Source organism: Lagenorhynchus albirostris, chromosome 20, assembly GCF_949774975.1.
Source record: "Lagenorhynchus albirostris chromosome 20, mLagAlb1.1, whole genome shotgun sequence".
Taxonomy (NCBI): Eukaryota; Metazoa; Chordata; class Mammalia; order Artiodactyla; family Delphinidae; genus Lagenorhynchus; species Lagenorhynchus albirostris.
This window is the reverse complement of record NC_083114.1, coordinates 37,892,316-37,945,391: the sequence shown is the minus strand read 5'-3', so window position 1 is coordinate 37,945,391 and position 53,076 is coordinate 37,892,316. Positions and strand designations below refer to the sequence as shown.

The 53,076-nt window shown below is 56.8% G+C and overlaps 5 protein-coding genes across 17 annotated transcripts; 1 reads left to right on the top strand and 4 right to left on the bottom strand.

The window, feature by feature from the left end:
* Positions 1-7,932: 7,932 nt before the first annotated feature.
* On the bottom strand, positions 7,933-20,339 carry OSBPL7 (oxysterol binding protein like 7). 7 transcript variants are annotated; one of them, XM_060133601.1, is made up of 22 exons: positions 20,219-20,322; positions 19,937-20,065; positions 18,777-18,931; positions 18,543-18,668; positions 18,315-18,368; positions 17,590-17,703; positions 17,124-17,234; positions 16,911-17,028; positions 16,174-16,277; positions 15,728-15,820; positions 15,511-15,643; positions 15,049-15,422; positions 14,241-14,378; positions 13,553-13,646; positions 12,387-12,619; positions 12,104-12,241; positions 11,187-11,250; positions 11,008-11,086; positions 9,896-10,040; positions 9,648-9,792; positions 9,435-9,561; positions 7,933-9,228 (listed from the first exon to the last, which is right to left on the bottom strand). In XM_060133601.1, the coding sequence occupies exons 3-22, from the start codon at positions 18,849-18,851 to the stop codon at positions 8,829-8,831; spliced, it is 2,865 nt and encodes a 954-aa protein (XP_059989584.1). In that variant the 5' UTR covers positions 18,852-18,931; positions 19,937-20,065; positions 20,219-20,322; the 3' UTR covers positions 7,933-8,828. The 7 variants fall into 7 exon arrangements, 6 of the variants coding, with proteins under 6 accessions (XP_059989584.1, XP_059989585.1, XP_059989586.1 ...); XM_060133602.1 differs by lacking the exon at positions 19,937-20,065 and adding an exon at positions 19,187-19,234 and having other exon boundaries at positions 20,219-20,273; XM_060133603.1 differs by lacking the exons at positions 19,937-20,065; positions 20,219-20,322 and having other exon boundaries at positions 7,933-8,937; positions 9,106-9,228; positions 15,049-15,144; positions 15,328-15,422; positions 18,777-19,505.
* Positions 20,340-22,363: 2,024 nt separating this feature from the next.
* MRPL10 (mitochondrial ribosomal protein L10) lies at positions 22,364-28,193 on the bottom strand. Of its 2 annotated transcripts, none has more exons than XM_060133619.1 (5): positions 27,881-28,193; positions 25,832-26,001; positions 24,431-24,595; positions 24,032-24,176; positions 22,364-23,312 (listed from the first exon to the last, which is right to left on the bottom strand). In XM_060133619.1, the coding sequence occupies exons 1-5, from the start codon at positions 28,158-28,160 to the stop codon at positions 23,056-23,058; spliced, it is 1,017 nt and encodes a 338-aa protein (XP_059989602.1). In that variant the 5' UTR covers positions 28,161-28,193; the 3' UTR covers positions 22,364-23,055. The 2 variants fall into 2 exon arrangements, with proteins under 2 accessions (XP_059989602.1, XP_059989603.1); XM_060133620.1 differs by having other exon boundaries at positions 27,719-27,957.
* On the top strand, positions 28,021-32,799 carry LRRC46 (leucine rich repeat containing 46). Of its 2 annotated transcripts, XM_060133617.1 has the most exons (8): positions 28,021-28,431; positions 28,532-28,637; positions 29,948-30,056; positions 30,899-30,945; positions 31,232-31,341; positions 31,531-31,600; positions 31,902-32,050; positions 32,299-32,799. In XM_060133617.1, the coding sequence occupies exons 1-8, from the start codon at positions 28,422-28,424 to the stop codon at positions 32,667-32,669; spliced, it is 972 nt and encodes a 323-aa protein (XP_059989600.1). In that variant the 5' UTR covers positions 28,021-28,421; the 3' UTR covers positions 32,670-32,799. The 2 variants fall into 2 exon arrangements, with proteins under 2 accessions (XP_059989600.1, XP_059989599.1); XM_060133616.1 differs by lacking the exons at positions 28,021-28,431; positions 28,532-28,637; positions 29,948-30,056 and having other exon boundaries at positions 30,569-30,945; positions 31,902-32,182.
* Positions 32,800-33,251: 452 nt separating this feature from the next.
* Positions 33,252-36,899, bottom strand: SCRN2 (secernin 2). 2 transcript variants are annotated; one of them, XM_060133615.1, is made up of 8 exons: positions 36,822-36,899; positions 36,265-36,438; positions 35,780-35,961; positions 34,986-35,185; positions 34,326-34,541; positions 34,064-34,229; positions 33,791-33,971; positions 33,252-33,562 (listed from the first exon to the last, which is right to left on the bottom strand). In XM_060133615.1, exons 2-8 carry the CDS (start codon positions 36,436-36,438, stop codon positions 33,404-33,406), a joined length of 1,278 nt encoding a protein of 425 aa, XP_059989598.1. In that variant the 5' UTR covers positions 36,822-36,899; the 3' UTR covers positions 33,252-33,403. The 2 variants fall into 2 exon arrangements, with proteins under 2 accessions (XP_059989598.1, XP_059989597.1); XM_060133614.1 differs by having other exon boundaries at positions 36,265-36,882.
* A 4,070-nt stretch (positions 36,900-40,969) lies between these two features.
* SP6 (Sp6 transcription factor) lies at positions 40,970-46,891 on the bottom strand. Of its 4 annotated transcripts, none has more exons than XM_060134669.1 (2): positions 46,748-46,891; positions 40,970-44,573 (listed from the first exon to the last, which is right to left on the bottom strand). In XM_060134669.1, exon 2 carries the CDS (start codon positions 44,513-44,515, stop codon positions 43,388-43,390), a length of 1,128 nt encoding a protein of 375 aa, XP_059990652.1. In that variant the 5' UTR covers positions 44,516-44,573; positions 46,748-46,891; the 3' UTR covers positions 40,970-43,387. The 4 variants fall into 4 exon arrangements, with proteins under 4 accessions (XP_059990652.1, XP_059990654.1, XP_059990655.1 ...); XM_060134671.1 differs by lacking the exon at positions 46,748-46,891 and adding an exon at positions 46,520-46,557; XM_060134672.1 differs by lacking the exon at positions 46,748-46,891 and adding an exon at positions 46,411-46,427.
* Between the last annotated feature and the right edge of the window lie 6,185 nt (positions 46,892-53,076).

The window sequence follows — 53,076 nt, the reverse complement described above, 5'->3', positions numbered from 1 at the left end:
AGATAATTCTGTCTTCAGACATCTCTGCCTCCACGCCTCCTGTCCTCACCCCTTGCGGCTCTTCCAGCCCGCGCTGCCCCTTCTCTGTCCTCCCCTCGGTCAGGACTTCCTTTTCCAGGTGGTCATCCCCGGGACACACCTCATACTCGTTGAGGTGGGGAGGATGAGTGGTGAGGCTGTTGGGGGAGGCCGTCCGGGACTGGGCTCCCGGGCCTGCCCTCTCTGCTGGGGGAGCGCCGCAGGCGGGGACGGGGTCCCCGGTCCCACAGCGCCAGGTGCGCGTGTTGGGCGAGGGGACCGGCGTTCGTGCGCGCGGAGGGAGGGCACGGAGACTCCGGCCGCCCCCGCGGACCCCGCGCCTCCCCGGCGCCCCGAGGCCCGCAGCCCCGGGGGAAGCGCAGAGGCGACCGAGGACGCGGCGCGCCGCTCCCTCCCGCCCGGCCCGGGCCCCGCGCTCGGGCGTCTCCGGTCCTCTGGCTCCGCCCCGCGGTCAACGGGCCAGCTGCACCCGAGCGGCCGGGTTGGGAGGCGCGGCTCTGTCCCCGGGTCTCCTGCGAAGCTGGGTGTCCACACGCGCCCTGGCCACCTGCCACCCAGGCCACCCCGTGTCGGTGCCACAGGTGAAGGCGAAAGTGCCTGGGGCAGGTGCCCACTTCTGTCCCTTAACCTTCATCTTTATCAGCCTGGGACTTGATGCCCTTCCAGGACTTTCTGGCCCCTTTCAGCTTGGAGTGTCTGACTCAGGTGGGACAGGAGTTTCTCAGAGTCCGAGGCTCCTTAACTGGGGAGGAAGGATCAGTCAGCTAACAGACACAGGGATGCCGTGTTCCGTCTCAGGCACTGATGGTGAGGGGCCCACAGAGGTGAGGGGTGGTGGCCATTCCCCTTGACCAGTGCCTGAACCACGCACCTTTTGGGGAAGGTGCTTTTTATCTTCCTTTTCTTGGAAAAAGTATTGGGAAACTTAGGGCACTGACTGGTGTCTGCATGCCCACCCTTGAACTCTGCAACTTTCTCTCTCAGGGAGGACTAGAGCTGCACTGGGAGGCCCCATGTGTTGGGGCAGCAGAGCCGGTGGTGACTCTGGTCCAGGTCATCTGAAGCCACCCTTGTCCGGTGCCCCACTGCTGTGTCTCACAATCTCCTTTGACAAAGGAGAGAAACTGGGCCATTATCATTATACCCACCCTACAGAGGGAAAAACGGAGGAAGGGAATAAATGGCAGAGCCAGACCCAGCACTCAGACCTCCTGGTTCTTAGTCCAGTGCTCTCCCCTGCCCACCTTGCCTCGCAGGTGGTGGAAGGGGAGGGTGCCAGCCTCTGATGGACTAGCTTGGAGGAGAGAAGCTGCCCTAGGCCTGGAGTATCTTGCTAGGTGATAGAGAAGGGAGCTAATGGGACCAGCCCTCCCTATCTCCCACTCTCCAGCTCTCTCCAGGGGTCCTAGGCGAGATGGCTTCCCACAGCAGCCAAGACTTCTCTGCTAAACGGGCACTGACCTAGCTCCCTTCGCATCCCCAATCTCATCCTTCCCGGGAGAGCACACGGATGCCCCTCACACCCTCCCACACATGCATACACCCTTGAAAAACACAACACAGGCCCAGAACAGGAGTACAAATGCAGGCCTGTGTATCATGTGTTACATACTTAAAGATTATAAACCAAGCTAACCAATATGTTCTATTATCCAAACTTGACAAAATATAACTTCATTATGACCTGAAAGGTCAGGTTCGAATTTAGAATTTCCAGACTCCTCCAAGCTCCTCGCCAGTGTAGGGAGACCTGGCACTAGGCCAACAGCAGATCCTCATTTCTGCCATGGGTGGGACTGCTCACACTGGTGGGCAGTTAACCCTTGACAGGGTGTACCTGGAAAAGATACCTGCTCTGTGGCCTAGAAGCCAGTTGGTCAGGAATTCCGTCCACCCCACAGACCTGCAGCCCTGTGGGAGGGGCGCTGTCAGAGGAAAGCCAGAACCAGACCTTTCAAAGCTGAGGGCCCTGACAGGGGCACCTCTTGTCTGGACTTAAGGATGGCCCTCTTCCTACTCTACATTCTACCTGCCTTTCTCTTTGGAAGTTCAAAGTTAGGGTAGAAGACTAATTCAGAGTTTCCTGACCCAGTGTGTGATGGGTCTGGGGGCCACAGAAGCAGGAGAGGTGTTAGTAGAAGCTTAGTGGAAACTTAGCGGAAAGTTCTCTCATAGGGGCTCTGTGTGGTGGAGGGGTCTTGAAACAGCCCCTGGGGGCACTGTTACCTGGCAGTGAGGAGGCACCAGCAGAGTGCCTCCCCCAGACCACCTGGGTTGTTTCTGGGAGTGGTTGGGACACCTGGGTCTCCCAGAAAAGGGGGTTTCCTGGCCCAGTGAGTGTTCTCTGAAGAGTACAGGTGAACAGTGGTTGGATACCCTGCTGATAAATGGTGTCTGTGCTCATTTCTCGCTGCTGAGCTGGGAGCCAGCCACTGAAGATTCTCGGGGGCCTGATACTCAGCGAACAGTGGATGCAGCCAGCCACTCACCAGGTGGGCTCAGGATGTGCCTGAATGGGTCCTTTCAGGAGACCCAGGTGCCCTCTTGAGGCTACTTGATGAATCTCACTACCTCCATCCTGCATACAGGGACTCTAAAGCCAACTCTCCTCCCCATGCTCTCTCCTTCTGGCTCCTGTCCAGACCCTTCCAATTTCTTCTTCCACCTACGGCCTCCCCATAGTCCAGCCCACCCATCATTTTGAGGGGCCTCTCATGTTAGGAACTAGCAAGGCCCAGCATCCCCAGTGCCCTGGCATCCTGGGGCACAGTACCAACACTTCGGACTTACCCATAGGAAAGTACCCCTCCAAATACTTTAGGGCCTGGAAGCATCTTCCAGCAATCTGAGGATTTTGTACTGTGTGATGACATATGTTAATGAGACATGGGTAGTCTCATTAACCCCAACTCCTAGGGCCAAGCTCACCCTGCCCCAGAGCCCCATGCTGAGCTGACTCTGGTGTGTTGGGGATCTCAAGAGCTCTCAGTGACCCCTCTGTGCGTGGGGGCAGGTGAGGAGAGGATGAGGCAAGAATCAGGGTGGATCAGTCCCTGAACTCTTCAGGCCAGGTGGCCGGGTTAAGAGTCTGTACCGGGGGCTTCCCTGGTGGCACAGTGGTTAAGAATCCGCCTGCCAATGCAGGGGACGTGGGTTCAAGCCCTGGCCCGGGAAGATTGCCGCGGAGCAAGTAAGCCCCGTGTGCCACAACTACTGAGCCTGCGCTCTAGAGCCCACGAGCCACAACTACTGAGCCCACGTGCCTAGAGCCCGTGCTCCACAACAAGAGAAGCCACCGCAGTGAGAAGCTCGCGCCCCGCAACGAAGAGTAGCCCCCACTCACCGCAACTAGAGAAAGCCCGCGCGCAGCAACGAAGACCCAACACAGCCAAAAATAAATAAATAAATACATAATCTGATCCTGCCTGCAATCTATTCTGAGTCCATATTCGGGAAAATTCTAAAAAAGAAAGTCTGTACCAGGAATAGGTGAGCAAGACTTAGCCCAGAGCAGCCTGTGAGGGTCCCTCTGAAGTCTCTGCTGCCCTCCCTGACCACCCAAGGGGCACAGAGACAGGTCCCAGGGGGAGAGCACTAAGCCCCACCTCCTTTTCTGCCCATGCGGGAACCAGAGGGTCTCTGAAGGGGGAAGTCACTTGTGCAGTGGGCCCTTTCCAGGAAGAGGGCATCGTTAAGCTAATGGCCAGCCACAAGGGGCCCCCTGAGCTTTCCCTAAGGAGGCAATGTGACCAGGGATCTTTAAGGTGCCTGTGAAGAAGGGGAATAGTAGGGCCTTTGTGGGACAGGCCGAAACCAGCGGACCGAAACCAGCGGACTCGAAGTCAGGCATCAACACCTTTGCATCCCAAGCAGGCGCTGCAGACCCTGAGGGTATCCCCACCACTGCCCCGATGCTGCTTTCCTTCTCCCTGTAGCAGAGCCAGCGGGAAAAGCCCACTCACAGCCACCTGGGCTGCATGCCGTTGGGGAGCAGGGAGGTGGGTGCCTCCAGCTTCAGGGGATCAGATCCGGACCCTGTCCTCCAGGAGAGGAAGTGAGGTGTCCCCTGAGAGCTGCAAGTCAGCACATAACGACTCCGCCCAAACCCCTGCACTAGACGACCAAACTCTAGCAGAGCTTCCAGCAGCCTGTGTCCCTAGGATGAGCCCAGTCCCCTCAGATGCCTGCCTGAGAAAACTCCACACTGCCAGCAGAATTCACTGCTTGTTCTAGCCAACACCTGACACCGGGCCCTGACTTCCTTTTCTTAGAGCATTTACTAAGAAGGGCTTGTAATTGCGACTCCTTCCTCCGTCCCTCCTCCTTCTACAACAAGAGTGTTTTTCTCAAGGACCTGAAAACCACTACTTGAAATGCAGCCATCAGGAAGGACAGAGGTCCTGTCTCCCAGTCTCTCTCAGAGGACAGGATCCTAGGATGATCGCTGCTCGCGGGCACCCTGGCCTCATCGCACTGACACTGCCGACCCTTTGTAATTTTCTCTTCTCTGAGCTGCTTGAGGCCCTGCTGTCCTTCCCCACTCCTTCATTGTCCCCTTAACCGCCCAGTCTCCTCTGCACAGATCAGAACAGAGCTCAGCTCTTTCCCCTCCTGTCAGTAGTCACCGAATAAAATCTGTTTTCACCACTTCAGCTAATGTCCGACTATGTTTACCTTTGACACTGGCTCCTGGCCTGGTTCAGCACTCCCTCCTCTCTGCGACTCACTACAAACACACAAGCACGCACCCCCAACCACCCTTTATTCAGAAGATCCAGGGACTTTGGGAGGGTGCAGGTTATAAGTGTTCTGGTCTTTTTTTCTGGGCTTTTTTGCCCCTTGCTACCCAGGTATCCCCATCAGCAATTCAGTAGCTAATTTTTTTTTTTTTGGCCATGGCACGTGGCTTGCGGGATCTTATTTACCCCACCAGGGATCAAACCTGGGCCCCACCAGTGAAAGCACCGAGTCCTAACCACTGGACCGCCAGGGAATTCCCTCAGTAACTAAGTTTTAGGGTTTTTTTGATTTTTCTTTATGAATTTTTGAATTGTATTTTATTTTTTTACAACAGGTTCTTATTAGTTATCCATTTTATACATATTAGTGTATATATGTCAATCCCAATCTCTCAATTCATCACCCTGCCCCCCGCCGCATTCCCCCCTTGGTGTCCATACGTTTGCTCTCTACATCTGTGTCTATATTTCTGCCCTGCAAACCGGTTCATCTGTACCATTTTTCTAGGTTCCACATTTATGCGTTAATATACGATATTTGTTTTTCTCTTTCTGACTTACTTCACTCTGTATGACAGTCTCTAGATCCATCCACATCTCTACAAATGACCCAATTTCATTCCTTTTTATGGCTGAGAGTAACTAAGTTTTAAAAGACGATTCTAATCTGTCTCTAGGTGGAGCGATTTGGGGTTGGAGGGTCCACGGCAGGTGAGGTCAGGACGGTCAGCTCTCACCTGCCCCCCTCACCCTCTGCCACCACCCTCGGGTCCAGGTTTTCCCCTGCTGTTCAAGCTCTGACCTTTGCTCATCTGGGAAAGCAGGTGCCCGGCTTTACAAACCGGTGTGTCCCACCTTGCCTCTTTCCCAAGCCAAGTCAGGATGTGGACCGTTGAGCCCATATCCTGCCCTCGGCCCAGGCCCGCCACATCCTCCCAACAAAGCCAGGGGTCTGTGCCTGGGCTGGGCTGCCCTGAGGCCCCACGGTGAGCAATCCTGCTGTGAGCCCTCAGCTCAGACTAGACTGAGAGGGATTTGTGAAGGAGGCCCAGCACTTCTTTCTCAGACCAGACTTGAGCTACACCCCCAACTGTCTTCCTGGTGCCCAGGAGGTGGCTACCACCCTCTGTACCCACAGCTGCTTTTGCCCCTTCACACTCTGTCCACAGAACACAGCCTGCAGTCAGAAATCCAGGCTCCCCTCAGCCTGGCCTTAGCGCCCTGTCAGCAACGATCCACCAAACCCTGGCTGGATGGGGAGGGCTTCTGAGAGACGACAGTCCTCCAGCAGGGAATGCCCCAGCAAGAGCAAAACCAACCTGACCACCTTCACCGCTGAGGGGAGAGGATACTGGTCTCGACGGCGATAGCCACAGACGGCTTGGCTCCTGTGGGCAGAGGAGTTGCTAGTCTCCTGTCTCCACTACAAAAATAACTTTGGAATTTGGTCTATTTGAAACTCTAGTTCTTAAAATATGTGGAAGTTGAACACAGGCTGGTCAGTCAGGCTGTGTGTGGCTCTGGGTAGAAAGGGTGGGGGAGGAAGACAGTGTACCTTGTTTTAAAAAAGACCCTGAATGTGTGCAGGCTTTGGCTTTTTTCTGGAATGGGTTGAGGTCATTTCTGGTGCATGGTGTCAGGACAAGTGTGTTCCTTTTAGCACCTTCTGTAAATAAACTGTGGAAATGTGGACCCCACCCACCCACCCCAGGGGCAGGGGTGGGGGTGGGCTGGAGGAGAGGGAAGAAGAAAAGGACTAGGATTGGGAGGGCTGTTGTAGCTCAGGGGTCCCCTCTGTTCTTGCTGCCCCCTGAGAAAGCATGACCAGCTCTTGGGACATCCCTGCTTCTCCCTGTAGCAGAGCCAGCGGGAAAAGCCCACTCACAGCCACCTGGGCTGCATGCCGTTGGGGAGCAGGGAGGTGGGTGCCTCCAGCTTCAGGGGATCAGATCCGGACCCTGTCCTCCAGGAGAGGAAGTGAGGTGTCCCCTGAGAGCTGCAAGTCAGCACATAACGACTCCGCCCAAACCCCTGCACTAGACGACCAAACTCTAGCAGAGCTTCCAGCAGCCTGTGTCCCTAGGATGAGCCCAGTCCCCTCAGATGCCTGCCTGAGGAAGCTCCACACTGCCAGCAGAATTCACTGCTTGTTCTAGCCAACACCTGACACCGGGCCCTGGCTTCCTTTTCTTAGAGCAGGGCCTGTGTGTGCAGTGCGGTGGGCTGAGGGGCTAGGAGACAACTAATGAAATCAGGAGCCTGGACATACATTCTCCTCTAAGACACAAAAGAAGCCAAATGAAGGACCACGGAGTCCCTGAACAGAAAGGCAAGGCACTCGACCGAGGTCAGAACAGCTTTGGAATAACAGAGCTGGGACCTGAACTCAGCCGAGACGGTGCGGGAGGGGGAGAAACGCAGCTCGCCCTGTTCTCCCATCCCTTAGTCCCTCCCCGCTCCCACCTTCCCTTGAAAAGTCACTGAGGGGGCGAGAGGGTGAGCACAGACCTGACCGAGGATGCTGGGGGTGGGGGCAGCTTCTGTGCCAGAGGGGGACAGGGGCCACACAGTTTTCTGCCTGCTTAAGGAGTTCGGGTTTTCCCGAGGCGCTCAGAAGCAATGGATGTATCTGAAGCAGGTACGAGGTGCCATATTTCTCTTTCAAAATATCACCCTGGAGCTTCCCTGGGGGCGCAGTGGTTGAGAGTCCGCCTGTCGATGCAGGCGACGCGGGTTCGTGCCCCGGTCCGGGAAGATCCCACGTGCCGCGGAGCGGCTGGGCCCGTGAGCCATGGCCGCTGAGCCTGCGCGTCCGGAGCCTGTGCTCCGCAACGGGAGAGGCCACAACAGTGAGAGGCCCGCGTACCAAAACAATAATAAATAAATAAATAAAATATCACCCTGAAAGCCAGCATTAGAATGGAAGTGACTGGAGGCTCCGAGGATACTGCAATAGTCCAGGCGAAAGTTGATAAGGGCCCAGCCTAAGCTAGGTGCAATCACGAGAAGGGGTCAGAGAGACACTGAGGCAGAATTGACGGGAGGTGAGGATTCAGGGAGAGAGATGACATTGGGTCTTTAGCCCAGGTGAGTGGGGAGCTATGGGCCTTCACTGGGCTTGAGTGCACGTGTTTTTCAATGAATGGTCACAGGCCAAAGTTTGGGACAGTCTTTACTGGAGTTTGGAATGTCATAGCAATTCACCTTAATCAGAGGCAGACTGGTAAAATGAGCAGCAATGGTGGCGGACCCCCCGCAGGGGACATCCGGCCTACACGAGGAATCCTGCTCGCCCGCAAGCAGTACACAGGCACACGCACACACTCTTCTACACAAACCAACACTCTCACGAGTGCTCGCTCACTCCGGGTGGGTCAGAGGCCAGGCGCCCTTCCTGCCCTGTCTGCTCTGGGGGATCCACTGAGCTGAGACTGAAGGAAACCACTTGAGGACCAGGGACGAAGGAGCTGCAGGCGTTTTGCAGTTTGGGAGAAGGGGATCCAGGAAGATAGGAGAAATTGCCAGGGCCAAGCAAAGGGAGCCCCTCTGGGCCAGGGCAGGGGGAGAAGATGCTGGAGATGGGGCATGGGAGGGACGGGGGTGGGAGAAAAGGCCATCCCCTCTCCTTCACTCACTCCAACCTCACAGCTGGGGCCCGAGTCCTGGGCAAGGGAATCCTGGGGAACGTCGAGGGGTCCCCTGTGTCCTAGGAAGGCACTGAAATGGGGAACAGATCCTGGAGGGCCTGGAGTCTCCCCCAAGTACCCCAGGGGGTAAGGAAGGGGTTGACAGAGCAAGGAGGGTCTTACATGCTGGTTGTCTGGGGCAACAAGACTGGGGAAGCACGAATACTGCTTCCCACCCCAAACAAGGGGTGGGTGATGGGCTGAGATGCAGCCCCTCTGGCCGGCAGAGGGGAGAGGGCCAGAGCCAGGGCTTCCCCTTTGGTCTCCAGGGCAGTGAGTGGGAGAGCCTGGCCTCGCCCATGTGTCCGTGGCGGGGTGGGGGCAGGAGGGGGGGGACCGGGGCCTCCTGCCCCTGGGGCCTGGGCTACCAGAGCACGGCCCCGTCCAGGTTCCCGTAGCCCGGCTCGGCCCGCAGCCGCCAGTATGTGTTGTTAGTCACCCACCACTCCTTCCCGCTGCTGTCTGTCTGCCGCCTGGGGGGAAGGGGGCCATGGAAGAAGAGGGGTGAACACCCAGCACTGAGGCCGGGGTCCCGAGACGCTGCCTTACGCTGCCGGCCCCACTCAAAGCAGGAAGGGGCTAGTGGGGAGGAGGAGGGGGGCCTGGGCTGCAGAGAGACCTGGAGAGGGGGGCAGAGGCACCTGAAGAAGCGAGCCTGGTGGACAATGTTGTTCTCCTCCATGACTTTGCGCCTGTCTCGCTGAAGCTGCTCGATCCTTCTCTTCTGGGCCTCGGCGGCCTGTATGTTCCCCTCCTCCAGGTACCTGAGCATCCAGACGGCGGTCAGCGGAACTGCCCACTCTCAGAGGCCCCCAAATCCAAGGTCGCTCTGCCTGCCCAGTTCTGCCCCCAGACGGGTCCCATCTCCCCGAGGCAACTCAAGGAAGGACCTAGTCCCAGGTCTGCGTGGAAACCCACGTGGGGAGGGAGGAGCCCGGAGCTTCCGGAGCGGCGCCCGCCTGGCACTGACCTCTGGTCTGGCCGGAGCCGCGTGTCTGTGGAAGGCAGGGACCGCTTCAGCTCTGCCGTCAGCTCATTCAGCTCCAAAGCAAACTGAGTGAAGCCGAAGTTGCGCTCATAGTTTGGGGGCATTGAGTCTAGGGGGAAGGCAGGGGGCTGGGGCAGGTGGGCTGTGCACAGCTGCCCTCACCTCTGCCCAGCCCACCCCAAGCGCCCCACTTACTGGGTTTCCAGATGCACTGACCGCCCAGCGGGGGTCCCCGGTACAGGCCCTCGGGCCACTTCCCGAAGAGTCGGTGGAGGACGCGGCCGCTTCGGCTGAACACGGCACCCTGCACCTCATGGACGTTGGAGCTCCAGTACTTGGCCTGGGGTGGGGGTGGGACAGAGGGCTTAGGGAGGTGTCCCCTCCTCTTCCCCGCGGCGCGGCGAGCTGCTGGGACGGAAGGGTGGGGCAGGGAGGCCACCCACCTTGCAGAAGGTGATCTTGCAGTGGCAGGAGCTGTCCTGCGTGTTCCGGATGAGCACCTCCCCGTAGTGCTCAATCCAGCGCTGGCCACTCAGGATGTTGTGAATGCAGGACGTCACCTTGTTCCACTCAAAGTGGTCCCCAAACCTGAGAGAGACAGAGCATGGGGGGGGGCAGCTGGCCGGCCCTGGGGAACAAGTGCCACCCTGAGCCGGGGAATGCCTGTCTCATCAGAGCAGGTCATGCGGGTCTGGGAAAGGAACCCTGGGGTCCTGGTTCCAGCTCATGGTCCTTCCATGAAGGACGACATATTTATAAAGGAAAGCAGCCTTCACAGAAAGTATTCAACTAACACATCTCCAGCTGTTGAGAAAGCTCCAGAGGGCCTAAGTCACTGGGGTAAAAACATAGGCGGGTCTATGTCCTTGGGATATATGTCTGTTCACATATATCAGCTGTTTACTCCCCACTTCTGTCGAATATTACTTATTACTCTTGTTTTATAGACGAGCAGACTCAAGGCTCTGAGGCGTCAAGTCTTTCTGCCGCTTGTCTAATTAAGCAGCAGAACCAAGACTCCCGCCCAGGACTTCTGACCCTGAAGTCCAGGGTCTTCCCCGCCCCTGCACTGGCCTCTGGTTGCAGTTCCCCACCTATAACGTGGCTAGATGAGGGTGCTTCAAATGTGGTTTGTGAGCAGTCCTGAAATCACTTTAGAATCACTTTAGGCTTGTGTGCATGTGTGTGTGTGTGTGTGTGTGTGTGTGTGTGTGTGTGTGTGTGTGTGTGTGTGTGTGTGTGTGTGTGTGTGTGTGTGTGTGTGTCTGTGTGAATGGGTTACTGTGCACTGACTTGACGTCTCAAATGCATTCCTTACTGTGAGTCATGGTCAAAAAGTGCAAAAGCCACTTGATCAGATGACCTTGCTGAGCCCTTCCAGCTCTAAGACTGTTCACCTTTCTTTACTGACAACTGCTGTTAACCCAGGTATAAATGTACAGACACTGCCCCACCCTGAGCAGCTTCAGACCAGGCCTCTCTCTCCTGTCCCTCCCACGTCCCCATCCCAGCCCGGGGAGGATGGCCTGTAGGCTGGGCCTGTGCCTACACTCACCTGGGCAGGCTCACATTGACCATCCCCACAGGCACAATCTCCAGGGATTTGCCCCAGAACTTGTTCTTCCACTTCATGTCTGGAGTTGGGTGGGGGAAGGAGAACGACTGCAGAGATAAGACCAGAGAGTGTTCCAGCCCCTCCCCCATCTGCGCTTCACCCCCAGCCCCACCCTTTACCTTGCCAGAATATGAAGTTCTCAGACTCCGCATGGCACGCCGAGATGGGGGGGTGGTGGGAGACCTTGATGAGCAAGGAAGTCTTCTAGAGGCTGCTCCTGAGGACCCTGGGGTCTGCTCCTGACCCCAGGCCCCCAACATCCCTCACACCCCAGTTCCCCAGTTCCCCTGGGAACCAGAAGACCAGTTAGTTCCAGGTCTCTTGTCTAGGTGTCCTTGGCCACCACCCAAATTCCATCTCCCTCTCCTTTCCCACGAGGCCCCTATGTTCTCCCTTCTCCCTCCCTCCCCTCTAGGGCCCTCCTTGCCGACCCTGTGCATGGTGCCCTCCAGAGATCCTGCCCAAGTCCTCTAGCAGTGACAGGTGGGGCCTCCACCCATGGCCTGCCTGAAAGCCAGCCCTCCCATGAGGACCCTCTTCCCTAATCATCTTCTCCCCCAAAGCCGATTATCACCCTGCAATCTCCACAACACACCCTTGGAAAAACTCGGCCTTGCCCTCATGAGAACAGCTCCCCATCTGGAACCTTGAACTCAGGGATCCCACAGCCTGCCCTCCTTGCCTCTCCCCATCCCCTGGCGCCCACCACTGCCTGAGTGTTCCCTACAAATTGCAATTCTAAGCATGTCACTCTACTGCTTAAAACTCTCCCGTGACTACCCGTGGCCTTCAGGATTTAAAAACCAAGCAACCGATAGAGCTGAATAAGCTCCTATGAGCTTCCACAATCCCAGCTCTAGAACATGGTACAGTAACTCCTTGTTTGAAGTCCCTCTCCCCGAGGAGCGGGGAGCTCCTCCCTTGACGGCCCGACTGTCGGGTGTTCTCGCCCACGCCCTGGCCCCTTGAAGCCCGGGTGTTCCCCGGCCTTGGCCACATGGCTGCCCCAACCAGCCCACTTCTTCCAGGGCCTCACCTGCTCACTGATGAAGCGGAAACCTCGGTCAGGCCGCTCGCACTCGTAGGTCTCCCCCAGGACAGGGTTGAAGGGCTTGCAGCCCGCCCGGTGGTATGTGGAGGAGTAGGCTGACACTGCGAAGGCTGCGATGTACACCTGCAGGGGGCGGGGCGCCGGGGGATCAGAGGAGATGCCGCCCCGCCACCACCCTACCATGAGCCAGGACGGGGGCCTGGGGTGGGCCCGGTAGACCGGATCCTGCGAGGTGGCGGCAGCCTGGGCGGGGGCTGGGCGGACCCACCATGCGCTCGCAGGGGTCGGTGGTCTGGCTGGCCTGGTCCAGAAGGCTGCTGTACTCCAGCTCCTCGCAGAGCCGCTGCAGGGTGCTGAGTGGCTCGTTGAGCTGCACGGGCATCGACACCTTGGACAGGTCCTTGCCGATGTTGTTCCACAGGATGTTCCACAGGCTCACGTCGGCCCCGGGCCCACTGGCCGCAGGTAGGCATCGGCGGCGGGGTGGTCCCACGGCTCCTCCTGGAACACAATCCCGGGGCCAACCCGCCTGTCACTCTGCCTTGGGCACCTCGCATGCAGGCCCACGGCCTCCCGAGCTCCTGAGGTGCTCCCAGGTCTGCTCGCTCCCAGGCCCCAGGCTCGACTCACTATGGGGCAGGCGGCTGGGGGCTAATTCTTTTTTTTGGGGGGTGGTGGGGAGTGGTTAATTCTTGATGAGCTCCTGGGGATTTAGGTGAGCAGCAGAGTTAAGAACCAGAGGACAGTTCCCACTATTGGAAACAGAAACCCTGCACCCCAGAAGCCCTTCCTGAGTCTCACCCTTGGCTTCTGCTCCGTTTCATAAGCACAGAAACCAATGTCAAAATTATTCAGCCCAGGGCTTCCCTGGTGGCGCAGTGGTTGAGAGTCCGCCTGCCGATGCAGGGGACGCGGGTTCGTGCCCCGGTCCGGGAAGATCCCACATGCCACGGAGCGGCTGGGCCCGTGGGCCATGGCCACTGAGGCTGCACGTCCGGAGCCTGTGCTCCGCAACGGGAGAGGCCACAACAGTGAGAGGCCCGCGTACCGCAAAAAAAATAAAAAATAAAATAAAACAAATAAAATTATTCAGCCCATTTTATAGATGAGGAAACAGGCTCCAAGAAGGAAAATGACACGTACAAAGCCACACCGCTAAAAAGCGGGCCCTTCTGCCTATCAGGCCCACGCGAGCCTTCGCAGAAGCCCAGAGTGGAGACTAGCCCCAGGCTGAGCCTGCCCCGCCCCCAGGGCCACCCCTGGAGCACAGTCACAGCTTAGCCTTACTCACCCCCAGGGTCACCCCTGGAGTCAGCACCCGAAGCCATTAGCCCACCAGTACTACAAGGGACTACTTCCCAAGGGGCCTGGGCCTGGACGAACCCCGTTGCTGTGCCCACCTCCTGCCCTCCCTCCTGCCCGTCTGGCTGGCACCTTTCTGACAGCGCTCAGCTCCCCTGAGGTCGAGCACCTCCTCGGACAGGCTGGTGGTGACTTCACTGGTGCACGACTCCTCCTCCTCTGAGCCCTGGGCCAGGGACAGATGACAGGCTGGGCAGACTAGGCCTCCCCCAGGCAGCTGGACAGTGCCCAGGGCCTGGCAAGAATCTGCCCAGCTAGCCCTTTGGTGGGAAGGGGAAGAGAATGTATTTGGGAGGGTCTGAGCCCCAAGACACTGCCCTGGGAGGCCTGGAATCATGGCGTGCCCTGCCACCTTGGGAGCGAGAGGGCCTGGCCTTACAACTAGCAGGGAGACAGCTCGGGGGCTTGGCGGGACACTGAGGGAAAGGAAGCTGGGGATTACTGGGATTCAGGGTCAGGAGGGTGAGCGTCAAGGGAGTGCTAAGGCTGAAACGAGGTCACAGAAAGATGACGGGGTGCAGCTGAGACAGCAGTTTCAGTAGGACCCATGGGGATGGAGCACATCAAACTGGAAGAAGGGTCCCCAGCAGAGATTTCTAAGCCGGGCCACACAAACCCAGCAGATCTGGACGTGTTCCCAGAGAAGTGGCCGAGATGGTTGGAAAGGACTTGGGAATCTACAGATTCCAGTCTCCCGGGACCGCACCCCTCTATTCCCAGGGTCCCTCCTCTCTCACTACCAGCTTCCCCGCTCCCTCACCTCATTCTCAGAAGAGCTGGCAGAGAGGAGAACCTCACAGGCATCAAAGAACTCTGTGTGGGAATCAGCGAGGGAAAGGACGCTGCTCTGGGACAGCTGAGGGGTCAGCTCTCGCCCCTTCATGTACAGAGCTTCTTGCTGTGGGAGCGGGACAGGTGTCAGGCCCAAGGCCCAGCCGGGAGAGTCAGGCAGGGCTCCCCTGGCCTGACAGCTCCCTTGTGAGGGAAGTGTGACTGGGGACTTTTACTATCTGAGTCTGAGACCTGCTGAGCAGGAGAAGATGCGGAGGGGAGCGAGTGTAGTGGGGTATGAAGGCCTGGTGGAAAGATCCCGGCCTGGAAGTGAGGAGACACGGGTTCCATGATAACTGCCTGGGCACTGACTCTGAGCCTGGCTCCAAGCCCTTTGCGTGTATCAACTCCATCAATCCCAACACTCACTCTACCAGGGAGGTGCAATTATTACCCCCACTTTGCAGATTAGGACACTGAGGCTCTGGGTCATGAAGCCGGCATACAGTGGAGCCAGATTCAAACCCATGTAGTACAGGAGCCTGGGCCCATCAATTAGATCCTCTGAGTCTCAGTTTCCTCATCTGTGAACTTGAGGGTAAGAATCACTGCCTCACGGGGCTCTGACTTAGAAACAAAAGCACTCTGCACGCTGTTAAGAAATGACCCAGATGTGGCTGCTGCCCGTGTTCCATGAAAGGGGCTGGAGTTTCAGGTCTGAACGCCAACCACGCCTTCACTTCTGCTGAGAAAGAAGGCCCAGAGGAATGGTCCCCACAGCCCACCCCGGCTCCCACCTCCTCGGGGTTGAGGGAGCTGAAGGAGTCTGCAGTGGTGTCGGAGGACACGGACAGCGAGTGGAGGCGCCTCGGGCCGGCTGCGGCCTCAGAGACCTGCAGGGAGAGGGTGAGGGCACAGGTGCCGGGACGGGGCGGGTGAAGCCCTCCCCAGCCTGCCGGGCACAGCCTGCCTCCTCCAACCTCCCTTCCCGGCCCAGGTCCGGGACCACCCCCAGGCCTGCAGTCCTCGGGGCTCGGGCCCACTCCTCCCACTGGCCACCCTGCCCCCAGCCTCACCCCCAGCCTGGATGGCTCCGAACCCTGGTGCAGGTCCCTCAGTCGGTCCCGTTCAGTGGTGAGGGCGGCCAGGACACTGCTGAGCGAGCTGTGCACTGTGGGGGCAGGCCGGCCATCAGACTCCCTTCCTCTACCTCTCCCTCTCCCCGCCTGCCCCCAGCCACCCCCAGGGCACGCACTCACCCTTCTGAGCCAGGGCCCAGAAACTGCGCTGCACGTGGGCATAGTCTGGGGGTGGCAGCCCGCGGGGGCCCGAGGGGTCCCGGGACTCCAGGTAGCGAGATAGGTTGGGAACAGAGCCGTGGAGACGACCCACCTGTAGGCGAAGGGGAGGGGTTGAAGGGTGCAGCCTCCTTCAGAGCCTCCCACCCAGCATCTCGGGGTCCACACCCCACCTCACCCGCCCGATGGTGTCGTCCTTGGCAAAGCTCTGTGTGCACCATATGCGGCTGGTCCGCTTCCCCTTCTTGGGTCTCTCGGTCGTCACCGAGGCCTGGCAAGTCGAGGTGAGGGAGTTTCAGTCTCAGGGTGGGGAAGACCAGCAAAGCCGGGAGAGAGGTAGACGGTCATGAAGGAGGACGCAGAGACACCAGCATCCCGGAGGCAGAAGACCGACAGCCTGGCAGCCGCCTGGGCACAGGAGGAAGGGGTCGCTCCAAAGGGGCAGAAAGACAACCCTGAGGCGGTCTGGACACGGTGGGGAGGGGCAACGGGGAGATGGTGGCTCTCCAGGAAACCGCAGCATATAAGGGGGACTGGGGACCTGTCCGGGGAAGTGATGGAGATGAAGACAGCAAGAGCGGAGATAGCCCTGGGCGGGCCCCTGCCTCCTCCCCTGGACCTTACCTGGTGTGTGGGGATAACAGGGGCTGAGGGGATCCGGGGCAGGGACTCCAGGCTCTGGAGGAGTCTGTGGAGTTCCTGGAGCTTCCCCTGACACTCAGAGAGCTCTGCGGGAAGGATGAATGAGGAAGTCCCTTTCCCAACACTGGCCAGGCCCCCCAGAGTCTGTCCGTTAGCTTCCCTCCTTCCTCCAAAGACTTCACCGGCAGCCACGGAAATGCCGACACTGGCTGCCCTCCCCCACTCACGAGCCCAAAGCAGTTCCCAGCTCCCACCCTTTGGTCTGGCCTCACCTTACCTCGGCCACCTCCACACAGGCCAGGGGGCTCCCACTCTCGCTCTCCCCCCTTGGTTTGCATTTCCCTCTCCCAGGCCAGCATCGCAGCCTGCAACTCCAGGAATCCGGTTCTAGTGCACACCCCTTCCCTGGCACTACTCCTCAGGACCCCTCCCTGCGTTGGCATTCTGGATCTTCTTTTTCATGAGTCCTGGCCCTGTGTCCGGGTCTGTCTATATGCCTAGAGCACGAGCCCCATCATTCTCTGTAAGCCTGAGGCTCCCCAGGGCAGGGCCCTAGGAGACCTGATCAGCCTAGCGACGGAGGCTGTCTCCCCCATCAGACTGGGTCTCCCAGAGGCAGGGATGGAGGTAACATTTTCTCCTCCTTGTGACTGCTGATGCCACCTAGATGCAATAGCATGGGCCCTTCCCACGGAGGCACAGTGCCAGGGGCCCCTCACCATGAGAACAGCGGTCTAACCCATCACTGTCCCTCAGCCAGGAAGACACCTTCTCCCGAGGTCCAACCCCTGGCAGAGCCGAGGCACTACCCGCTGCCGGAAGCTGGGCACCAGGAACCTGTGGGGTGAGTCAAGGGTCAGCAAGGTGCCTGCCTCCCTGAGTCTCATCCTGAATCCCCACATCATCTGTCACTGCCCCAGGGCCCATCTTACCTTCCGGTGAGTGGTGCTGGGCAGCAGGCTCCGGGGCACATCCAGGTGCTGGGCCAGGCGGTGGGCACGCAGCTGAGCCACCCAGCTCTGGAACAGGTCCTGTGATTTGATCTGCAGAGGTGATGGAGAAGGGGAGGGATGCATGAAAGGAAGGATTGCTTTCTAGAGGCAAGAAGTTGGGGCTCTGGTCCGCAGGCAGGCAGGGTCTCTCCCTATAGCACACAGCTTGTGCAAAGGTCCCTTGCGGGGAGGCAGAAACAGCTTCTGCAGGTCTCCAAGCCTTCAGCTCTGTTCCTGTTCACACAACAGCCAACAGGGCCAGTTTGCCATTGGCTATTGTACATGGTAGGAACTCCCTTCTGGTCAAACTCAGACAGACCCTCGGCCCCTGTCCCTCTCTCCTGCGTGCCCCAGTGCCTCTGACAGGCTGGGGACCAAGCCACCACCTGGCTCCCAGGGATGTCACCTTGAGGTGGTAGATGTTGTCTTCAGTGTCAAGGTCAATGCGCTGGGCCTTTTTGTTGATGGACATGACCGACAGTCGGACATCAATGGAGCCATGGAGCTTCCCCTTGGTGATCTGGGGTAGAGAGATCGGAGGGGGAAAGGGGGACTTGTTTTAGGCCACCAGGGCCACCATCACTGAGGTCACGCTAGGCTCAAGGGCCAGGCAGCAGGTTCACCCTCATGCCCAAGTCACAGTATCAGCAGGACTTGTCAGTCGTCCTCCTGCGCACAGGACACCCCGCTATGTCAAGTCACAATCTGAGCTCTAGGCAGTCACAGAGTGAGGAAAACTTTTCCCACCCTCAGGAATCTGCGAGGCTGAGAAAGGAGCACCTTCTTGGAGAGAGCCTGGGTGTCCAGGCCTTTAGTTCCTTGTTCCTGCAAGAGCAGAGGACAAGGACGACGATGATAAAGCTCCCATGCCTTGGGTACTTATTTTATGCCCGGCACTGTCCTGAGAGCCCTCACCAAGACAAAGACTCTATTAATGGGTGGCTGCACTCTCTCCATCGTAGAAGTGAGGAGCTGAGGCCCAGGGAAGTAACCTGCCCAAGACCCCACACCCAATAATTGGTGTCCCTGGGATTCAGACCCTGCTCTGGGGGATTCCAGAAGCCCCCTGCCCGCGCAGGGCACTCTGGGGCCAAAGTCCTCCCTCATCCCCCAGCCGAGGCCCTGACTCACATCTTGCCGAGTCGTTGCGTAGTGAAGGATCCCATCCTCGAGCACAAAGTATCTCTGTGACGTTGCCCAGAAGGGACAGGGCCCAGGGGGCAGAGAGGAAAGGATGCGGGGAGAGAGCAACCATACAGAAGTTTCTTCTGACACGCAAACAGACTGTACCCCCCGGCAACCCCACACATCCCCGTCGGGCGTCCCCATCCGGCCCCTCCCCTTGCCCTGCCTCCTTACCTTGTGCCAGCCCTTCAGAGGCCACTTCCTCTTCTTGAGCAGGTGGCCTTCCTGCCTCTCGGGCATGATACCCTCCGCCCCCAGCCGGCCCCGAGGCTCCTCCACTACCTCCCACAGCTCGGAGGCCTGCAGTCCAGGACAGAGTTGGGGAGCGGCCGGTGAAGCGACCAGCTCTGCCTTTTTCCCCTGTGGGCCAAGCTCGGCGCGCCCACTGCCTACTCCCCACCCTCAGACCTGCTGGGCACTGCTGGGCTTGGCGGACTGTGTGCTCTCAGCCAGGGAGGGAGGGTCCCGCTCTTGGAAGTCCATGGGGAAGGGAGTGGCCACTCCCTGCTGAGGACGTAGAGAAGAGTGGAAGGGGAAAGATGTCACCTTGTCCTGAGGGGGCCCTTGAAGCAGAGAGAGACCCCGTTAGCACAGACTCGGCTATCACCTTCCCCACCTCCAGCCCCTCTTGCACCCTCTGGGATGAGAGCCCCCGAGCACATCTTCCGCTCACCTGCCACACCTCTCCCAAGCCTGTCCCCACCCCACTCTGGGCAGGTCTCAGCGCCCGCTGCCCAGAGAGGTGGAGCGCGCAGCAGGTAGGCCGGTGCCAAAAGAAAACCTCGAAAAGTCAGCCCTGCCCCACCTTAGGCACTCACACGTTCCCCAGCTCCAGGAAACACCCCATGCTTTCTCTGGAGGATTCCCTGGGGGTAATCAGAGATGAGGCAGGGGAGTGAAGGAAGAGGCCCCAAAATAGGACAGAGGAATCCAGAGACTAGACATGTGAGATCTCAACCCAGCTCTTCTTCCGCCAGGATCCCTGAGCCCAGCACCACGGCATGGAGACGCCTCTGCCATCATCCCTTTACAGAGCCCCCCAACCTCTTGACCCCAGCTCCCCACCAACTGGCCTCCATATCCTCTAGTTCCTGGGCTCCCATTTCTCTGCCTGAGGAAACTGAGGCCTGAGACAGCCCGCATTTTCCCCTGTGCCTCCCATCAATCGCCCCCCTAGGATGCCCACTTCGGACCCTCTGTCCCCCCGTCCCCCAAGCCTCCTTTCTTTCATCCCCATCCCTGGGGCTCCTAAGAAGTACCATCCACCTGGAGAGAGCGGGGGACGAGCCACTGGAGACACATGCCAAGGACCGCACAGGCCCCGCAGCAGTGCCCACAGGCGCCCTTGGCACCAGCCCTGGCCATCCTGGCTCCACGGGGAGATCCATAATGCATGAGGCTGTGTGTGTGTGAGATGGGGGAGGGGACTGGAGGGGCAAGGTTGGCCTGAAGCTGGGGAAGCAGCCCAGATCTTCCGGTGGAGCTGAGGCCAGGAGGGGACAGGGACGTGGTGGGGTGTGGGTGGCCAGGAGGTCAGGGCAGAGGGGCCCATGCTACCAGAGGCTGACCTGGGGGGAAAACTCCTACATTCAGCCATTGAAAGTTAACAAACTCTCCAGTGTTTTGGGTGTCTCTGTGCCCTTTTCCTGGCTCCGTGGGATCCTGGCCCCTCACTGCTTGCGGGTGGAGGGGAGGCTCTGTTAGTAGAGGGTGCAGGTCGAGGTGAGCCAGGTGGGTGCCCCCTTTCCACCTCCATTCCCGCCCTCATCTCTGGAAGAGCAGACCCACCAGCTTCAGGTGAATGTCCCCTTCTTGGGGAATGTCAGCTGATGCCAGCGCGGCCCCCTTACCCCAGGGTCCATGGACACCAGTGCTCCTTGGCCCGCGCACCGCTCCGCCTCTGTCACCGTCTCCGAGCCGCCAGCTCCCTGCTTACGGAGCTGAGCAGTGGCGGCAGCTGCAGCAGGAACCAGGAAGGAAGGAGACGTCGGAGCCTCCCCTCTAGCCGGATCTCCTCACCTCCCCCTCCCCCGGCCCCTCCTCCAGCCAAACTCTGGGCAGCCGCTCAGCTCTGCCCCCCTGCTCCCCGGAGGACTCAGGGCTGAGCCGACTCCCCAGCACCCACAAAGCTTGGGAGTGAGAGCAGAGTCCCCAGTGGGCACAGTTCCAGATAGATCACAGAGGACTAGGGAGCTGCTGGCCCCAAGCTAGTGCTGGTAAAGAATTTGCTCACACTAGTATGGCCTTGACCCCAATTAGTACCCAAGGCCATTTCCTTATTAACCCCTGCCTCTCAGTTTTACATCTGAAAATAGACTGTGGAATTTGGAGCCAGCAAAGCTTTCAGGTTGACAGAAAGGGAGGGGTGACCCATGGAACCACAGCTGACAGTGCCAAAGGCAGTCAGCAGGGCATAGTTCAAGAGGGCCACAGTGAGGCTGTCACTGGGGGTGATGCCCCACCAGGTCAGGACCCATGGGGGCCGGAAGCACCTATGTAGTAAGACACCCCCCACCCCCCAGCCTACCGAGTCTTTGGATGGGGGGCAGGTCTGGGGGCGGTAACCACCTGGCTGTTAAAAGGCTAGCTGGAGCCAACTCTAGTACCCTTGGCCTCCCTTTCTGAACACCTTTGCCCTTCTGCTGGAGTACTGTGTGCAGCTGCTCAATTCTAATTAAAAATTACCTCTTGAGAAAGGTCTAGAATTCATTCAAATGAATATGAACTGGACTGACAGCTTTAAGTGCAGTGCAGCCACTTACTGGAAAGAAGTGGGTTTAATGCTGTGGTTTCAGGCAACGCCAGCAGGTGAAGGATGCAATTCGAGGTTCTTCTTTGATTCCCAATATGACATAGGCCACTTCCCCAACCAGCCGTCCCATGGGCCTTGGCTTGCACATCTCTCAGGAGATGCCTGCTCTCTGTTCCATTCAGAACCTCAGCAGTCCCTGCCACCCCCGGAGGGCGTCCTTAGCACCTGGCAGGGTTCTGGGAGTCAGCGAGAGCACTGGGCACCACTGGCCAGACCAGCTCTGGCATCCAGGAGCCTCAGGGGCCTTTTAATTCAATTCCTATTGATTGAGCATCCCTGGGCGAAAGGCACAGAGCTGGGCACTGTGGAGAGCTGGTCCTGAACCAGGGAAGGAAAAGCTGCTGCAGACCATCATTGCCAGAGCAGAGTCTGCCCAGGACTAAGGAAGCTGTGGCACTGCTCCTAGAGCAATGATCAACTAACTCCCCGCATCACCCGCGTCCACCCGGAATGCGCTCCAACCAAGGACAAGGGCAGGCTTCTTGTCATACACCCCCTCTCCATTAAAAACCTCCAGTTCCCTGAGACTTGGATGAGGCCTCCTACTCAAGAGCCCCCAGACCCCCCTATTAAAACAGAATCCTGGCTTTCCCTCAGCTCCTTTTTTTTTTTTAATAAATTTATTTTATTTTTGGCTGCGTTGGATCTTCGTTGCTGTACGCGGGCTTTCTCTAGTTTCCGCGAGCGGGGGCTACTCTTCATTGCGGTGCACGGCCTTCTCATTGCGGTGGCTTCTTTTGTTGCAGAGCACGGGCTCTAGGTGCGTGGGCTTCAGTAGTTGCAGCACGTGGGCTCAGTAGTTGTGGCACGGGCTCTAGAGTACACGCTCAGTAGTTGTGGCGCACGGGCTTAGTCGCTCCACAGCATGTGGGATCTTCCCGGACCAGGGCTCAAACCCGTGTCCCCTGCATTGGCAGGCGGATTCTTAACCACTGCGCCACCAGGGAAGTCCCAGCTCTTTTGTTTTGAACCACCTGAGATGGGCCAGATACTGGACAAAGTGGGCAGCTGCCTTCAAAAGGACAAGCACTTAAGCAATGCCATTTGTGGGAGCAAGTACAGGGAGGTAACAGGCTTGGACATGGGAAGAGGAAGGATTTTCTAGGAAGAGAAGTGAGTCAGAGATGACCTTGGGAATAAGTCTACAGGGAGGATAAGCTTGTCAACAGCAAAACACAGTAAGTAAAATGCATTTCACTTTATCATAAAGCAGTGCTCCCAACTCTTCCACGACATGGCACACCCTGAGGGCGCAGAATTAACACCCAAGCACACTTGGGACCCTAATGAAAAAGCTTTAGTGTAGAAAACCAGGGCATCTTCGGAGTAGGAAGAGCCTGGCTCAGTCCCTGTGCTGACTCTTGCCAACTGCATGACCTTGGGCGGGCTATTTAACTTCTCCTCCCCTTAGTCTTCCTCTCTGTGAAATGGGGATAACGCGAGGAATACAGGATCTAGCACATGTAAAGGGAGCCTGGCATAGGAGGCTCTCAACAGATGCCACTCGCAGCACAATCAATTACTCAGTTGCGCTATCCTGGCACACTGGAGCCACGAGGGGATAGGCTGGGAGGCACGTGCAGCAAGGGCAGTGAACACAGAAACCAAAGGCTTCTCCGCCTTGGACCTGGAGAATGGAAAGAGACCGCTGCTATCAGGTCCCAAGTTGGGAAAACTAGCGACAAAGACAGTGATTACGAGCCACCTCCGTTCTGAAATGGGATCCCTCTGCATCTCCGGGTTGCCATGTACTGGAAGAGATCTTTGTCAGTGAAAGCCAGGTAACAAACGCCACTCCTCACCCCAAGTTCCCCATATCTCTGACAGCCAACGGGGCAGACTGTATTTATGGGCAGGCTGGGTACAAGAGGCTGGCTACGAGTCCGGAACAGGGTCGGGAGGATCCGGCTGCCCACTGGCTGGCACGACAGGGTCCTCCTCGTGTTGCTGTCTGACGTACTGATCCAGCAGGGCAGTCAGCCGGAGGGGCTGGTGCTGAAGCAGGGAGTGGGTCTGGGCCGTGAGGAGGGTAAGTCCTCCTACCAGCTCCCCCTGCACCAGGGCCAGGCTGGGGAGCTTGGAGTAGTTGATGAAGCCCTGCCTGCTGAGGATGGTGTCATCAACGCAGCCACCTGGAAGAACACAGGATCAGCGAGGCTCCCACAAATGCTTTTCTTCTCCAAAAATAATGGTCCAACCCTAGGAATTTGCTCTCCATTGCCCTTTTCTACCTCCCAGCCTTCCCCAAAATCTGGTTCCCACTTGTGCCCCGCCCCACTCCCACTGTTTCAGATCAATCCTCTCCCTTCCTTCCTAACTCTTCCCTAGAATCCCTTACATGATACATCTACCTGGTCCAACCCCCACTAAGTCAGTTTCCTAAACTTCCTTGAAGAACCATGGAGTGTGTGTTTGGGGCGGGGGGGCGGGGTGGGGAGAGTCTGTATAATAAACACAGATTCCTGCCCCCCAACACAGACCTGTGAAATCAGTACTCTCTGAAAGAAGCACCTCCAGGGACTCTCGGCGCCAGGGGAGTCTAGGAAACATTGCTCACTACCCCTCAGCACCCTTCACTTGGGCTATTTGTTTTAAGTATCTTTGTCTTTGTGGGTTTCAATACCCACTACCCCCTTGCTAGACTCAAGGTGTCTGAACGTCCCCTCCGCGGAGTGACACACACAAGCAGCCCTCATCAAATGGTGCTACCGACGCAGGCTCCATCGCGAGAGGGTGTCCCCTCCAAGCATGTCCGCAGTTTTACCCACACAAGCCTTGCAGATGGCAGCAGGCTGCTCTAGCACCCACTCCCCTTCACCCTCACCCCCAACTGGCAGGGGAGCTTGCTCACCCAACAGCGGCAGGAAAGGCACACTCTTCAAGATTCGCACCATCTCCTTGACCTTGGGCTCTTCACTGACCAGCAGCAGGTTGTGCCCCACAAAAAGGGGCAGCAAATTTGGGTACTTGGAATCTTCCAGGAAGGACTTTAGGATCTGGAACAGCAAGAAAGAAGGGCTTACTGGGGTCAAGTAGGAGAAGGAGTCACCCACCTTGGTCACAGGCCACACCAGGCTGAGGGCTCAAGCCGAGGGTCTCCTCAAACCCTAATCACAGATTAGGCCCCGGACTAGAGGGCTGCCGTGGCAGGGAGGAGTCAGGAGTGCCACATCTTGGGAGAGATGCTGGGGTTTGAGATGGGGGTGAGGGAGGCGAATACGGCAACCCACGCCAGGGAGCCGTTCTCTACCTGGTTGGGGAAGACCTTCATCAGGATCTTGTGCCTCCGCAGCCGGTGCCGCATGAGAAGCTTGTCCTCCGCGCTCAGAGCCACGTTCTGGCAGACAGCTATCATTCGGTTGTCTCGGAAAACTGCTGCTATCTCCCGACGGAGGAGCCGGACGAGGCCTGTCTCCTGCAGTCAGAAAAGGAGGGCCAAGGGGATGTAAAATGCCCCGTCTCCTTACAACCCTTACTCCCTCAGGGACAGGTGCTGGAGCTTCCAGTGATGCCCTAACGAAGATCAGGGTACAGGCAGGAGAGCTGGGCCCCTGACTCTGAGACATGTTCTATCTCCCACTCCATCCTTTCATTTCCATTTGATAACCACAGGCTTTACAGCAGTGTTTTTATTTTTTTAATTTTAAAAAATTTTATTATTGGGACATCCCTGGTGGTCCAGTGGGTAAGACTCTGTGCTCCCAATGCAGGGGGCCTGGGTTTGATCCCTGGTCAGGGAACCAGATCCGGCATGCATGCTGCAACTAAGAGGTCCACATGCCACAACTAAAGAAGCCCACAGGCTGCAGGGAAGATCCCATGTGCCACAACAAAGACAAGGTGCAGCCTAAATAAGTAAATAAATATATATTTTTAAGTTTTTGTTATTATTCTTTTTGGCTGCATCGTGTGGCTTGTGGAATCTTAGTTTCCCAACCAGGGATTGAACCCGGGCCTTGGGCAGTGAAAGCACCGAGTCTTAACCACTGGACTGCCAGGAAATTCCCTAGAGTAGTGTTTTTAAAACCTGAGAATGCTCAGTCCCCTTGAACTGGACAGCAGTCTGACCCAGCAAACATTATTTTGATAATAATACTGTCAAAATCATTTAATTATCCCTGACACTGTACTCATGCTGAATTATTTTACCAAATATAAATACAAGATTACTCTTTTGCAATGTTAATTCAAAATTGAGGTATTTTTACAGAACAAGACTTCATTTTCTCAAGACAGTGTTTCTCAAAGTTGAGAACTTGTGGAGCTGAGAACCACCATGAAGTTACCAGTTCTCCACTGGTCTTTTTCAAGGACAAAAAACCTCGTGTTGTTCCTCTAAGAAAACATGGAAGCTTCAAGACGGGAGCGATGTTCTCTCCTACCTCCGCCTGTGTGGATAGCTTTCACACACACATTTTTGGAGACAAGAATGAAGGAAATCCAGGAACCCTGTCCAAACCACAGAGCCCAAAAGGCCGACGCAGAATCAAGTGCAGATTTCATTTGAAAGTATCTGGACTACAGGGTCAAAGTGGGGAAGTAATGATGTGGATGACCATGTCCTGGAGTGCTACTTCATTATGGCCACAGCAACAAGATCACTTTAATCCACCATCCCACCACCAGGCGACATGCCCAGCCTGTTTCTTACCTCCTGGGGGGGCCTGGGAGGGGGCGGCAGGCATCTGGGGTTGACAGCAGGTTTGGGGGGGATATACTCAGTCACAGCCATCAGCTTCTGCCGTTCAAAGTGCATCACACGACGGTGACGGGTAACAGCCTTGGAGCCATAGCGGACAAGCTGGCGGATGGGCAGCTGGCCTGGGAGAAGAAAGGGCCATATGGTGAGAAGCAGCCTCTTAGTCTGCACCAGATGGACAAAACCCACCCCCTAGGCACAAACAACCAGAGTTCACAGAGCTAGCCTCAGCACTGAGTGGGACAAGGAACTATGCTAGAAAGCCTGAATCCCCGAACCTTCTCTTCTCTTTAATTGGTGACCTTAGCTCAGGTGCTTGATCCTTGGAGGTGCCCATTTCTCCAGCTCTTTATGCAGAGATAAGGAAAAAAATGAGAACAAAGGAGAAAGTATTTTGAATACATTTTAAAAAGGAGGAGAGAGCTGGGCAAATGTTTTCTTAAATGACCAAATAAAAATTTTAAGTTTGAGAGCCATGTGGCCTATCGCTACTACTCAGCTCTGCCACTGTATGATGGAAGTAACCATAGACAATATGTAAACAAACAGATGTAGCTGTGTTCCAATACAACTATGTAGGAAAGATGGTGACTAGCCCTGCCATAGTTTGCCAACCCCTGCTATAAGCCAGTGGTTCTCAAAGTGTGCACCACCACCACCCCTCCCCAACCCAACATCAGCATCACCCAGGAACTTGTTAGGAAATCAAGTTCTCGGGCCCCGTCCTAGATCTACTGAGTCAGTAGCTCTGGAGCGGAGCCCAGAAAACAGTGTTAACAAGCCCTGCAGGTAACGCTGATGCTGGCTAAAGTTTGAGAACCACTGCTCTACGCATTGCTCCTTCCCCTGTGATTTGAAGCAAGAGGGAAAAGTTATACTGTCCTCACAGCTCCCCCAAACAAGTCTCCCTCCTCTCTATGCTTCTTGTTTACAGGCATTGCTGGAGAGCACCCCTCAGAAGACAAGGGAGCCACTCGAAAGCCCTAAGCCAAGGTAACCGCTTCACGCTCAACAAAAGGACCCAAGCTAGAGCTTCCCACTTTCAGCCCTTCCCAAGGCCGGAATAGGATCTCAGAGAAAGGTGCAGCCAGAAGGTGGCTCTGACAGTCAGAGAGCATGGAGAATTGCTTAAGTGAGAGGTTTTCTTGCCAGTGGCCACAAAACCTAACTGTTAAGTTAAATCAGATGGAACAAGATTTTTCAAAAATTTTTGCAGTTTTATTGAGATATAATTGACACACATGGAACCAGATTTTAATCTCTCTCCTGCCACTTACTAGCTGTGACCTTGACCAGTCACTCAATTGGTCTAAACTTGAGTTTCTTAATCTGTAAAGAGGGGAAGATAACGCTTTCTTCAAAGGACGCTTTAAGGTTTAAATGAAATAATACATGTAAAGTATTTATCACTGTGCCTGACCTATATTACGTACTCAAAATCATTCATTAAACAAATATCTATAGCATGCCTATTAATGTCAGGCACCATGCCACATGCTGGCTATGCTGAATGAACATGGGTTCTGCCATTACAGAGTTTATAGTCTGAGAAAACAACAAATAAAGAAATGCTAAATTAGATTGTGATAAGGCGAAGGGGTCAGTAAACAGGGTGAGAGATACAGATTTAACAGGGGAAAACTTTGCGGAGGGTGGCGAGGGAAGGCCTGAGATGACATTTAGGCTGAGACCTTAAGGAATCTCTGGAGGCAGAAAGAGCTGGGTGGTGGGCTAGAGAAACCCCAAACAAGGCAGGGGGACTGGGGCGTCGAGAATAAATACTGTAGTTGTCGCTGACGTTTTTGCTGTGTTGTCGTTATTACTAGAGTCTGGACTCACAGGAAATTAGATGGGGGAAGGAGGCCGGCGATCTAGCTGGGGTCAGGGGTCATCAGGAGGTGTCTGGGATCAGAGATTTCGGGACGGGATTAGTAGTAGAGGAGGGAGACGAGTAGAGAGCATCGGCCGGAACGCGCCGAGAAGACGTGGGCCGCTCCTTACCCGCCTGGGGCAGGAGACCCCCTCGCAGCATCCCAGCCACGGCCGCAGCCATCGCCACCGGAAGAACGGCGCGGAGCCTAGCGAGACGGAAGGAGCTAAGGACTGTGGGTAGTCCCAGGGCCGGAAGCGGAGGGCGGAGCCGCCGGCTGGAGCAGCAACACGAATGCGCCGAGCCCGGCACCGGCGAGCCCGCCCTCCCGGATGACCCATCTGGCGTCCAGTCTCCTAGCAACGACGCTAGACTCCTCCAACCGCTCTTGCCATCCGCACGCGCCACCATCTACCTACAAGCCCCCTGTAGGCGGCCAGTAAAGCCCCTATACACCCCTCAAACTCCAGACCCTCCACTTCGATTTACTTTCGTCTTCTATGCCACCCCAACAATTTGCTCTGAATCAACCCCTTTCCTTTGTCCCCCAATTCTCTGAGCTTCTCTATCCTCATACCATCCTGGGGCTCCATTCCTCCATTCCCAGGGGCTGTCCAAGCTGCTCTGCTCCTCTTCGTTCAAATCCCTCCCCAAGCCAGCAGCTTTTAGATCATGCCTGGAGGTGAGTAGGGAGGTGGGATGTTGGGTAGAACAATTGACTAACAGTAGAGTCAGGCCTCCAAGAATCAGGAAATGTAACAATTGGACTCTTCTTTTCACAGATAAGCCTGCCCAGAGTCCAGAGGAAGGCGGTGTGTGCATTACTGAAGCCCTTATCACTAAGCGGAATTTGGCCTTCCCTGAGGATGAGGACCTGTCAGAGAAAATGTGAGTGCATGGGAGAGGAAAGGGGTGCTGGAATATTGAAACACACAGGATGACCAGTCCCCTGAGCTCTACTGATCTGTCAACTTACCTTTCTTTGTCCCTCTCTTTACTTAACTCCACACATTCAGTCAGTGGCAATGTCCAACTTATTCTCCCTCCTTAAAAATCATTCTATTTCTTTTTCACCATGCCCACTCAATTGCTTTAAGTCAGGTCTTAAATAAGTCATCACCTCTCAACAAACTCCTAATTAGTCTCTCTACCCCCAGTCCAGGCACCTTATACTGTTGCCAAAGTGATCCTTTTAAATGACAAATCTGATAGAACCTGACTCCCTGGTACCTCCAGAATAAAATCCAAACACCTTAGCCTGAGTTGACCTCTGCTGCCTTTTCAGCCTTATTTCTTGCCACTCTCCATAAGTGTGTGATTTCTCTAAGACCCCGTGTTCTCACATCTTAGCACCTTACTACTCAGAGTGGTGCTGGGACGAGTGGGAAGCATCTGCATCACTTAGGAGCTTGTTAGAAATGAAGAGTCTCAGGCCCACCTACTGAATCAGAATCTGAACTTTAACAAGACCCCCTAAGGGATTCATGGGCACATTAAAGTTCAAGAAAGTCTGGATTCGCACATACTATACCTTCTGCTTGAAATGCCTTCTCCTCATCCCCCCTCACCTTCCTGGCTAACGCGTACTCATATGTCACCTCCTCCAGGAAGCATTCCCTGAACACCCCAGTCTGAATGCAGTGTATAATCCATGGACTCCCTTAGTCCCTTGCACATGCCTCTGTCATCCACTTGTCATAGATGTTTGGCCAGCTTCCCTAGTAGTGATGGGCAGGGACTCTTTCATTTGTCTCTGATGGGCACTTACTAAATGTTTGGGGATTAATGAATGGGTGGGTGGAACAAGTGATCTTCCCTCCGTGGACCACTCAGAAGGGAGGTGAGGAAGGATCTTCCTGCAGAGATTGTCCCCTCTCTGTCCCAGCCCAACCTGGCTGGAGGAAGTCTTCCCCTGCCTCTGCAGGAACCGTAAGCTGCCATCACCCAGTTTCCCAGTCCAAGGGCCCTTACTCACCTCTCACTCTTATCTCTCCCAGTGCTACTGGCAGATACCCAGGTCTCCAAGTCAACCCAGGTTCCCCGATCTAGACCCCGCCTCATGAGTCAAGCAGGTGTCCCTGACATCTGAGCAATCACTGAGCCATCCACCCCCTCCTTGAAACACCCTCCCCTCCGTCTTCCTCCTAAGAGACCACAGAAGTGGCCTTGTTAGCCAACCCTGCTGACCGTTTGCCCAGGTTCCACACGCTTGCTGAACTGCAGACTGTCCGCCTGGACCGGGAGGGAATTACCACTATCAGGAACCTAGAGGGCTTCCAGAATCTTCACAGCCTCTATCTGCAAGGGGTAACTTCCTGCCTCCTGCCCTTACTCCTCCCTGTGGACAGGACTGCATCCCCTGTGAGCCATGTCTGTCTAATCTGAAAGGAGCCAACCAGGTCATCTTGCCCATTTACTGGTGTTCAGGCAGGCAGACCTTCATAGAAACTGTTTCCAGATGAATCAGGAATTATCTTGAATTGAAAGACCAATCCACCCAAAAGACATGCTGACCATGCTCTTGAGTCACTGTTTTTTTGTCAGACAATTCTCTTGTTCTAGAAGTCCTTCTTGATGTCTGCCCTAAATCTCTCACGTTATATAGCTCAAGTCCATTTCCTGTTTTGAAAAAAAGGAAGAAGGAACCACGAGATTCCTCAGCATCCTTCAGAACCTTGAAGGCTTTTTGGTGGTGGTGGTAGTGGGGGTGGGTGGGTGGTTGATCTCCAGCCTCCCTCAGGTTGAATATACCCAGATCCCTTAACCTTCCCCCACAGAAACCTGACAGACCAAAGTAGTATAGGTACACTGTCCCCTCCATGTGTGTAATCCACCACCAAAGCCTTTTCCCTTTCCCCGTTTCCCCTTGGTTTCCTTCTCTGATGTCCAGGTCACTCTTTGGTTGTGGGGTGATCAGGGTACTTAAATCAAATTTAGCCCAGCCCCAAGTTTATGCCCTCAACCATCCACCTGGAGAAAACAAATCACCCCAAGGTAGTGACAACCAGTTCAAGAAGTGGGATGATCATTCCCAAAGTGCCACATCTCCAGCCTCAAGAGTAGACTTGGTCTTGGGGCTTTGTCCCTTTAAAAGGCCCCCCATTCAGCTGACCTCAGCTTGGTTTCCCCAACTCGGTTTCTTCCTGCAGAATAAGATCGAGCGAATTGAGAACCTGGCCTGCGTCCCCTCCTTACGGTACGTGGTGCCAGGGCTCAGGCAGGGTCGGGGGAGGGAAGAAGAGGGAGGATGAAGGCGAGGAACCTGGTAATACCCCGAAGAACTGGCTCAGATCTCCCCAAGCCCAGCTGCTGGTCAGCCGAGGACCCTGCAAGCCTAGCTCTGCTTCCCTCACCCCAGAAGGCCATGCGTCCCCACTTCTCATCCGGCTGCCTAGCCAGGGGGCCCCGGACGCCTGGTGCCCCTGTCCCCCGCTTCAGCTGTTCTGTGATTCAGCTGTCTCTCCCCCTCCCTTCCCCTACAGCTTCCTGTCTCTGGCAGGAAACCGAATCAGGCAGGTGGAAAACCTCCGCGACCTCCCACACCTCCAGTTTCTGGACCTTTCTGAGAACCTGATAGAAATACTGAAGCTGGGTAGGAACGTCCTTGCCCTGGCTCATGGAATAAGTCCCGGTGGTGCCCTCCCTTCTCTCTGCTCTCCCTCCCCGTGCCTGCATTATCGGCACATCCTCCGGGGCTCTGGGGGGCTGTGCAAAGAGGCAGTGGCTTTAGACAGGAAGGTGGGTGTGAGAACCTCATTATTCCTCTCTTTGCTGTGTGCAGATGAATTCCCCGAGAGCCTTCTCATCCTCAACCTGACTGGAAACAGCTGCACCAACCAGGAGAGCTACAGGTGAGGAGGAAGTGAAGGTGGGAAGAGAGGGGTGATGGCCTGCAAACCTGGGGGGGGGGCATCCCTGGCACCTTCTCCACCCTCACTCCAGCTCGAGTTGGGCCCCTTTGGCCTTCCCACCCCCCATAACTCCACTTGGGGCCTGCCCTCAGCTGGCTGGCCTGACCACAGGCCTATCTTCCAGCTCGAGAACACCTCCCCTCCTGGCGTGGCAGCTGTGGCTTGTGTCTGTGCATCCTCCCAGGCTCCACGCGCAGGCGTGCCCTTCTGAGTGGTAGCCTCTGTTCTTTCTGCCCTGCAGGAGGCTGGTGACAGAAGCCCTGCCACTGCTCCTGGACCTAGACGGGCAGCCTGTGGCAGAGCGCTGGACCTCGGACGAGGAGGATAAAGCCTCAAGCAATGAGGACGAGGAGTTCCCAGAGCTGAGAGGCCCGTTTTGCTCAGAGCGAGGTGACCCTGCTTTCCAAGGCTTGCAGCCTCCCCAGAGCACACCCCTGCCTGCCCTGTGGGATCTGGGAGAAGCTAAGACAGCGGTGGTGTCTGGGGACGTGGTCCCAGGGCCAGACCAGTCTGGGCATGCAGGTGACTCGTCCTCCCCACCCCATCTTAGGCTCCTCCTCATTAGGGATGGTAGGGGAGAGTCTGTTCCTGCTAAGCCCAGGGCTCCATCTACCACCCACCGTCCTGGCCCCTCACAGGCTTCCTCAAGGAGCTGGAGCAGGAGACGAGCAGGCACCGGGAGCACAGGCAGCAGACAGCCCTGCTGGAGCACCTACTGAGGGTGGAGATGCGGCCCGCCCTCACCGACCTCCCACCGCTGCCAGGAGCACCCATGGCCGGGAACAGCAGCCCTTCCGTCCCTCCCAGGCAAGGGAAGGAGACGTCCCCGGAGCCCGTCTCCTTGCCACAAGCCTCCTCTGCCACCAAGAAACCATGCCTTCCGGCTTCCAGGAGCCAGCAAAGCACTGTTCAGGCAGGGAAGGGGGCCAGAGGGGCCGCAGCTGCCAAGGCCTCGCCGGCTGGGGCCCCCAGCACGACCAAAACCGTGACCAAAAAAATCAAGAAGTGAAGCGCAGCCCATTGCTACCAGCAAAGCCCCAGGAACACGGACGAACGAAGAGTGGAGTGGGTCTCCCCTCCCCCTCAGAGCCCTCGCCTGTGACAGGAGCCTGCCCCCAGTAAAGTATCCCCAGGCCCTGCATGTGTCTTCCGTGTCACTTGGGGGAATCTCAGGGGAAGCTGTCGGTAAAAGCACCCAGAAACAGTGGCAGGAACACAGAGCCTGATTCCAAAGAATAGGATCTTGCAGGAACTACCCAGGGGACTGGCACCCCGTCTCAGGCCATCTCGCGGGGCACACATCTCACCGCCCCCCCTAGGGAGTGCCCTTCGGAGGTTCAGGTCAAGGACCAAAAAGCCGGTTCTAATCCTCCCCACGTAGCGGCCACCCGTGCCAGGCATGCATGCTCCTCCGTGTACACACACCCACACGCCTGGCGGCCACCTCCTCTCCCCACAGGGCCCCCCAAGACCTTCACCAAGTCAGAAGAATGCACCGCCCAGCAAGGCACCCAGAGGCCCTGCAGCCACCTCAGGGCTGCCCTTTGCCCTCTCCTGGCTCTCCCACGCCCACTGGCCCTGGACACTGAACGAGGAAATAGAACACATTTATTAAGGCAAAGGCTGACCCGGCCACTCAGAACAAGGCGGAGGCGGTGAAGGGGTTGCTCTGTCCCTCTACCGCAGGGGTCCTGTGCCCACTGCAGCCTGCTGCACCCCAGGCCAAGCCGGAAGGAGCCGGGCTCAGGCATATGCCCAGCTCTCCTTCTCCACAAAGGCCTGGAAGAGGCCGCCCAGCTCCTGGGGTGGTGGGGCCCACTCCCTGGCCAGCAGCCCCCGCACAGCCTCCAGGCCTTCCTGCTCCAGGTCCCGCTGCTTCTGCCGGAGCTGCTGCCCACGATCCTGCCCGGGAAAGGTAGCTGAGTCCCTGGGACCGGCTTCCCTCCGGAAGGGGGACGTGGCTGCCATCTCACAGAAGCAGGAGAAAGGACAGAGCACCCAACATTCTCCTGGACAGCTGGCTTTGAAGGGAGAGACTCCTCTCCCCAGCTCTGCAGTCTTTCCTCCACTCCCAGGTCCCCTCACGTTTCCAGAGTCCCAGCTGGGAGTGGGGGATTCCCTGGGGGTTACCTGCTCACTCTCCATCAGCCCCAGGGCCACCTGGTGTCCGCGGTAGAGGGCGTGCCGGCGATCCACCTGAGTCTGGAATCGAGGCAGGCTCCGAACAGGGTCCTGTGCTCCAAAAGTGGGGGACAGCACCTGGGGGACCTGGGCCGCTCCCACACCGAAGATGAAAGGTTTGAACACCGACCTGATGGGACAGGGATGGAAGGATTGAGGGCTATCGCACCCTTCCGTCTCCCCTGCCTGGCCCGTTCTCCCCAGCCTTCCCCACACTCTCACCGGGACGGGTCTGGCGTGGCAGTGAGGAAGTGGACGCAGGGCTGTGTGGGGTCCTGGGGCAGCACGGACACCATGCTGGCCGTGGTGCGGAAGCCTCCGGAGTCCATACAGATGCCACTCTCCTTGCTCCTGAGGATGCCCATCATCGCCTCTGCCGTGATGCCCCCTGCCAGGGCAGAAAGGGGCCCTCCGGCCTCAGACTAAGCCCCCTGAAGCTGTGGGAGGGGAGGGAGGCCGGCCCCCACCCCATCCACTCACTGACCTTGCCTTTGCTGCAGCAGCTCCTGCCCGGCCCGGAAGCGGGCCTTGGCAGCCTCCATGCGCACAGGCTGCTGGGTCAGGGAGAAGGTCTGGGCAAAGTCAAAGGCACCCTGCCCACCCCACCAGCCCTGGGCCCGGGCGTGGGGCCGGAGCTCAGGGTGTTCTGCTGAGATGTCCGTGCCAATGCTCAGCTGGTTGGAGATGTTGCGGGCCCCCTCTGCGGAGGAGATGGGGAGTCGCTCGTTTATCGTTAAGCCCCTGTCCTGTGCCAGGGTTTCAGCAAGGTGCTAAGAACACAGTGGTGAGGGGAACAGACAACCCTCGTGGAGGGGGAGACAGACAAGCCGATCACAGAAATAACTGTGAGCTTGCAGCTGTGGTGAGCATCAAGAAGAGGAACCTGCTTGTGTTTAAAGGAGAAACCTGGCCACCAGGAAGTCCAGGAAGGCTCCCCAGAGGAAGCGGCAGGGTGGAGCACAAGAGGACTCAACCAAGTGAGGGGGGAGGATAAGTTCCTGAGTGGACTCATTTCCCATCTCCCTGGATGTCCCCACCACCCGAGACATTTGCTCCTGGATCGGGCCTTCCCTGCCCCCAGCACTGTTCCCACCCCAAAAGGGGAACACTTCTGGGAGGCAGGCCCCAGTGCCAGGCCCCTCACCCTGGATCCTCTGCGCAGCCCACAGCCTCCCCGCCGTCTCCAGCACCCATGCCTCAGTCCGGTCGGCCAGCAGGAAGGTGTTGTGGTAGGAGAATGGCATGGGGTCCTCCCGGCAGCTGCCCCCCTGCCCGTAGCGCTCCAGCAAGCCTGTGATCACGTGCAAGGCCTCCTGGGCTGAGCTGCCACGTTCTAAAGCCAGCCTGGCACAAAGAGAGTCCAGGGGACAGAGGGCGATGGGGTATCAGTGGCTGGTGGCAGAGCTTCAGTGGACAGAAAAGGCCCAGAGAGGTTTGGTGACAGGCCCAAGTCACAGAGAAAATCGGCCAACATTGGTTGTATTAAGCACATATAGGCCAGTGGTTTTCAAGCTGTGCTCTAAGGGGTTTATGAAAAGGACTGAAACATATTCTTGGAGAAAGAAGTGCCCTGAGCCCTCCAACCTCTTCAATCAGAGCTGCTCCATGTTTAGTGGTTTTACAAATCAAAATTCTCCCTGAGATTTCATTTGAAAAAAATTGTACTTCTATTGAAAAAAATTTTAAACCACTGTCCTATTTCTGGGTCAGCAGAAGCCCAGAGATGGCCACACTTGGGAGCTCCTTACCAGACTGTGGAGATGGGGCCAAGAGAGGGGCGGGGTAGGGACAGCCTCCCTGGAGATGATGACAAAGTGGGCAGAAAGGGGGAGGCGCTTGTGAACCAGGCTTGGGGGCAGGGCAAGGAGGATGGCCTGGGTCAGTACTCAGCCCCAGATTTCTGGTATATTGACGGGATGAGGGAGGCAGGGTCCACACCTGAGTAAATCCATGCCCAGCAGGGCTTCCCCTGTCCCAACTGGCTCCTTGGTCCACACCGCCTCGTTGCCAATGCAGACACCATGCTCATTGGCACCCATCTCAGCCCCCCACAGCCAAGAAGGGCGGCTCAGGATCACAGCATGGGTCTTTGACACCTGTTCCACCTCAATGTAGGTGCACTGGAGATAAGGGAGGAGAAAGGGAGAGTCCACTCAGAAAGGAGGTACCTATAAAGTGGTGGCACTTATGCCCATCACCTTACACAGTCCTTCGCGGAAGGTTTTATTATTCCCATTTTACAAATGAGGGAACTGAGGTCGACAGAGGCTAAATAATAGGTTAGGTTCCAGTCGGTAGACTCAAAGCTCATGCTCATTTCACCACATCTGGCAGCTTCCCAGGTGGGGGGAGCAGAGGAGGAAGGTCTTAGAAGAATGCCTAGTTCTGCCACAACTCCCAGCACCCTATAAGGCCTAACCCACCTGGAGCCGGCTCCCAGGGACGTGAGTGCCTGCCGGTACAAACACCACCTCCTGCACCTCTTCCCGGGGCCGGTCAGAGTTCTTGGCAAAGATCACAGCTGGGATGGCCGAGGCCGGGGGCACCGAGACAAAGCAGTCGCAGGAACATGGGGTGTCAGGGCTCCACGATGCCATCTGCGGAGAGGTGGAGATGAGTGTGTCCCTCTCGTGCCACCTCTCCATTATCCTGAACGGGGCGCAGTCCTAGGGAGCCCTTCTCCCAACACGCGAGACACTCAGGGAAGACACTGCCGTCGGGTTTTGGACGCTCAGCACCGCACGCACACTCGATGCCCGGCGTGCGCGACGGAGACGCCCACTCTCTCGCCAGGCTCCAGACTTGGGAGCTAGCAGACGGGCGCAGACCGCATGCTCCGAGGGCCGTGCTCTCCCAGAAGTCCTGACCCTTCAGGGCAGTCGCGGGAGCGTCTCCCTCGCTGCCCAACCCCTCTCCAAGAATCGCACGCCACTCTTCTGTCTGCCAGTTTCTCGCTTCCCCAATACTGTATGCCCCTCACCCTCTCTCCCTCCAGGATCCGCAGCCTCGTCCCGAGCGCCACTGGCTCCGCTTCGGGTAAGGTCGGTCTCAAGGGGCGGAGGCTCCTAGATGACCTGGAAGGCTTTGGGCCTGGGGGCGGAGTCGGAATCGAGCACCTGCAGTTCCTTGATTTTCCACCAGGGCGCGCGCCAGCACCACTTCTTGGAGCGAGGCGGCCTTCGGAGTCCTGCTGGCTGCCTGCCCTACCCCGGGCGCAGCTTTCAGGCCGGATAAAGGCTGCGACGAATCCGCTAGCTCCTCCAATGGGGCCACTGTCGAGAGAGGGAGCTGGGGGGTGGAAAGGAGCCCACGTGAAAGGGGAGGAAAGAAAAACTTGGCTGATTTGTTAGAGAACGGGTAATGCTAGGGCATCCGGAGATGACGGAAGAACCTCAGCTACTTGTGACCTGGTTTGAATTACAAAGGTACAACGCCAGGCTGGTGCCCCCTCCCCCGCATCCTCTCTCTGTCCTGTCCCTCCTACTCCTCCCCATCTCCCACCTCCCACTCCCCAACCCCTCGGAAATAAGATCTATAAGAGTGGTCACACAGGAATAAAGACGCAGACGTAGAGAATGGACTTGAGGACACGGGGAGGGAGAAGGGTAAGCTGGAACGAAGTGAGAGAGTGGCATGGACATATATACACTACCAAATGTACAATAGATAGCTAGTGGGGAGCAGCCGCATAGCACAGGGAGATCAGCTCGGTGCTTTGTGTCCACCTAGAGGGGTGGGATAGGGAGGGTGGGAGGGAGACGCAAAGGAGATATGGGGATATATGTATACATATAGCTGATTCACTTTGTTGTACAGCAGCACCTAACACAACATTGTAAAGCAATTATACTCCAATACAGATGCTAAAAAAAAAAAAAAAAAAGAATGGTCACAGGTCAGGAGGTGTAGGAATAATTTAATGCATTTTTTTAAGGCACACAGGCACAAAATCCATCCGACCTCCAAAAGGCCAATTCTGCCCCACAGTGCGCAAACTCACTGGAGGTTAGCTTTGAAAGGAAATTTGGACATTTCTAGCCCAAAGATTTGGAACTGAAACAGCAAAGGAGAAATCCTGGCCAAGGGGGCACATATCCATGTGGAGGTAGACTCCGAGCCCAAATGTTCTGCTTCCCAGGTCATTTTCCTCTGTAAACCATCTCCATAACCAGCATTTAAGCTAATGCATCTCACACCCTCTTGCTCTATGGAGCCCTCCAGGAAAGGGGGGAGGGGAGACACGGCAGATTATATACTTCTCCCACATCCACCCTGCCAACCACTCAGGGCTGCTGATTGGAGCCCTGGCCACAGCATCCCAGCCTGTGGTCCCTCCTGGGATGGGAATGAAGGCTGAGGTCGAGGTTTCCCCAGGAGGCAGGCTGCGGGCAGGTGTGCTGGGTGATGGCCGGGGAAGACCTGCCAGATAAGGCTGTTGGGACATCTGAAATCTGAGATATTTTCTGATTGCCTCTAGATAAACAAGAATGATTCCCAAGAGGGTGCTGTCTCCAGGGAGATGGACTTCACTTTCAGAAAGGGGACTGCCACTTGCACAGAAGGTTGACCTAGAAGCTGGGCTGGAGGCAGAGAAGAGCACTACCCGGAACTGTGCAGACTGGCATCTCATCCTGCTCCTGCTATGATATAGCTCCGCGGGTCTCTTCGGGCAGGTCACTTTACCCGCCAGGGCCTCAGTTCCTCCCGTAGCAAGTGAAGGCATTGGACTAGATCAGTGGTTCTCAGCCATGGTTGGGATGAGGAGGAATTAGTTTTCAACGACGCAACTCCCATTGCACAACACAAGATAATACTTTGCTTCTCCAAGTGTCCTCGGATTGCCAGCATCAGCTCTGGGAGCTTGTTAAAAATGCAGAATCTCAGGCCCCACCTCAAACCTACTGAATAGGAATCTGCATGTTAACAAGACCCCCAGGTGTAAAGTTTGAGAAGCGCTGCTCTACTGCACCCCCAAGAGACATAATTCGGTGGGATGTTGGGGAGTGAAGTGGAACATCTGGAAAAACTCCATGGGTGACTCTGATATGCCCTCTACCGGGTGGGAGCAACTGGACTATTTGGCGCCTGAGATTCTTTTCAAACCTACACTGCTCAGGTGCTGAGCAGCCAGACTCGCAAGGATTAACGGGAGGCGAAGGCTGCTTCCGGTGTGATGTATGGGGTGGGGGTCGGGAGGTTGCCATTGGACGTCATTCCAGAAGCAAACATCAAGACTGTGTGGTGCTAAACGTGAGTCCCCGAGGTGGCTGACCTGAAAGCCGGTTCACATCCTGAACTTCCCCAGCTGCCCGCTGGGGGGCAGGACCGGGCAGGACAGCACAGTCCCAGGCTGCAGTCCCCAGGCTGCAGGTTCCTCGGTCACTTTCCCATTCCTGACTTCACTCACCCACCCTAGAGGGATTCTATTCCCACTTCCCAGGAGAGGAGAGGGTGACTCAGAGACGTTGCCCAGAGGGCCAGCCCAGGTGTTTTGACTTCCCAAACTCCTTCTCAGCCCCTCCAGGACTGTCCTGCCAGGGGTGCCAGAACTGAGGGGTCGGAGCTGGCCTGGGGGGGGGGGGTTGTGGCTGCAGCCAGGCAGCATTGCCGTCAGAGCGAGCAAGTGAGCGTCGGGGCCCCACCAAAGGCCCCCGATAAGAACGCAGGTCAGGGCTTCCCTGGTGGCGCAGTGGTTGAGAGTCCGCCTGCCGATGCAGGGGACGCGGGTTCGTGCCCCGGTCCGGGAAGATCCCACATGCCGCGGAGCGGCTGGACCCGTGAGCCATGGCCGCTGAGCCTGCGCGTCCGGAGCCTGTGCTCCGCAACGGGAGAGGCCACAGCAGTGAGAGGCAGAAGGATCTGCGAGGGGAGGAGGGGCAGTCCCAGCCCTGCCCAGACAGGCCCAGCCGGCCCCACAGCTGCCCTCCTGTCCCTGGGGGCAGCAATGGGGGAGAGCAGGAGAGGACTCGCCAGGCTCCTGGGGTCTAAGTCCCCCAGACCCAGGAAGACAAAAGCGGAGCCCCAGGGAGTGGGGTGGGCCTGAGGTCCCCGTAACACGCCTGTCCCTCCTCCACCCAGGCAGACAGAAACAAACATTTGGCCCCCTCAAGTGGTCTGCTTTCGTCTGTAACCCCTAAACCATTCGGATGCCCCCATTTAAGGAACCTTGTGACCCCAGACTCTCCCAAACAAGTGGTGGAATGGGCCAGCCTGGGTAGCATATTTGGCTCTGAGAAACGGGGTTAGGGTTAGAGTGGGGGGAAACAGGAATCCCACTGGGGTAGGTGATAATTTTGGCCAAGATGTAGGATGGAGAGGTGAAAGAATGTAATACCCTACTCCGCCCCCTTGGAGCCAAAAACTGATCCTCTGTCAACTTTCCCAGGTTCGGGGCTCTGGAGCCATGAGGCGTTTACTCATCTGACGTGTGTTAGGCACCAACTGCGCACCAGGCGTTTGAGCAGCCTGGGAAAGTGCATGTCTGGGGGTTCCCGGTGGGTCCAGTGAGGAAATTCTGTGCACACCGTGGTTGCATAACTGTGGCAGGTCTCTAGCTGGGAGTTGCACTAGGAACCTTTCTCTCATGCTTTTCAGCTGGGTGGGAGCCCATCAGATATCTTGGCTGCCTTTCATCACCTTGTCCCTGATAGGGATCATCCTGGGTGAAGAAATCGCTGTCAGTCACCCCCACCTCTCTCAGAGCCAGAAGGCCTGATTGACAGGCACACACCCACGGGGGTGGGGTGAGGGGGCCAAGGGGCTGGCCATCTGTGGGAAGGCAGGGAACCGGCATTCTTGGCAGGGGAGGCGAAAGAGGGGGCTTCCATGTGGAAGAGGAAGGAAATATCTAGAACCTTTTCATCTCCACAGGAGAAGACCAGGGAGGGACAGTCAGCCCAGCTACCAACCCCGAGGGAGCGCCACCCTCCTTCTGCATCAACAACCTCCGGGCAGGATCAGACCCTTCAATCAGCTCAGCTCTGCCCCCAAACAAAGGGAGGTGAGGCTGCCCAGGGCTGCAGGATCAAAGAGAAGTGTCCACCCCACCCTGCAGCCAGCCTGGTCCTTGCTGCTGAGACACCATGAGTCAAAAAGGAAACCAGAGCTGGAAGACAAATGAAGCAGTGATGTGTTTGATGACTTTATTGCGGCATAAAAAACACAGGCTGTTTCTTCCTCCTCCTCCCCCCCAAAATGGGTTCACAGCACTTAAAGAAAAAAAAAATCCTACATTTCTCCTCTAGGGGGCTGCCTAGAAGGGGGCAGACAGCCAAGCAACCTAGATCTATAAAAGAGGGGAGCAGAAGAAAACCTATCCAAAGCCCTCACCAGCACACCTTAGAGCTCGGGGCCTCCATGGGGGGAATATCCGTGCTGTCCTCTCCCCAACGCACATTTGGGAGTTCCCCTGAGGATGGTCACTGGGAAAGGCTGTCCTAGTAGCAAAGGGAGAGGTGGCTGGTTCCTCAGCTGGAGGAAAACGGCATCTCACACCCACAGTGCCCTCCCTCTCTCCCCCTCATCCACCTGGCTAGGCAACTTGCAGGCACTGCCAACTCTCTTCTGCCCCCAGCCCTCTCAGCAAGGAAAGGGACCTCTGGTCGGATTAGCAGGAGGTAGGGGAAGAGGGAGCATAAAGAAAGGACATTACTTCTTAACCTACCCCAGGCCCATGCGTCCTTCAGGGAGAGTCACCCCATCCCTCTTAAGAAGGGCTCTCTTCTACACAAACATATTCCCACCCAGATCCCAGCCCCACTTCCCAATAGCACCCAATCCTTGGACTGATATCCCCAAGGAAGGAAGAGATGCTGTGGGCCTAGGCTCCAGGACCTCGGCTGGGGTGAACAAGATGGGGTCTCCCCGGCTGGAGACCCCAGGCTCAGTAGAGAAACACACACACACACACAGAAACACACACATACACAGGTACACAAAACATGAACACACATGTCCTAATATTAAATAAAATACCCTTTGCTTATAACTTAAAAAATCAATACACAACTAATCCTTGCACAGGGCTCTGGGTGGAGAAAGAAAGGCAGGGAAACGGGAGGTCGGGGGGAATCTTAAGGCCTCTACTTGGAGCCTGGGAAAGCCCACTAGTTCCAGGCTCCTGTGGCCTGTCAGTCCCTGCCCCCATCAGCTTTTTTCCTTTTGCCTGGCTCAGCCTCTTCTGGCTTCCCCCCCTCCCCACGTTCCCCACTCCAGGATTACCAACAGGATGTATTTCTAGCATCTAAAGAAGGGAACAGGGACAGCTTCCTGGACATCACCTCAGAAGGCAGGCCCCTTCCAGTGACAGGACAACTTCCTCCTATGGAAGGGGAGCCCCACAAGAGATGAGATGGGGAGGAGCCTCCTAACACACTCTACAGGAGGGGCAAGGCTTTTAGGCAGCACGAAAGGGGAGCGTCGAGCTAAAGAAAGAGTGGGGCTTAGCTTCTCTGCAAGCAGATGGCCAGGCAGGGACAGAGTCCTCCGCTCTGAGCAGGAACCGCTGGAGGTCCCTCTGCTGGGACACCCCCACCTACCCTCACCCAACCGAGGTAACCCTCTTCCTTCCAACCCTAAGGGGAGGGCAAATGCCAGGCACCAAGGGTGAGGAACTACGTCAATTCTGAAGCAAGGGCTCTTGGCTGTCTTGAAGGCCTGCCTGGGGTGACAGATGAGAGTGGACTACTGAACTTTACTTTTATAAAGACCAAGAGTTAAGGACTGAATCAGAGTTAGAGAGGGAAGGGCTTAGTTCCACTCCCTGACCAAATCCCTTTCTCTCATTTTAGAGGAGACTTCCTTGCTCAACCTCCACATCTAGCTCCCTCCTCCACCCCACAGTTCTGGCTGGAAGCTGTCGCCCATTCTGGCCCTCTTCCCTTCTTCCCTCGTGGCTCCATCAGGCCGGGTCTGGAAGGCTTAATAAGGAGGCACATCAGAGACATTATTTCTGCGATGACAATCCTCCCAGCCAGATAGAAACTCCTCCCTTAGGGGGACCCCCAGCCTCTGCTACCCCATCTCAGCTCTCCCTCCGGAAACCCCGGGGTAAAGCACTCTAAGGGGGATGAAAGGGACCCGGGCTGCAGCGCGGCTCCAGTGGCCCTTTTATGTCCGGGTTCCCAGGCGCTAACGACGTGTCCAGACAGCTACCCGGAGCGCCCGGGGCGGCCCCACTCCTCTCTGCTCCGGGGACGCGCCGTATCCTCCAACCTATCCCCTCGGCCCTCCAGCCACCGTAGGTGTAGTCCGCCCCAACCCCCCAGCCCAGGGGCGTGAGTGAAAGAGCGAGGAAGGGGAGAACCGATGGGCATGCGCAGCTCCTCCCTGCCCAGTCAAACGCGTCCGTCCTGTCCAGCCCCAGAGACTATGAAATCCCTAGCGACCCGGCTCCCTGACCCCCGCACCACTTTCCCTCCCTCTCAATAAATAACCACCTTCTCTTACTCAAGCCACCCCCACAAGGGCATCAGGCCAGAGGGCTCTCTTCTGATGGCCCCAGGGGAGACCAACGGGGAGGCGGGACGGGGAGGCGGGACGAGGAGCTCAGTTGGAGGGAGCCGCACTGCCCTCGGCCTCTCGCTTGCCTTTGCCCCCGGAGGGCTCCGCTCCGCCGGCCTTGCCCTCTCCCGCCGCCGCCCCGGCAGCCTCCTCTTTGGCGCCCTCGTGGGTTTTCATGTGTTTGGCCAGGTGGTCGCTGCGCATGAAGACTCGGCTGCAGACTGCACAGGGGAACTTCTTGGTGCCGGTGTGGGTCTGGAGGTGGCGCTGCAGCTCGTCGGAGCGCGTGAAGCGCTTGCCGCAGAAGAGCCAGTTGCACACGAAGGGGCGGTCGCCGCTGTGCCAGCGCAGGTGTGCCTTCAGGTGCGATGTCTTGGCGTAGGCTTTCCCACAGCCCGGGATGTGGCAATTGTGCAAATGCTTCTTCTTGCCCCCATCGGGCCCGCACGGAGCCCCCAGTCGCTCCGCCTCCAGGCAGTTGGGGCAGCGGCACACGGTCTGGCCTGAGCTGCGGGGTACTGACCGCCGGGAGCCTTTGGGCCGGGCCGTCCCATCCAGACTGGTATCCAGCCCCTGGGATTCCGGGGCGGCTGCTTCCAAGGCCTTCGCCCCGTCGGGAGGCCCGAGGAGGTGCTGCCCTCCGGCGGCTGGGAGGAGATGGTGCGGGTGTGGGTGGGGCGGCTGGGCACAAAGCTGGTGGTCTCCGACGTAGCCCCCCAAGCCAGCCTGAAGCGCCCCGGGGTGGCCAGGTGAGGTCAGCGCGCCCTGAGTGTGGGGGAGGTCCATCCAGCTGGTACCCGGATGAAGGTCCCACCACGAGCCATCCTCGGTGCCTGGGTGTGTCGGCCGGAACCACGATTCATAATGGTGTGACATGTCCGGCTGCAGGAGCTTGGAAAAGGGTCCCGGGGCCAAGGGACTGTCGCTTTCCAGGTCCTCGCAGGTTACCCGAGAGGAGGCCCCCGGCAGCTCATAGCCCTGTGAGAAGTCCACCTCTGGGCCCAGCGGGAGGCTCTGCAGCTCTCCAGGCTGCAGCGGGGAGGGGTAGTCCCCGGCCTCCGGGCTCGTGTGGCCCTGGTATGTTTGGAGAGGCTGCAGGTCGAGGCGCGGCGGGGAGGCGGGAGGCGCGTCCGAGTGCTGGCTGCCCAGAGAGCCACAGACGGCGGTTAGCATTGCCGGGATCCGGGGTGGGGTGGGGGACAGGGATGGTCAAGGGCACCTCAGGTGGGACCTAAAGGAGGAAAAGATGAGGTAAAGTGAGGAAAGTAACCGTCTCATTTCCCGTCCTAGCCCAGTTCCCTTCCCTGTCAAATGCTTCTTTCCCATCCCCAGGTGAAAAAGAGGAAGGCCTGTCTGGGTGGGGACTAAAGATCGGTTAAGAGAACTTGGGGGTGCTAGGAAGGGTTGAGGGTGTGAGGTGCAGAGGATGACGGAAGTCTACCTTCCGCTAGGTGATCCCTCCTATAGGACCCAGCTCATCCTGGAAGTTGGGCTGGTCCCAGGCAAGTAGGTCAGTCAGATACAACTAGAGTACAGTGCTGGAACCATTGTAGCTGCCCAGCCCAGTGGGAGGGGCAGTGGCATTGCCGCATAACCCCTGCCCCCATGCCCGCCCACCCACAGATCTGCTGCCAGCCCAAACGGAGAATCTAGGCCCATCTCAGCTTCCCCAGTTTAACTCAGGACGCAGTTGGGGAGAGGGAGGTGGTCTAACCCAAAGCTTAAAGTGACCTGACTTCCCGAAGCCCAAAGCAGGTTCTGAGGTTTTGGAAAAAGAGCTCTCCTTCCATCCCTGAGGCCTGCTCAGTGAAGAAAAGCATTTCACTGCTCTACACCACTCACCCCAGCTCCCTGCCTGGCTGGGTTGCCTCAGCCCCACCAAACCCACTCCCATGCTCCTTTCCCTCTGGCAGGGACTTCACCTCCCTGGGGTGCAACTGCAGTGTCAGTTTCCAGAAGACTTCTCCCCACCAGAGAAACTAAGCCCCCCTCCCTGTCCTGACCTACACCAGTGCCCAGCCAGCTTTCTGGCTGCTACCCCTGCCCTCCTCCAATCTAGGGGAGACCAGATGTGAAGCTCGGAGGGGTCGGCCAGAGAAGAGCTTACCAGCACGCTCGGGAAGATAAAATTGCCACCCCTTAAGGGATTCGGGGACAGAGTGGGGGGAGCAACAGGAAAAGCCGGAATCACACAGAAATTAAGAGGAAGAATTTACCCAAAGAGATTATATAGGGCGTGCATTCTAGGCCTGGATCATTTTTAGGAGCTCTCCAGATGATTCTAACATGAAGCCAAGTGTTGAGAACTACTGCTCCAGGCCAGTCCTCTTATTTTAGAGAAGAGAAAACTGAGGCCATATTTGGAGAAGTCACTTGAAAAAAAATGTATTCATTCAGTCACTAAATATGTACTGTATATACCTCTGTGAACCAGAGGTATATACGGTATATTCCTGGTCTGTTTCTCTTTCCCTAAACCACTGGGAACCTAAAGAACCCCCCACCCCTCTCTGGACCACATACCTGTCGCTTGAAGTTCCCCCTCGTCTCACCACCTCTCCCTAAGGTCTGCGAGCCCTGCTGTGATGCCTGGAGTATGTGAGCTTGGGTGCCTGAGCCTTCTCTGATGATGAGGGAGGAGACGCAGTGGTTTAGGGCAGGGACTTTTCCTTCCTAAATCAGGATTCAGATGACCCTACCACCTTCTGCTTCTGGGACCAGGGAGGTCGCCCTGGTGGTCTGGGAGAGGGAGGGAGAAGGGGATTGGGGCGCCTACTCAGGCTCCTGCTGCCTCACCACAAGAAAGGAACAGGGTGAAGCGCCAGGAATGGAGCCTCAGGCCCAGGCGGGGCAGCCCAGCAGGGGCTGGGCGGGAGCAGTGAGGCCTGGGACCCTAATAGCTTTTGGCGCCTGGGAACGGCCCCAGGGGTTGGGGGCGGGGGTGGGGGGGGGAGGCTAACGATCCAGGCTCCAGAGTGGCCTCTCCCGCCACAGGGCCAGGGAGCCCAATCCTGGGACGCACTAGGCTGCTACCGAGACCTCGGGAAGGGAGACAGCCGGGCGCGTACCCCTGCTTGCCTCTCCCCAAGGCGGGAAGGCTGGTAGAGACACCCTCCTTCCCCCTTCCGCCGGCTGCCTCTCCCATCACCGGTGCTCAGGTGGTCAGGACTTCCGTACTCCCGGTCCTCAAGGTTCCAATCCTCCAGTTGTCCCAGTCGCTCCAGTTTCCCCAGTCTCCAGCCTCGCCCGTCCGCCCCGTTTTCACTCCGCCGGGGCTCTAAACCCCTCGGATTCTTTAAGACCACCTCCCCCGAGGCCAGAGGAGGCTGTGGCGCGTTCCGGGCGCGTCTTTCTGAGACGATCCCCGATGCGCGCACCCCTCGCCGCCCTGACCCGGGTTCCTACCTCGAGGCTGCGCTCGGGCGCCTGGCACGGCAGGCTGGCGCCCTCCCGACGGGCGCTCCTGGGCCTCGCGCGCCGGCGGGCTCTCCAGCGGCGAGGGGCAGGAGCCGAGGGCGAGAGGGGGCCGCGACAAGACCCGGCGGCTGGCGGCGGAGGAGGGGCGGAGAGAGGCGGCGGGAGGGCGGAGGGCGGGCGGGAGCCGGCGAGCGAGCGAGCGAGCGAGGACAGCTCCGCCCGTGACTCACCGCTCTCTCTGCCTTCATCCTCGACCCTGCGCTCCTTTTTCCCGAATTCGCGGCCCCGCCCACCTCACCTGTGGCCGCCTTTAACCCTTGCGGGCTCTGCCGGACCAGAGGCCGAGCCGGGCCGGGCCAGCGGGGAGGGGGCGGGCGGAGGGAATCGCTATCTAGGCGGCACCCTGCCCCCTCCCTCCCTCCTCCCTGGCCCCTGCACTGCTGGGGCGAGGGGCCTGGGCGGAGTGTTTCCCAGGTTCTGGGGCCCGCCCCATCGAGTGGAAAACTGCCCTCGAGCTGTCTCGGTTTGGCGGGCACCCAGGACTCTGACCCTGCGGGAATGGAGGAGGGGGCGGGTCCTGGGGGTGATACCGAGTCAACCTAGGGCGCCGTTTGCCTCCACGGCCCTCCACCCACCCGCCCCAGTCGGGCAGCGCTGCCCCAGAACTGAGAGGATAGAAGGAAACAGGATTGAGCGCCAAGGATGTGTCCGGTCTACACCCAGACCTGGGCCGTGAGAAGCTGGTCTTGGCCGCTGCCCTCCTTCACCATTCCTCCCGCCGCTTCTTTGCACCACCAGCACCTTCCCCGGTCCTTTCTCTCTCTCTTGCTGCCCGGCTCTCTTTCTCCGGCCACTCACCTTTTTTAGAGTAACCTCCTCCTCTCCTCTTCCCATCCATCTGGCCCGTCTCTATCTGCGCCTCAGCCCTCACTCTCCATCTACCCTTGGGCAGCAACCCCAGCGCCTCCCAGGTCCGCCTCTCCAATACACCCGAGCTCCCTTCGGTCCCAGAGGTGCTCAGCCTGCGCCCAGCCACCCTCGCCCCCGGCTCTGAAAGATGGGGCAGGAGCCGGGATAGCCCTGGGAAAGGACACTTCTGCAAACATTTGCGCGACCTCTTGCCACCATTCCTTCCCTATTCTCATCTGAATGTCTAAACCCAAGGTTCATAATTTTGGGGAAGGGTCTTGGATTCCTTTGAGAAAAACAAATGCACATACACAGTGCAACCGTCTGCAACACAGTGCGGAATTTCAGGGCGTTTGCGACGCCCACCTAAAAACTTCTCTCAAGATCAGAGTTGGTTGAGATATCCAGCGCGGTGGGTAGGGGTGTTCCCCTCTCCTTCCCCGCCAGGAATGGCCTGTTCGACCGGGTACGAAACTCCCTTCCCGGTGGATGCCTCCCCGAACCGGCTGCTTTGACCTCCTGAAGTGACTCTTGTTGCAGGGGGCACTCTGATCAACTTCCTAATTTTTTTCGCTGCCTCGGTTGGCTTTCCCTACGGACTCTGCCATCTGCTTTTTTAATTTCGTTTTTGTCTTTACAGTCTATTTCGTACAGCCCGAGCAGAACTTAGGCTGATTCGTTTCCGCGGGTACAGCCCCGATTCCACCACCGTTGGTTTACCTGTCCTGAATACGAAGTGCGACTATTAAACGGCTAAACTCATCCACAAGCCACTTGAAAATCGATCTTTTTGTGTATGGTTCCCCCCACCAAACATACACATTCTCGTATCCAGAATCAGGGTCTGATTCATCTGTGCAAATCCCTCTTTTGTAAGACTCAGTTTCCTCATCTGGACAACCTGAGTACAAGTTGGGAGGGTTTCCTGGGGCTTAAAGGAATTGATGTTCTTAAAACACTTAGCCTGTGGGGCCCCTGGTAAGCTCAGAGTAAAGGGAAGATATCGTTGGTAGCGTTATAATTATTAAATAAGTCGGTTCCCAGCAAATGTTTGTCGGATAAATGTATTGTCACAAAGATCTTTGGGCTAGAAGTTGACAGACCAACATTCTAGCTCCAGCCCTGCATTTGCTAAGCTGACCTGGCAGATGAGGTTGCTCTGAGCCTCAGTTTCCTCGTGGGTGAAATGCGGTTAGAGCAGCCGCCCTGCGGGGTAGAGGACAGGCACTTGGGAAGACGCGAGGTGCCTCCCAGATGTCAGGGATTGTACTTTCAGATCAGTCAGATTTCATTCCCGACTCTTGGGCCCCTGAGATGTAGATTCTCAAGAAGCGCTCTGGGACTTTGTGGCCACGGCTAAATCCACAGCCCTCTCTGTCCATACGGTTTTATCTCCGTGCACTCAGCCTGCAAATCTTGACTTAGTTGGTTTTGCACCTCAGTTCCCAGCCGTGTCCGGAACAGAGTTACGGGCTCACATTGCAGAGCCTGCTACTCGAATTCCTGGGTTAAGTCTGATTCGACCCCTAAGCATTCTCTTCCTCCTCCTCCTCCCTGCAGCCCGCTGGCCTCTGGCTGTTCCCCAAAGCTGCAGCTCTTAAGGTGCTAACACCTGAGCAAGGATCTGACTCTCAATGGGAAACCTGAGCCCCCTCTCCCATTTATTTATAGGTACCAGATTGTCTTGTCTTCCTAGCTCCTTCCATCTTTTCCTGGAAAGAAGATGGAAAGGGATCCAGCCCCTGGACAGTAGACATCCCACCCCCCTTTCACCCCAGGCCCCCTTTCACCCCACCTGGTCCTGACCCGCAGCCACCCGGGTTTCCCAGAAGCAAAGACCCTCCATCTGCCTGGCACTCATCAGCATGAAATTCAACCGCAACGCAGTTGTCTCAGAAAACTCAGCTGCTCTGACGTCCTGCACTGCCTGGGTTTCTGCCTCTGACTCAGGGCACTTTCTTTTCTTCCAGATACCCCTCTGCTTTTGTTCCTTTGATTCCAGCCCTTTCCATTTCCCACTTTCTAGATGTTTCCTTACTTAATGGTGCTCATGATCTGTTGATGTGACTGCCAAGATAACCACTGCCCACTGCCATGTTCTCATCTCACCTCAAAGTTGAACCATGCAGCCCACTGAGATCTGCCCGGGACTTGGGCCATTTCTACTCCTTTCCCTCATTCCACTAAAGGGGTAAACGGACAGATTTTGCCACAAGTGTCTGTCTCCCATTCTTGCCGCCCCTCTGCTTCTCATGCCTCATTTTAGTCAGCAATCCACTTTGTACCTGGAGCAGCCTTATTGGTCTCCATGCTTATAGTAACCAGCATTTATTTATTGGGCACCTACTACGTTCCAGGTGCTTCACACAAATATCTCTAATTTTTATGAGCATGGAGCAAAGTAGTTGTTATTACGCCCCCATTGTACAGATGAGGAAGCCGAGGATTAAAGAAGTTAAATGACCTGCCCAAGATTACAGAGCTGTTAAGAGACAGAAGGAGACTGAGTCCAGATCTGTCAGGCTCTAAAGCACACGTTCTGCCTGCTGTCCCATCCGGCCTCACTATGGCAGCAGTGATGGCCCTGGCAGTCCGGCTCCCCTATATCCTGAAGGTGGAGAGGACGACATTTTTAAACTATTCCCCAGATCAAAGCCATCAAGATCCTGTTACTAAGATAGGACAAACTGGTCCCATCTTGGATTGGATTGCTGTGGTCTCTTCCAAACCTCAACTGTCCCTCCATGGAGATTGGACTATAAGAATATAGATATATGCATTCTTATAGTGCAGAACACTATTAACTGTTCTGCCCATAAAAATTGTCCAGTGCAAACCCTCATTTTGCTAGTAGGGGAAATTAAACCCCAGAACAAGGAGGCAGGTAGCTCAAAGTCACACAAGTTAGAAGCAGAGCAGGGACCAGAACCCCAGTCTCCTGATTCCTGGTCTCCTAGCTGCTCACGCTTCTCTTCTCCCATCCCCCGCTTCCAGGCTGCACTCAGCCACCTGCGAGCTGGTGATCACGGACACTAACACCTTCCTCATAGCCCCTCCTCTACCCCACGCTCTTCAAGCCTCCTTGGAAACTGGACAAGGTCCAGAGCTGGAGCCAAATGGTTTTCTTTCGTTCATCCTTTATTCACTGAACTAACACTTACTGAGGGTCCACCCAGGGCCAAGCACTACCCTGAGTACTAATTCTATTATAAACCCAAACGTCCCTATAACATCACAACCACTCTTGGTCTGAAAGATGAGCCCAGCTGAGGCTAGTGCATTTATGTGTGTGTGTGTGTGTGTGTGTATCTACAGATGTGTGTGTACCCACTCTGCCTGTGTGTAACCACCACACCAGTGTGTACCTACCCACCAGTGTGTACCTTTGGGGCTTGAATGTGGGGTGTCTGTCCTCTCTCCTCCATCATAAAGGGTGTTACCCACAGGCCATGCACAGCGGTTTCTCCCTTATGACTTCTGCAGATATGCTCTCATGCATGAACTTCCATGTGGTGAGTGTGTGCCCTGCATGTCTGTTATATTAGCCCATCTTTTTCCTCAGAATGAAGTCCCCAGTCATCTATTAACCGGTGAAAGTGGTGAATCACCACTCTACTTCTCCCTCAGATCTCAGCCCAGTCCAGAGACCTCAAGGAACCCTCTTTCGTTCTCCATGCATCCACTATCTCCCTCTTAGGTCCCCCTCCCCAGTACAGAGAGAATCAAGCCTTTTGACCCCTTCTCAATGATCCCCACTTTAGAGTGAAGACCTGATCCTCTTGTCCCCTGAACTGGACAGGGAACAGCCCCTCTTACCAGTCCATGGAGCCCAGAGTTGGCAGCGGCAGTGAGGGGCAAGTGGGGGTGATGGAAGAGCCAAGCTTTATAAAGGAGGCAACAGTCAGAGCCAGAGTGGGAGGTGAGAGACTCGGGCAGGGATGCTGCCAAGTCCTCATGGCCTCGGAAGCTTCTAGGATAATCCAGGAAACAGTGGCCCCCGGCTCTCCTGGGGGAGCGGTGGGGCTGAGATCTGAGTCTCTGAGGTCTGCCAGGAAAGGAGGATTTCAGCTGGAAGAGGCAGCTGAGGGTGGGGGTGGGGATCGGGGTGGGGAGGAGCAGGACATCCTTCCCTCCCCAGAGGTTGGCCAGGTGGTGGGAGAGGGACAAAAGTGGTTCTTTCAGGATGGAGGAAATGAGAGCATCGCCAGGGGAGAGAGCTGGGATGGCTGGAACTCTCCAAATTCCAACCCCCTCCTTTTGTTTCCTCCATGGACATGGTGGGAGAGAAAGAAGTACTACTTTTAAGACCTGACACACACACACACACACACACACTCTCTCTCTCTCTCTCTCTCTCTCTCTCTCTCTCTCTCTCTCTCTCTCTCTCTCCCCCCTTCACATGGTCCCTCCCTGCAGAGCTCCCCAGCAGTCTTCCTGGCTACTCTGGCAGCTGAAGCGGGTCTCTCCTCCTCTGCTGGAGCCTTGTCCCTCCTCCCTTTCCTTTGTCTCCTTTTCAGTTACTTCTCAACTTGGAACCACCAGGAGGGTCCAATAGAATTCACATTTTGGATCTGGGATCTCTCATTGTCAAATAGGGAGGGAAGACCCTCTCCCTGACTTAGGGTAGCATGGGGCAGCTTGGAATGGACAAGAGTTCACCTAGACCCAGAGGCAGAGCCCAGCCAAGAACTTTCATGGATAATTCAGGAATCCCAGAACTCCAAGAGAGTGAAGAGGCTGGGAACATGGCCTGGAAAGGGAGAAGGGGCCTGGAGGTGAATTTAGGTGGACCCCCATCGTCCCTAACGAGTTACGTGAACTGAATTTTAGGCTAATAGGAGCATGTCCTGGAGCAGAGAGGGACAGAAGACCAGGAAGGGGAAAGCAGATGAAACAGGATAAGACTGGTTTCCCAAAGCACTCTGAAACTAGGAATTATGACCCACATAGGAGAGTGGCCTGGAGACTTTTCTCGTGACCACATCCCATTCAGTCAGGGCATCTTCGCCCTGAACTCTTGTCCTGCTCCTCCCCCTACACCCCTAGAAATCTCTAGACTGAAGATTCCCAGTCCTCTCTTTAGCTTTGCAGTAATTATCCTGTAAAGGCCCCAACAGGTCCTTCCTCTACCCATTTCAGAGGTGAGAACATTGAGGCCCTTAGGAGTGTGAAAAAGCTCAGCAGAAAGCCACTCATCAGGCAGGAGAGAGTAGAGTGGTCGGGGGCTTAGGAGGCAGAGCTGCACCCTTTCCTTTAATCCCAGGGAAAATTAAGAGGACAGGGCGCGAGTACAACTCCCTGGGGGAGCCCAGGTGTCAGGACGGAGGCAGGCTCCAGGGAGGGGCTTCCCTGGCCCTCCCCACCTTCCAGCCCAGAAAATCAGAGTGAGGGGGGAAGCAAGGCGAGGA

Bases quoted from the DNA above. Each gene is read 5' to 3' on its own strand.
- LRRC46 (XM_060133616.1), top strand. From the start codon at position 30,569: ATGTGTGTAATCCACCACCAAAGCCTTTTCCCTTTCCCCGTTTCCCCT. The intron at 31,342-31,530 runs GTAGGAACGTCC...TGCTGTGTGCAG, and splicing joins GATAGAAATACTGAAGCTGG to ATGAATTCCCCGAGAGCCTT. The intron at 32,183-32,298 runs GTGACTCGTCCT...GGCCCCTCACAG, and splicing joins AGACCAGTCTGGGCATGCAG to GCTTCCTCAAGGAGCTGGAG.
- SCRN2 (XM_060133614.1), bottom strand. From the start codon at position 36,486: ATGGAGAGGTGGCACGAGAGGGACACACTCATCTCCACCTCTCCGCAG. The intron at 35,962-36,264 runs GTGGGTTAGGCC...CCTTATCTCCAG, and splicing joins TCCCTGGGAGCCGGCTCCAG to TGCACCTACATTGAGGTGGA. The intron at 33,972-34,063 runs GTGAGAGTGTGG...CTGTCCCATCAG, and splicing joins GCCACGCCAGACCCGTCCCG to GTCGGTGTTCAAACCTTTCA.
- MRPL10 (XM_060133619.1), bottom strand. From the start codon at position 28,160: ATGGTGGCGCGTGCGGATGGCAAGAGCGGTTGGAGGAGTCTAGCGTCG. The intron at 26,002-27,880 runs GTAAGGAGCGGC...TTCTTCTCCCAG, and splicing joins GGGTCTCCTGCCCCAGGCGG to GCCAGCTGCCCATCCGCCAG. The intron at 23,313-24,031 runs GTGAGCAAGCTC...GTGTTCTTCCAG, and splicing joins GCCTTTCCTGCCGCTGTTGG to GTGGCTGCGTTGATGACACC.
- OSBPL7 (XM_060133599.1), bottom strand. From the start codon at position 18,851: ATGGACTTCCAAGAGCGGGACCCTCCCTCCCTGGCTGAGAGCACACAG. The intron at 15,644-15,727 runs GTGAGGTGGGGT...CTTCGCCTACAG, and splicing joins AGGACGACACCATCGGGCGG to GTGGGTCGTCTCCACGGCTC. The intron at 12,242-12,386 runs GTGGGTCCGCCC...CGCCCCCTGCAG, and splicing joins CCGACCCCTGCGAGCGCATG to GTGTACATCGCAGCCTTCGC.
- SP6 (XM_060134669.1), bottom strand. From the start codon at position 44,515: ATGCTAACCGCCGTCTGTGGCTCTCTGGGCAGCCAGCACTCGGACGCG.